The 72,089-nt window shown below is 50.4% G+C and overlaps 1 protein-coding gene across 1 annotated transcript; it reads right to left on the bottom strand.

Annotated features, from left to right (window-relative positions):
- Positions 1 to 31,256: 31,256 nt before the first annotated feature.
- On the bottom strand, positions 31,257 to 59,441 carry SMAD6 (SMAD family member 6). The gene is given in 5 exon segments (XM_042875888.1): positions 31,257 to 32,162; positions 55,590 to 55,667; positions 56,795 to 56,851; positions 58,728 to 58,899; positions 58,901 to 59,441. Coding segments are annotated over 5 exon segments (1,299 nt in total). The 5' UTR covers positions 59,351 to 59,441; the 3' UTR covers positions 31,257 to 31,620.
- Positions 59,442 to 72,089: the final 12,648 nt, after the last annotated feature.

The raw sequence follows: 72,089 nt of genomic DNA, 5'->3' as shown, positions 1-72,089 counted from the left end.
AAGAAATTCCCTCCAGCCCCAAACAGAGGTGAACCCACCAGGAACAGCCCCAGCACCTCACCCACAGCTGAGCCCTAATTGTTTAGAGGCTTAATAAGTTGTAACTTAAAGCTAGTTTACGGGTGTACACAGCAAAAAAAAGTCCTGTCGTAAAGAATTTATTACACTTCCTTTGGAAACGATGACAGTCCTCCAGTGAATGTTTTTATTGTTATTCATCATCTTTCGAGAGGGTTAGACAGCTCTGAAATACAGCTTTAATATGAGAGCCAAATGAGAAAGTGCAGATTTAAGGGGAACCTCGGCAGCTCAGGTTTCACTCGGTGCCTGTGGCGCTTACAGCATATGGTTCTGATCTGCAGCTCGACTTTGTTGTACCCAAACTTCAACTGCATTAAATCCTCTTTGCAGCCACCACAGAGGGATGGGAAGTGCACCCAGCAGCATCACCCTGCATGGTGCCTGGGATCCCTCACATGGACACAGGAGCTCCTGCTTCTCCAAAAGAGCAGTGCTGCACTGCACAGCTGCCCATGGAGCACTGGCATCCTTGAGGATGTTCCAAAACCACGGGGATGTGGCACTGAGGAACATGGGCAGCAGGTTAGGATTGGGCTTGGTGATCTCAAAAGCCTTTTCCAACCTTAGTTCTATGATCACTTCCCGCTCTAAGCCATAGATAGGCAGTAGAACAACGCCTGTGTTTTGCTTCAATCACAGATTTAATTCAATCACAGAGCTTTACAGCCCCCAGGAATACACAGACACCTGCCTGCTTGAGGAGCCAGCTTGCTTGCAAGGAGCCCCACAGCACACAGGGTAGCAGGTGCTGCTGTTCTCACTTTGTTCAGCAGCAAACTTTGCATCACACTGCTTGCAGCTGCTGAACCTTTCTCCACCCTGCTTGAGTTTAAACAGCCCCAGGAGGGCTGAAAATCTGTGCACCAACACAGAGATAATACCAGCTCCCCTCTCTGCAAGGGGACTGAACAGCCAAGGGTTAATGGAAGTAAATCTCCTCCTCTGAAGAGTTTAGAGTCACACAAACCCACTTAGCACAACAGAGCAGGTTGGCAGCATCCCACTGAGCCCTCAGCTCATCCCTGCACACTGCAGATCTGCACTGCCTAACAGCCTGCTCCCTCCCACATCAACTAGAACTAGATGGAGCACTGTTGAATGCAGAGTTGCAAGAAGGGATTTATTTTTCTCGCCAGAAACTGAATTACAGCCAGATCCCATCCCCAAAGCTGTCTTCCCCCATTGGCATCACACAGTCCCAGAAGGGTCTCGGTGAACAAGCCAGAGCCCCGTGGAACCAGAACCCCCCAAATCCCAAAGAACCCCCCAGATCCCAAAGCAGCCCCTTTGTGGGGATGGAGCCTTAGGAGCTCTGTGCCATACAGCTCAATGAGTCTGCCAGCTGCTCTGTGGTCGCTCTCACTTCTCATGCAATTCCATGTCTTTGTTTGCACTTTTTTTTGAAGGAGGCAGAGGGAACTGAAGCACAGGGAAAGCAGAAAGCTCACAGAGCTGACCTATTTGCAGTGAGCAGCACTGCACAACCCTACTGCATGTACACCCCTCGATTAAAAGCTGGTTGTAACATTAGCTGGGGCAGTTGGGAAATGTCTGGAAGCAATGGGCAGCACAGCATGAGGTGTGTGTGGGTAGGAGGGAAATCCACCTTTGTTTCCAGGACTTTACCTACACCACTTCCCTGCATGCACATTTACACCCTTCAAAGCATTCCTCCTTAACTTAGTGCAAAATCATCGCACCAGTATTTTCTTTCCCTCCTTAAACAAACAGGGCATTACACACAATAATTACACTTGATTATGGAGACAACCAAACACAGGCTTTGGGGTACTTCCATGTGAGATCAGCAACAGAACAGCTCAAAATCTCACACACATCAGCCATAATAAAAAAAAATAATTAAAGGAACTATGAAGAAAAGACAAAACAAAGATCTCGCACATGGCACAAACCCAGGCCTTGTCCCCAGCAGACACAGCCCCCAGGAGGAGGGGCTGAAGCCCCCCACCTGCCCATGCCACTTGCTGGAAGCAGATGCCCAGATGCCATTCAGATGAATGGAAGAGAGGCATGTTCTGCCCACAGGAGCTGCTGCTATTTGTCTCCCAGGGTTGACTCAGACATAGAAATAAAGCTGAAGAGAGGATTACAGCCAAACCATTCTCTGAACAGCATTTAAAGGAAGATAACAGCTCAGAAAATAAAAAGGAATCAGAGATGCACGTTTTCAAACTGCTGTCGTCTCACAGGTGCAAGACCCGTTCTTCCCCTTGTGCACTGAAATCCAAACCGACAGTTCTGTGTCATTTTTCCAGATACATGCTAGCTTGGGATATATCCCAACATCTGGATATTTAACAGTTTCACGCAGCAGCTCGGCATCTTCTCCGTTGCTTATCGACATACAGAGGAGCCTGCACCCAAGGGAAGGGCAGCAGCAGGAGCACTTCAAGCCACCATCCGCAGACACAGAGCCTGAGCAAAGACGTTCACCCCAGCCCACCCCACTGCCTGCATTTGCACACTCCCCATCAGGGAACACCTCTGGGCGCAGCTGTGATGCAGGGCAGTACCTGCTGACAGCAGCTGGCTGCGCTCCAGCCTGCAGCGCTGGAATGGAGGGAGGACAGACAATGGCAGGAAGTTGTTGATGGCCAACTCGGCACTCGCTAACGACATTCGCTTCCTCTATTTCCCACCTTTCACTACCCACAGCCTCTGTCATGCACAGATATTTTCTGTGTAATTAAAGGAACGCAGCACAGCCCTCATGGAAGCATTCCGAGCAGCTCCTGGGGCTGCGCTGGGACCCTTCCATGGCTGGAGCTGCCCTCCCCGCTAACTAGGAGTCACTCCTCTAAGTGACATTGAACTAGAGAGCAGAGATATCAAGAATAGGTTCATAGAGGGCTGGTGATAGGTTCAGGGCTCCTCCTGTGAACAGCAGTGTGGCAAAGGCAATGGTGGAAAGAATTCCGAGCCCAAAAAGCAGTATTGCTAGGTATAATTTTCTTTTGCTTTCATCTCGTACACTGCAAGATACAGCATTGTCTGTGAGTGGTGAGGTGCTGGAACAGCTGCCCAGAAAGGCTGTGGATGCCCATTCCCTGGAGGCCAGGCTGGGCAGCTGGGTCTGGTATGAAATGGGGAGGTTGGTGGCCCTACACATGGCAGGGGACTGGAGATTCATGATCCTTGGGGTCCCTTCCAACCCAGGCCATTCTACGATTCTATGATAGCAGTATGTTGTCCAAGAAGTACACAAAACCTGCTTCTAACACTAAGAAACAATGATGCAAATTGCAATTAAACTGGTGGAAGTGATTCATCCCACCCAAGGCTGCTGCTTCATCAGGCGCTAACAGCTGATGAACATCTGCATGAAGAGCAGCAACTGGTTGGCTGGCTTTTTTCCCTGAAATTCTCCTGTACAAAGAGATCTCCCAAGCCTAATGATTTCAATATATCTTCGGGTTATTTTATTACAATCAAAGTGAGAGAGGGTGGGTGGAAGCGGGGATGTGTGAATGTGGGCAGAGGAGAGCTTTCAACAGCTCCCTGGCATGTGGACCCACCCTTATTTAAGGCAACCTGTTGCTCTCCAGGTGCATCCTGCAGTCACAGAGCAGACTTGACAAACCTCCCTTCCTCAGGGAAGCTCTCCTGCATCACTCTCAATCCTCCAGCAATACTGGGCAACTCTATGAGGTTGAGAACACCACTAGGGAACCACGGTAGTGATGAAGCCACCCTTGGCTGGATGTTCCCTTATTTTGTTGGAAAGTTCACAGCCACTACCTACAGAGTAGATAACACCATTTCTCTGTCAAGACGCCATCACTACTGAAAAGCTCTGAATAGGAAATTAAAACTAGAACTGCTGCTCTGCTTCTTCATCTACTGCATTGTGCCTTTGGACTGCATCTCTTGGAGGACCCAGAGCTTCAAAACCCAGGTTGGAAGGAAAACAATTACGATAGGCTTAATTCATCTCAAGTCTTCTGAGGTCTTTCCAGCTGCTGGAAGACTTGGAACTGGCTTTTGCATATTTTGGATGACCTATTTATCCCACAGTTGGCAGGCTTGGAAAACATTTTCCTCACCAGGCAGGTCTGGGTCATGGGGAGTTGGTAGGAAGGAAGGAAGGAGGTGGAAACTTAGCATAAATAACAGCCTTCGCCCCTTCCAGCACCGCCTCATTGATCGTGCCCGTTCCTTGGCTGGGAGAAGGTGGGACATTGGGGTTTGGTTTTGAAAAAAGTAAATCCCTTTCTGAACTGAATTACATAGTCAGAGCCTCAGATCTCTCGCCAGAGGCATGTTCTCGCTGTCAGTAACAGACTTTAAAAATAAATATGCCCCATGGCTGCCAGTAATGGGTCTTCTCTAATTAGCCAAGCATTCTAACTGCCTTTGCTCAGTAATGTTGGGTCCCTGGTAGCTAACCTATAGGAACTGCTCTCAGTTCCATTGGGCTCAGCTGAACTCTGTTTTGCCCATCCCAAGTTCAGTCCCTCCCTGAGCACTGCCCTGTTTCTACAAGAGAGGGGCTGGGGGGTGAGGAGCTGCCATTAATGTGTTAATTGGGTGGCATGGGGCAAAAAAGGATACCAGCTGAGGTCTGAATTCAGGCATAGAGAGAACCACAGCCCCCATGAGTCTCAGATGTACACGACCCTACATGTGGAGTGCCTACAGCATCTCAGGGTCTTTTCCATACTCACACATGCTGTAAGATACCACATGCTCTCTTATTCTTGTAAGGACCCCAAAGATTAATTACTAGGAGCAATTAAGCTTTCAAGACTTCTCCATGTGAGGTGTTTACCAGCCTGGATGGATTTGCTATGGAGCACAGTGGGGAGATGTGGTCACACTGGATCACACCCAACCCACACACCTCTCAACCTCATCCCCAGAGCCATCTCAAAGGATTGCAAGGCAAAAAAAAAAAAAAAACAAACAACAAAACCAGCAGATAGAGTTCTCCCTGACCTTCCCTCGAGCCCTGCCTACCATTCCCAAACCTGTCCTGTCCAAGGCTGCAGCAGAAGCCATGGGCACTGCCCTACCCTTAGCATCCCTCCATCTATCAGGTTAGAACTAACCAGAGAACTGTAGCAGAGATGAAATTGGTCCCTTACTGAAAGACAGCACTGGCTTTCTGCTGCTCTGCATCTTTATTTCAGAGTGGGATACAGACACTCAAACTCATCCACTTCATCTATCCTACTGAATTTTCCATGCCTGATTTGCTTATAATCAGACACAGAGCATCATCCTTCAACATCACTGCAATGGGTAATGCCTCCAACTTCAGCCCTTTTTCAGTTCTTCTCTACTGGAGCCTGGAGATTCAGACTTTCTCTACTGCTTGATATGTTTTGGCCCCCAGAATTGGTACTGAGGGTTAAAGGAGCTGGTGGAGAGCAGAACCCTGCAGTGCTACTGCTCCTTCCTCTCCAGCACAACCCTGGCCCTGTTCCTGCTGGTTTTTTGTTCTTATTTAATGCAACTTTTTCTCACTTGAAGCCTTCAAGGCCATGATTTTGGAAAAGGACACTGAATTTCCCTACATGATGGGAAGCTCATCTTCCTCCACCAATGAGCTCTCCTCCAAGTGCCAAAGGGGGATGGATGCATCATAGGATCTGGAGTACCCATAAGACAGCAAGAAGCAGAGACAAGCAAGCACCTTACACCCTAAATAAAGCAAAATGATAAGCCCAGGGAGAAGAGTGGCCTTATTCCAGCAGTCAATCTGCCCACACTCCTTGCCCGTACCCCCTAGAGAACACCTTTTGGGGCCTCATACTTATAGGTGATGATATTTTATATCTCAAAACGAAAAGAGAAAAAACACACCCCGAGGAATGCAGTTTCATTGGCAGTTTCCTGAAACCCGAGCAGAAAGTTTATGAAAACCCTGGGTCATGTTTGGAGTTAGGGAACAGAATGAGCAATTGCTCTCCTTTCCCTTTTGCTGTTTGCTGAGCAGCACCACCAATCCCACAGCATTCCCACTGCCTCTTTTCCTCCAGAAGTATCAGGGTTCCAAACCCTGCTCTGCTGGCTTGGACATAAATTGGAAAGAAGGGTCTGAACAAGATCCTTCTTGTAGTTCACACACCCTCATATGAAAAACAAAGGATTAAGAAAGCAATTCGATCCCCACTTCCTACGGCTGAGTCGTCTGGAGCTCCTGTTATATGAGGTCAAAGGAAAAGCAGAAAAAAAAAACCCAAGCTGACTGTCAAAATAGAAAATGAAATGGTGTTTTCCCTGAAAAGCTAGGAGGTTATGTTGGAAGTTAGCTCCAGAGCCAGCTTGGGCTGTTCTGCTGTGCTTTCTTCTCCTACCACCCTTGGAGGGCACACTGCAAAACTGCTTTGGGCACATCCATGCCACCAAAAAGAGGAACAAAGGGAAGGGGCAGCTGCTGAGATTTGGGCAATTGCGGTACTGGGTGCGTGCAGGAGCAAAGCTGGGCTTGGACTCAGACAGCCCACCCTAAACTGCCACAGGGAGGCTTATTCCATCCTGTCACGTCCTCTTGGGAAGGTACCTGAGCTCACACATCAGGCATCCCCCAGCCCTGCCCATTCCTGCTCCCACATCACCACCATACAAGCTGCAACAACCTCAGGATGCCACTTCGGGCAGATGTGCATCATCCATGGGGCAGCATGCACATTGCTGAGCATTTCCCCCACAGTAGCCCAGCAGCACACAGTATATTTTCACAGCTATAGATGCCATGAAAGATACAGGGTCCAGCAGAACTGTTTCCTATCGCATCTCCCACTACTGGCAGCGCTGTGCTGCCAAGCATAAAAAAAAGCACAGAGACCAAATGGTGTTTTCCCTCAGTTACCTCTCCCATTTGTGCCCAGCAGCAGCTAGGAGAGAGCAGCTTGGGAGGCAAGGCAAGACATTGCACAGGGAGGCTGAAAACAGTTTGTGAATGCAACTTTATCCCAGTATTTCCCAATTTTAAGAGCTGGACTTCACATCCTTCACATTCCTTTTAACACAGCTTTTTAGACAGAGGATTTAAAGTGAGGACACTGGAGGTGGCACAGGAGCCAGGCCAGAGGCAGCGCCCGAGCACTGGGACTGGTGGACCTGCAATATTTCTCTTTGGGAACGAATGCCACACTCCTCCTCCAGGTCAGGAGCACTTCATTCTGGAGAAGAATCCGGCCAAGGAGAAAACAGAGCAACTCGGGAAAACGAATCCACTGTTTCTTATTGCTGGTATGTCTTCAAGAGCAGCTCACCAGCTCAATCCAGACCCAGCATGGTCTGAGAAGCGGAACCTGAAATCCATCTCTCACTTAAGTCCTGCAGGGCTCCTGCACCAAACCCCAGCCAACCTATCCCAGCACACCTGGAGGATCCAGGTATCTTTGCTTTTTATCCCATTCCTCCACATATTCATGACCACTCTGCACAGAGATAACAGTCTTTAAGGATTCCTATGTTCACTTGGTCCACAGCCCATCCTTGTGGTTTAAAAAAAAAAAAAAAAAAGCCTGGAAAAAAGTATCAAAACACACCCTGGGAAGACTGCACTTAGAGTGCTGTGCCACAGCTGTCTCATCCAAAAAAACTTAATGATGCTTGTAAGAAAAAGGTATTTTCAACCTCCTTCTCCCACAGGCAGGCCCATCAGCCTGGCTGCAGAACCTGCTCCTCGGCACATGGCCCACCAGCCCAGGCTCACTATTGCTTTCTTCATTCTTCAAATTACACCCAAGTGCTTCCCACTTTGCCACCCAGCGCCATGCTTAGGTTTTTCAGAAGACACCAGAAGTGTCCTCCCAGATAAGCCAGAGCTCAAGGCAGATCTCTCAAATGGCAGAGGAGTGGAGATGTGAAGGCAGAGCTTTGCCAAACAGATGGTTAGAAGGCAGCCATCTTCCAAGTGAAGCCAAAGTCCCACCACAGCTCTAGCTGCCCATGCAAACAGCCACAGCATCTCTCAGAAGGGCTGGGAAGCTCTAAAGCCGTGTGCCCTACCACCCAATGAGGTGCTTCAATATAGCTACATTTTGAGGGATGTGGGACCCAACACGACATGAAAGAAGTGAACTCAACCAGACCCACAGCCTTGGGTTGCTTTCAGATAGAGTGCAGCTGTCTCCAGGAAACAGAGACAAAGAAAATATCAGTATCTTCAGAAGTATTCCTGACATTACAATGCATTTTGCTTTTAATTCATTTTTCATCTCAGATTATCAGCTGTCAGAAGTTTTGTTGTCTGAACAGGTCCAACCAGCTTTCACTGCATACCTCTACTGAAACCTGCTCTAAATGCCAATGGTAATTATGCACGGAGGGCAGAGGAGATCATTAAAATAAATTACCTGGATTCTGAAGCCTATATACTGCCCTCCTCCACAATTAAAGTAATTTCATATTTCAGCTCACTTTGTCACCTTGTCTATCGCTCCCCAAGAAGTAAATTAAACCCAGGAATATATATTAGAAGTCTGTGAAGTTGTGTCTAATGTGTCTAATGGGGCTGCAGCGCTGGCAGGAGGAGCACACAGCACACAAGTCACACTCCCTGGGCTGCAGGCCTCCAGGTACAGCTTGCACAAGTGCTGTTGTACAGTTAGAGTGGGATAAAAATGTCTCTGTATCACATGCATGATCATATTGATGACCCACCCGTGCTGCTGCACTGACTTCATGGCCCATGCAAGCATCATGGGAACCTCCATGCACACAGCATGGCTTTCTGCCCCTGCCCAGCCCTTTATCCTGGCCAGGACTTAAAAAGTATGCAATCATTAAAGGCAGAAAAGACCTCTCAGATCACCAAGCCTAACCCCAACCCACTCCTCTATGCTCACTGACCATGTCTTCAGTGCCACATCCCCCCATCTCCAAACTACATCCATGGGCAGTGACCCCACCACTTGCTGGGCAGCCTGTGCCATGGCAGCAATGCTCATTCTGAGAAGTTGCTCCTAACATGTAACCTGTCCCTTCCTTACACAACCTGAGGCCATCAGCTCTTGCCCCATCACTGTTATTGGGAGCAGAGGCTGACCCCCACCTCACCACGATCTCCTTTCAGGCAGTTGTAGAGAGCAATGAGTTTCCCCCTGGGGGACCCTAAATACATTGGATGCACACTAGAGCCAATGACAGCTGCATGCACTGGTTATTTGAAGCTCAAAAGAGGATTTGAATGGGTAATGGGTTTTCTGGAGCACTGGGTAGAGTCAGATTCCCACTAAAGAAATTTGTTTTGTGCCCCTGAAGGTGACAAGAGGAGAAGAACCAAGTGAGCCCCATCCCATCAGGATGCTCCTGCAGAGGCATCCAAAGCTTGGATGGGGATCTGTGCCACCAGACTACATCTGACTGCCCAGTGGAAACCTAGAGTAAACATTTGGCATCCACTCGACCAGCTCATTCATCCCACAACAACACACTGCTTATTGTCCGCTGGACAAGCACTGCTGTGTTTCCTTACCCTGACCTTTCCCTCAGGCCCCGTTCCCCCCCAGCAACATCTCATTGTCCTTTATTTGCCATGTTGGTGAGACGCACTGTCATCACACAGCCAAACATCCGACTCCACAGCCCCGTGTGGGCAGCGAGGTGCTGAGACCCCAGCAGCCCTGGGAAAGGGGTGCCCACGGGTCTGAGCACGATCAGCATCCCCGGGGTTGGCAACACATCCACAGCATTTATTGTTCCAGGGCACAAGGGCTCTTTAGGGAGAAAAGTCTCATGAGTGCCTTTGCAGAGATTAGACCCTTTCCCTTCATTGCTGTTATGCTCCGAGATAAAAACTGGCGACAGCAGCTGAGGGAGCGTCTGTCACTGCCTGTGTGTGCTCCTCTGTTTAAGCTGTCCCCAGCAGGGAAAGTGACCCAGGATTGACAAAAAGGGACATTCTCCACATTGCCGTCTGCCTCCCACCACTGTCCCTGAGTAGTCAGGCTGGAGCCACTGGATGCTCCTAGGGTTCAGCCTTCAGCAAGCTCACCCATTTTGGAAAGCCCCCTCCCCCAGGATTGCAGGAAAAGGGATATTAGGAGCAATTTCTTCTCTGAAAGAGCATTTGGGGAAAACGCAAAAGAGGCAAAGGCTGCCCAGAGCAGCAGTAGGGTCACCGTCTGCATGTCTTCTAGAACTGTGGGGATGTAGCACAGAGGGTACAGTGGAGATGGGTTGGGGTTGGACTTGGAATTCAGAGGTCTTTTCTATAATGATTCTATGATGCTATAGGGACATTGCCACATCCTGTCCCTATGGCACAGGGGACACCTGCAGCACCCCTAAGCCTAGAGAGAACTTCCATTACCTGGCAACCCAACCCCACCACTCCCCGTGCTCCATCTCCAGGCATTTACCATGACCAACTACCCCAGCATCCTTACTGGAGGCACCAAGGGGAAGAACTGTTGGATGAGATGTGCAAGAAAGCTGTCATTTCATTATTTAAGGTTGCCAAGAGTTGGACTTGATGACCCTCATGGCCCCATTCCAACTTAGGATATTCTATGATTCTAGGAAGGTGATGGAGTTTAGTAGCTTCAATTACATACATCTAAACATTTCTCTTAACTTTGCCACTAGTGTGGTGATGACTTGGGATACATCACCTCACCTGCTTCCGTTGAGTACCAAAAGCACATCCTTACCTCATTCATCCAGATCTCCTGCAAATTCCCTGTTTTTTTTTTTTGGCTATGACACTGCCTTTTTGCATACACTAGTGAGGAAAGCAAACCTCACCTCAGAGAGGCTTGCTCCACAGCACAAGATCAGTCCCAAAGCTCCACTGTGACACAGGAGGACACAGCATGAGATACAGAGGAGCACCCAAGAAGAGCAGGGATCTGCCAGGAGCCACTGCACAGACAGCCCTGGGCTGCCAGCACCATGCAAGCTCCATCTTGCTGCCACCCACCTCACCTCTAATTTTCTCTTTTCATGGTTTTAAGATTACAAGCAATTACAGTCTAGCCATCCTCACGAATTCACAGGTCTCAGAGGATGAATGCACTAAAAGACAGTGATGTTACACACAGCAGCCCCCAGCTCAAAGCCACAGCACTTCCAGGCAGAGTTCTTGCTTGCCCAGCATCACACTGATGTGGGGTTTGGACATCGGGACAGCAATAACAGCAGAGAAGTGCTATTCCTGCCCCACTTGACTCAGCCCTGCCTGCTGATACAGTCTCAGTGCAGTAATTACCCCTGGCTTTGAAGCCAAACATGTGCAGAGCGCTCTCCCCACACCTCTTTCACCCAAAGGACATCGCCCTCACCCCATACCTGCACTGAGCCCTTTGTAGTGCTGCCAGGGCAGCTCTTTGCTGCTTCTGGAAGAGACAGAAGCTTTATGCAGAAGAGAATGCTAAATTAAAAGACAGCGCTGTCCTCTGCATAAAGCTCCCTAATACAAAAGTTGTCCTGCATTGCAGCTCACATCATCATGAGAAAGCCTTCTATTATTAATATTTTGACCCACTTGATGAGGGGACATTAAAGGCTTAAGCTCCTGAATGGCTGTGTATTGCACACCTCTCCGTACCTATCCTGTCTCCAAGCTGCCTCCCCAAGAACATCCCTTGTCCAGCCTCTCCATCCCACCCAGGGCCAAAGGCAGCACAAAGCCCCTTGCTGGACACGGAGGCTTCCTGTTCAAGTGCTACAGAACCAAAATAAACTTTGCTAATGTGAGCTATTAACATTTTGGGAACAGCACTGCCCTATCCAAAGCCACCTTCCCTCACTAAGCCCAAAACTTCCTAAGTCAGCTCTAACACATGTCAACTGAAAAAAGCCTTTGGTGTCTGCCATTATTTCAGCCTTAATCACAGAACACTATTAAGTAACACTGCTGCTCCCCTAAAAATCCTTGTGAGTTCTTTATTAGGCAAAAGTTTTGCAGAGGGTCCAAGCAGCCAAACCAAAATATCTTTTTCCCTGCGTTTTCAATGAAACTTTTTTCCCCGTAGCTTTGAAACCTGAAGTTGGAGTGATTGTCACAAAGTAACGACAACACGGGACTAATTTTAAGGTTACCAACTTCTCAGTGGCCAGCAGCATACACTCAGCTCTCTTTCCACCCTGATGCTGCAACCCAAACTGGACCCATCTCCACCAGCAGCACAGTGGTTGGAGACCGAACACCACTCCAGCACTGCTTAAGTGGAGACAGTTTCCCAGCAGCTTATTTCCTCAAGACATGCAGCAGTATAAGTGACAACCCATCTTCTAGACCACTGCATTCTTTAGCATTTGTAACCGCATCCCTTCATTGCTACAGGAGCCCCATGCTTGCTGCAATGATCACTGCACACCTCGGTGACCCAGAGCTGACACTTGGGGCTGATCAAGCCAACATCCCACGATGAATCTTTGAGGAACTGTCGGGAGACAAGTGCTAATGGATGGATCTCCCTCCCTGCTCCTTGCTGTGTGGGACAGCATTTACCCTGATGGGCTTCCATCAAGTTTCATTCTGTTTCCATACAAGGAGGTGCTTTTCACTGCCAACAGCTAATTCCTAAGTAAATTCTTTTCAAATGTTAATTACAGTAGAACACGGTTGAATTTTACTGACCCCATCAAATCTGACAGGCAACTTCTCATCTTACCCAGAGCCACTTAAAAGAAAAGTAAAGTTGAATACATCTTCAGGCTAAAATATTTGTTAGTCTAAAAGCCTGCAAGCTTCAACCATAACCTTGCAATTTCCCTTGTATGTATTTATGCTGATAACAGGTTCGGGACAGTAATTACTGGGCTTGTAAATACAAGCAAATATCAGGTCTCAGGGCCAAAGGCCAAAACCAAAGCATGTCTGGTGCTCAGGAAGACTGGTAACTCATTGTAGTTCAATGACACGCAGACAAAAGAGGTTTGACTCCTAGATCAAGGCAAAGTGCGAGACAAGAAGGTGCTTGAAGATGAGGCAGTAAAATTTCAGGAGTGTGATCCTGGAGTTGATCCCTCCCCTACTTGGCTTCATCTCAGAGCAGCAGAACTTCAGGTTCCCCTACGTCACAACAGGTCACCTACAAACTGCACTGGTGGAAAATGGATCCAGTGGTGTTTCTGACTAGAAAACACATCAAACAGCCCCAGGAGCAGCCCAGAATCAAAGTACTTCATATTTACAACACCTGTCAGCTGCATGAGCTTCCATCTGGGGGGGACAAAACTGAGGCTTTTGTGTTTGGGGCACTGAAGGGAAGCCCATGGCCATGCTCTCATGGCAAGGGAAGCTGGAGCCCCCAGTGCATTTTTATGTCGGAGAGGGATGAACACAGGAGCTGTTTCTCTGGTATGCACTGTGCATCAGTCTGGGTTTAAACAGTGCTGAAGCACTACATAAGCAGCTCTCAAGGGAGGCAGCATGCTCTCAGCGCTGGTTGTATCCGAGCTGCTGGTGTGCATGAGCAAGGGATTGTGCACCCAAGAACAGCCCACGTTTTCCTTACCAGCCCCAGTCAGGTTACTCCAGGGATGACTTTGGCCCAAGAACAAACATTTCAGAGAGGCTTAGAGCTGTCAGTAAGGAGATGTCCCAAACCATTGCACAGAACTTCTTGACCCAAACAAAGAAAAATTCCCCAGCACCATGCCAATCTCCAACCACATTCATGTGCTGATAGATCAATTTTACACCAGATTGAAAACCAGCAGCACTATCACCACAGATACCTTTGGCTGTGGGGCTGGACAATCCCCTCACCCCAAACCCAGCTGCAGCCAGAGCTAGGACATGGGCACAACCCCTCTCAGCACCCATATACCAAGTCACAGTGCTGCACTGGGTGAGAAACCACTGCTCTTCTATGTTCCGTGCCAGACACAGCACAAGTCCCAGCCTGCAGCAAGCTCACAGGAGTGCAGGAACACGGGGAAAGCGCTCGTGGTTACTCAGAGCTTGTGGTCAAGGGGTGGTTTCAGCAGGGAGACTTTGCCATCCTGGTCTGTAGTACTGATGCATCTGCTGAACAAACCCAGCCATACCAACAGTATCTGGATAGGCAGCTTTGGCCCCAGTTTTTAGTTATGTTTTTCATCCCTTCTGCAGAGCCTCTGCTTTCTCACAGCAAAGATACAGGATGGAAGTGACACCAGGCACTTTGCTTTTGGGTACCACTCTATGTGCATCTGTGCTGTTGGGGTACCCCAGCAGGCTGCAGCAAGAAGCCCACATCTCATCGGAGTGCACGTCAGGGATCCCATCCAGGACAGGGAAACACAAGCAAAACATTTCCAAACTTTCTCTCACCTCCAGTCTACCACTGCAGTGAACAGTCTTCAGTTTTGTAATGCATATAGGCTAAAATGGAGCACAGCAGCTCTCCCTCTGGGCCGTCAGCTGATATTAACTCACATTTTCCATGGGAAATTCAATCTGCTAAGCCATCACATCAGTCCCACATTGGGTTTGCACACCATTCAGATGGGATTCTCACCTCACCACCCACCCAGCAGTAGTTGTGCCAACACAAAGCAGAGCACTGTGCTGACCAAACACTCTCAGTTGGGGCTCATTATAAGTAATGTATTTATCTTGCATGAGTTCATAAAAAAAAAAAATAAATCTTACAGGGGAATCCATAAGGGATGTTTCCTACCTAGCTCAGAGACATGCTAGGCTTTAAAAGCACCCATAGGGGCACACAGAGTTGTGAACTCCTATCAGCATATCGGGGTTTCCAGCTGAGCCATGGAAGCTGGGGTGTTCAGAGCCATTTGTGTCTGCAGTCACGCCATTCAGCTCGTGGCTCAGACTGCAAAATTGCAGTGTAGAGCCCAAAAAGACAGAACCACAGCTCAGCATGGGCCAGGTAAGCAATCTCGCAAGCTCTGCTTTGAAAGCCCTGGTGAAATAGCATGCTCTCCAGTCTCCAAGCCATCTGTATTTACCTCGTGTGCTATAAACTACCGCATCCTGTTTGCAAAGAGGAAGAGCGGAGGATTCCCTGCAATGCTACTACTCAGGAGCAAGATCAGAGTGCTGCTCCCCATGTCTGAGCCTTAAAAGCCCCATGCAATGCTTTAAATAATTGAAGCAGTACCACATTGCACGGAGTGATGGCTGGGAAAAACAGGCCTGACTCGTCCTGTGGCATTTTTCTGCTGGGCACGCCTCTGGAAAATCCCCACACAGTCTCCAGCACAGAGTGAGCTGCTCTCCATCTCCATCCCACGTCTTTGTTGTGGTTGAAGAGCAGTACTACTGCCCAATGGACCACTGAAGATACAGAGGCCAACACAGTCCACTCCAGGAGCACACCCAGCTACCCTTCTGGCTCCCCCACCCTCCCCATGCGGAGAGGAAGGACTGGGGGATGATCCCACCACAGTCTATTTTGCCCTGTGATTCTCATAGCCATTTCTGTACATTGCATTAGAGCAAAGGGCCTTTGCTATGCGTTTACCACACGAGTCACATCAGCAGAGAGCTAGAATGTCCTCTGCACGGATCTCTCTCTAAAAGAGAAAAGGCATCTCAATGGATTCTCAAGGCTAAATTAAGCAGGAGACTTTTTTTAGGGAAAAAAGGCAATATCAGTGAATGGAGACTTAAGAAACTGTGACACCATTTGGTCCTGGACATGGAGTGGAGCTCTTCATATGGAGCGTGGCTGGTAACCGGCCTGATAGACAGCCCAGCATAGGAGATGCCCAAAATGGATATCGCATGTGCCAGATGCTCATTGCACTGCACATCCCAGGGCTAACCCAAGGCAATGCTCTCATATCAGGCATATATTTATACCTGCAAATCCAGGAGATCAAACTGGCCAACCTGAATGTAGCCATTGTTTTCAAAGATAAATGGACATGGGCAAGGGCACGAGGAGAATCAGGGCGGTAGTGCTGGCTGACACCAACATGATCACATGGCATCTGCTGCGCTCACACCAAGGAAAAGCTGCAATATTTACTGGTCCCTAGGGGCATGGGGAAAGCGAGTTAACTGATCTTGTGAAATCTGCTAATTAATGTTTGTAAAGATCCGGAGATGAGAGTGGCTTTGTCATTATTTTCTAGCACACCCAGTTGCTTATCAGAGATCTGCAGCCCAGGCAGACGCCAGGCTGCATCCTGCTCTTTTCAGCCTGATTTAGCAGCAGCCAGGCAGGGTGGCAGTGCAGGACATGACTCACTGAGCCCTAAGAGGACAAGTTGGACTTTCAGAGCCTAGCCTAGACAGAGAAGATGAAACCAACATTAAAATGCAAGAGACATTCTCTATGAAGAAAGCTGGGACTGCATAGCATCCTAAATACCATCTAAAACCACCAAACCCTTGTGCAGTCCTTTTATTCCTAGCCAAGACCAACTTGGCATGGATCAAAAGCAATTCCATGGAGGTGACCACAGTGGCACCCATCACTCTTGGTAGAGGAAGAGACCTGAGCAACTCAACACCAAAGCACTCAGTTGACCAAAGCATCCACGCATGTCCCATCCCTGGAGGTGTCCAAGGCCTGGCTGGAGGGGCTCTGGGCAGCTTGATCTGGTGAAGGAAAATCCAGCAGCAGAAAGTTGGAACTCCACTTCTATTTTTGAGGTCCCTTCCAATCCAACCATTCAATGACTGGGCAGGGCACGAAGCTCAGCCTTGCCTGGCACTTGCTGAACCACTCACCAGGCCCTTCACTGCCACAGGGTAAAGTCACACGTGCTATTGGTGCCCTCTGCACCATGGTGAGGGCTGTGAACCCTAGGAAGCAACACACAGCAAGCAGGATGGATGCACACAGCACACACCACACACAGGCAGCTCGGGGAACAGGAGTTTCTTAATAGCCAATTTGGTTTCTTTGCACATGGCTCCCAATATCCCTCCCTCTGCTTTTGGAAAGGTAGCAGCATCACATTTTCCAGCAGGAAAAGCTTTCTGCATAACAAACGTTTCATTTCAGCAGCATGCTAAATAAGTGCAAAGGGTCACAGGAGCTTTCAGATGACATCAGCCTCCTTACTATTAATCCCATGTTGAATATTATCCAGGAGAGAGTAATTTTTAATGGGGCCCTGGTTCGTCTTGTTTAAACTTGCACATACCTGAGCTACTTTTAGTCCTAAACCCACGGAAAAGAAAATAACGCGACTTGGCTTTGGTGCAGGCAAGAGAAGTGCTAATTCCACCTTCTTTTATCTCTGCATTTACTCAGTAGTAGAGTCAATACAAGAAAATGGAGATTGCTACGTTAAGGCACACCTAATAATACTATACTACTCTTAATGCCAATTAACTCTGGGGCCTTTCAACATTGCAATCACTCTGAGCGCACTTGAGATAATCGAGCTGATAGGGAAGAGAAAAAAAATGGAAAGCATGGGGTGATCAGCAGTGGTTGATGAGGCTGAGCTTCAGTGGGGGGGAGGAGAGCAGTGAGCATAGCAGGACCTTTGTTCTGTGGGTCTCTTGGTGCTTTATCAATAGCTCAGAAGTTGGACACTCCCATGCCATTAAATATGACACTTTGTATTTGCAAGCAGTAAGGCCCGAGCAGGGAAAAAAAAAAAGCAGAAACTCCATTTCTGCATTAATTTTTTGGCTTATTTGAGCTTTAAACACAGGCGTAAGGGAATGGAGCAGCTGGGTTAGGCTTGCCCAGAGAGCCAGGGTGAGGGGCAGCCCATGCATCGCACGGCTCAGGGCTTTGTGGCTCCCATGTGAACAGGAACTGCCAGAGGAATGCAGCCAGTGGTGTGAGCAAAGGACCCAAAGGAAGCTACTGAGGGAGGGTTTGCCTTGCTGGGATGCAAGTTCAACAGGTTTCTATCTAACTTATTGGTAGCATACAGACAACTCTTTACAGTGCCCCCAAGAAAAACCTACAGAAAATGCACTGTTAAACTAAGACATAAAGGATGCTGTGCGAACACCTCTGCCAGCAACAAAGCCTCCAATGAAACAATGCCCCAACCCTCTTGATGCAGAGATACCGACATGCAATAGGCAGCTGGGCACCCAGAAGTCACTGCCACTTGAGTGGGTACAGCTCCATAGAGCTTGGGAGGCCCAAAGCCAGCAGAAACCTATGGTCAAACAGGAAACCCACAGCTGATGGGAAAGCAACAGGAGCTCAAGAGGAAGCTTTGAGCTTTCATCCTCTGAATTAAGTCATCAGGTTGGTTATTTCTGGGATGGAAGGTATGATCTTCCTTTCTAAATATACGTATGGAAGGATGCCAGAGGAATGGGGAATGTGGGCCTCCAAAACTAACAAGCAACTCTGTTTTCAGGAGAGAAGAAGCCCTCCAAAACCTCCAAGCTCTTTGAAAGGTCTTTTTTTAATGGCACAGATAGGAGCCTTGGTAGGCTCTGCAGACCAGGAAAGCCTGCACTTCTGATGCAAACTGAAAACCAACAGAGCTTCCAGACGTGTGCAAGCAGAGCAGCCCTGCAGATCAAACAAGCCACAGCACTCTGCACCAGGCTCCCATCCTGTGAGCAGGATGGTGCCCAGGGGCAAAGCAAGCACAGTGCAGGCGATACTCCACGTTTTGAGCACTCAGGCATCCTGCTGGATTCATCTGGCTTGTTTTAAACCTGTTTAAAGCAAGACCACAATATTTCACATTGTCACCAGCCTCCCCAGGGCTGAGAACCTGTTGGGCAGGCGCTCCAGGCAGCAACAAAACCCTACAGTACTTGGATGGAGGTTGGAGTGATACACTGGGAACAGCTACAGGCACCCAGAGCACATCGCCCATGACCTGGGCATCACAGGAAGACCCCCATGGCACAGCCCCAACCATTTCCCATCAGCCCCAAAGATGGGCAGCAGAGCTTCCAGACCTCATCAAGGAGCTGGTCCTTCATGTTCAGTTCAAGCATGGGGCAGGGGGATGGGAAGCTGCTTACAGAGCACTTTGAGAAATGGTTCACACGTCAATGAGGTTTCAGCTCTAAAAACCATTGATACACAACTTGTAAATACTGAATATCCAAAATTTTCCACTGGGGATCAAAAAGCATTTGGAAGAGGGGAGAAACTAATACTAAGTTGGCACTTGGAGGATTTTTTCAAAATACAAATGCAACTGGACAAACTCGTACTAAGTGCTCTATTTCTCATCTGCACTGCTTTTCCTGTGGCACAGAGCAGGGAAACCAGACTTCAGGCAGTTCTGGACCCATTGGATGGTTTGAGCACAGTACACGGGGTGAACGTGGTGTTGTGCACCCAGAGCAGCTGCCAAATCCTAATGCCATGATTTGGGCCAGTTCTGAATGTGATGACATCACAGCAGACAGCTCCATGGCTCCCACTGCACTGGTGGCAGAGGGCCTGGGGCAGAGCACAACTCACCCAGCAGAGGGTGAGAACCACGGCTCTTCCCTACAGCCTCCCCCCCGCCAACCAGCAGCAGCCTTACGTAGCACCAAGACCCAAACCAGTTCCCTCTGCTGCTAAACTGAAGGAGCAAAACCCTCCACAGCTGGTTTCTAGTCAACTTTTGTCTTTCCTATCAGGCTGGATCTAATTAAGAGAGGAAAAGCATCACCAGAAAGGCTAAAATTAAACTGCCTCTTCAATTAGCGGAGCAGGGCTGGCAGGAAGGCAGGACCTCATGGCTGCCTTCAGCTCAGCTCCCCAGAAAAGGCACTCCCCAGCTCTCAGCCCCCACTGGATGCTGATTGAATGAAATCAGATTTCCAGCAACAAAATGACTTTATGAAAAATGCATGAGCAGGGATGGGCTGACCGGCATTGTCCTAAAATCAGAGCTGCTCCTTATCCAAGGGCTGCAAGGAGGACCAGGTCACTGCTGTGCTGATGCTCCAGCAGCCTGGGCTTTCATTGGGTTTGCAGAAGGGCCAACCCCCATCCATATTAACCCCTTCTGCCTCACCTGGGGCATGCTCTCCCGCTAAAATTCATCAAGATTTTACCCCAAAACACCCTGGCCATTACAAGATGAAGAGGTTTAATTGCAGGCTATTCAGTGCAACACCAAACACAGCTCAGCTGAGTCCATCTCCAAGTGTGCATATGCTCATAAAGATCAAAAGGTTGGAGATGCTGCTCAGATCAGGAAAGCAGGTATTCTGATGTAAATGGATCCAGCTCCATCACCCAGAGCAAGGCTCAGCCAGAAATACAGCTTCCACAGAGCAGGAGCCCTGGCAGCAGCCTGTCTTTCCTGCTTCTAACAAGATCTGAATTGCTCTGAAAGAACTTCTCTGAGGATGCTGCAGAAGACCTAGCTTTGGATTTCACCCTTCCCAACAGGAAGGCATCTGGTGCCACTGGACAAGAGGGGAGGACAGCCACATCACTGACCCCATCCCAAGGATGAGAGTCACCTCCAGCCCCCACTGGCTGCCCCATCTCTGAAGGCATCCAAGGCCAGGCTGGATGTGGCCCCGGGCAGCCTCACCTAGTGGTTGGCAATCGCACCCATGGCAGAGGGCTTGAAACAAAACGGTGCTCAAGGCCCCCTCCAGCATAAGCCATCCTATGTTTCTGTGATTGGGATAAAAAGGACATCAACAGAACCACGTGGGGATCAGAAGTCAAAGTGCCACCCTCATTTGATATTCCCTCGCAAAGAAGTCTGAATTGATATTAGGGACCTCAGCCCCCAGGTTCCCAGTTACCTAGCTGGGATGAGGCTGACTCCAGGTTTCCCACTGCAAATAAACAGTTGCAAAGAAACTTCTGCTCAAAGCTCAAGAATAAGTGACTTCAACGAGGAACACATTCATTTTCCACGAAGTAAACATCCCAAGTGACTGCAAGAGTTATTAAAAAAAAAACGGACCCAAAAAGTAAGAAAAGAGGCCTGTGCTCTGCTAGAGGGGTGTTAAATTATCCCAATTACATGCACTGCAATATTACATACTTAGCTCTGTAGCAAGCACTAAAATCTTGGCATCACTTTTAGCCAAAGGCAGTTGCTTATCAAATGCAGAATGCAGTGCCAAAGAAAAATGATAACTATTTCCTAATGCATTAGAGGATTCCTGCACTGGATGCAGAGCTCTATTACTAGACAAACACATTGGGATTGTGTGGCTTTCAAAGTGGTCCGAGCCACTTCTGCCATGGGAAGGATGTAGCAAGAGTTGGCCAAGCTGGGGTGGGCACCTCCAGCCCACAGCCAAACCCTGCACTGAGTGAGCACAGCTCTCCCATATGAACACAACTCCCATCCATAAGAGAGGGAATCACACCCAACACCCCCCCTGAGCAACACTACATCCTTGCTGGATACACGTTTTGCATTCATCCTCCTCAGGGAGCCAGCACTGCTGCAATATGGGGATTGCTCTAAGAGTTCACTTTTAGGAGATTGCTCTAAATTACACAGGCATGCTCATGTTTAGGTTCCCAGCCTCTTCCAGCCTGCTTTAGAAATCCTGCCATGACACTGCAGCCTCCCCAGTGCTCCAGCAGCTCCACAGCCAAACCCTGCTGGAACCTGGATGAGAAGAGCCTGCACAATCGGGAAAAATAACAGGGGGGAGGCAGAAAGCGAGCTGAACTTTCTTTAACCTCAGAAACAGTGCAAAGGGATTTCTTATTTTCCTCCCTCTGGTTTGTCCATCCCTAATTAGTATCTCAGAAAGCCATGCCGATATTTCACAACCCTTCTCACACAGCCAGGACTGCTTGGTGTTGCAGAAATCTATGGTTCCTCGCAGCGCTCCTCCCAGGCCAGACCACAGGGTGCTCCAGGGGCTGCACTGCTCAACATGAAAGCACTCTTTGGTCCACGAAATCCTAAAAAGGCAACTGCAGGAGCCACAGCGCCCTGGCCAGGAGCCAACACTGGGGTGTGCTGGGTCACATTGGCCGTGGAGCTGCAAAGACTCCATCCCAGGGTTGGTCCACAAAAGAGATAGAGCACGGCACCCACAGCCAGGGGCACACGGGGACAAATTCTCCCCACTTCTGTCCATTTAAGCCTAAGGGTGAGGACTCCACCGTGGGAGGTGGCATCCAGCCAAGGGATGGCCCATTCTGATGCAGAAAGCCAGGAGGAGGGATGCAGCCCACTCCCTGCTCAGCTGCTTCAGGTTTTGAGGTTTATTTACTGGAAAGAGGAATGTACCAGGATTCATAACTTAATTTAAATCCCAAATACAAGCAACTCTAAGCTTACCCCTAAACGTTCCCAACCAGATCTAAGAGCTATGCTCACCCAGGCCAAGCACAAAGGCAGTGCTCAACAATCCAACACCCCATCAAGAGTGTTAAGTGAGAGCGCTGTGACTTACAAACGAGCTCCTGGCTTATGGCAGAAATGGTTTCAAACACTTCAAACCAAGGAAACAGCAGAGGCACGACTTCACCAAGGCCTCCTGTCTCATGGGTTATCAATGCCTGCCCACGATGTGCCTCTATGGATGGCATAAGCTCTTCATCCAGACACCATCAAACAGCACAGCTCCACAGGGTTTATCTCCAGAGCAACTACACAGCCTTACAGCTCACTGCATCTCAGCTTGTGGGGATTCCCACTGACCAGAAGGCTTCAAAGCTGTGCTTGACATGCATCACACAGCCCAGAGCACGCCCACCTCCCCGATGGCTCCTGGAGAAGCACAGCCATTAGCAGCTCGAGGAGGGCTCTCCATGGGAGGGATTTACTCCAAAGACTTCCTGATGTATTCCAGTTTCTTTTTCCCTGCTAACATCTGGAGTGTGTTTATAGGTAGCCAATTCAGCTCAGTGATCCCACATGCTGCAGCATCACTGCCTGCGAGCTCCAGCACTCACAAGAGTACAGAGAAGTTCTCCGTTTGGAAATCAGTGGGAAACCATCCCTGGCTCTTCGGGAAGCTGAACGAGACAAAGCTAACACGTGCAGAGACAGGAAAAAAGGAATCTAGCTTTGGACAAAGTGGTGCAACAGCTCTGGAAAAACAACAAGTGAAAATCATCCAGTTTGTATAAGATATCCCAAAAGCTGGTGTTAGTCCATCATGTTTTGTATTAAACCCAGATGCATACTGTCTTCCCATCAAAGAGAAGTGCCTGTAGCTGTTGCCATCGGCCAGCTGGTTTTAAGCTCCCCTTTTCCCCACAGTGTAATATATCCCAGGCTCATTGGAGCTCACGTCCCATGGAATATCTTTGCAATTTGTAACCAGCGTACAATGTGGCTCAGCTGTAATTTCATAAATCACCCCAGAGCCCTTGTTTAATAATAAATCTTCCGATAGCCCTGGATTGTGAGGGACCAAGCAAAGGTCTGAAAGGGGAGATTTTTGCCTTTCAAAGAGGAAAAAAATAGATGAAAAGACATTTGCAGAATCCACCAGGGGTCAGTGTCTTGGCAGAAATCCTCCTCCAGCACTGACAGTGCAGGCAGCCTCAGCTCCAGGATGTTTGTAATGTAAAGGGTAGGAATCGTGGGGGCAGGGAGGTCAATTTGATGCTTCCCTCCCTCTCTCTTTTAATGAGAAAGCAACGCGAGCAGCAGCTTCCCCTGCTACACCAGTGACCCCACTGGGGTGGGAGCACCCTGGGATGATGCTGGCCCAGGACCCATGCTGCCCAGCTCAGCACTGCATTGCCCATGGGATTTAACGGCACTCACAGCATCACCGTGCAGCAAAGGGACAATGGGATCACAGCCCTTGGGCTCAGCCAGTCCCTAAATACTGCTCTTACTCCTCACACAGCACCGCACTGGGATCAGCACAGCTCTACCCTAACTGTGAAGGAACATTCTGGTCAATATCCCTGCAGTGATTTTCATTTGCAACCATATGAGAAGTAGGGCCAGATCTGAAAGTTCATCTCCTTCTCTTCCCCGTGCCATTTGCCTGAAGGAAGGCTTTTCCCACTGACTCAAGGACCACTGCTCTACAAGGTGACATCCAGGAGCTCTACAGGGCTCTGCTTCTCTGATGCACGCTATTGAAGACATGAGAGGAAGAGTCCAAGAGCAGCAAACAGGAGAGGAAGGGCTGCTCACATCTCACTTGATCTCCTACCTCCTTCTCATCTCAAAGTAATCACAGCATCACACAAGAGCACTGCCTCACAGCTTTCTCCTGTTTTCAAGAACACAAACTCTATGCAGTGCTACACCGATGCTCTTATAAACCTTCTGGAAGCTTCATCTTGCTTGCCTGGTTTCAGAGTGAAGCACAACCCTCACAGCCAACTCTGAAATCATCACGCGGCCCCTTCTGCATCTTGTTTGATACATAAGCTTTTTCCTGAGATGTTTACTAATGGAAGAATTCAAGGACATGGCTATCAAGTTTTACTAGAAAGGAAAATAAATATTGAGGTCAGTTCCCATCAGGACACCGCACACTCAGTCACCTCAGACAGAGGCTCACTGCCCAAGTCACTACACACTGCTGCAATTTAAGGGGTTACTTAGACCAACAGCACCACATCCTGTGTATATAAATACCCCAGGAGCAATACAAAGCCTGGGCATTCAGCTGCACGCATCAGCAGTACAACTCAGTGGGGACTTCCCTGCTAGGATGCATTTGGAGCAAGGCAAAAAGAGGCTTTCTGACCACCTACGTGCAGCTTTTCCAGGTCCAGCTTGAAGTGAAGCAGCCAAAAAGAAATAAAAATGAGATGAGGAAGAGGAGCAAAGCGTTTGTAGCTTTTTTCTCCTTAAGATCCACACAGAGAGCAGAGCCACTGCAGGCACCCACCTGCACCCCCCTCCAGGCCACGAGCTGAGCTTTGAACTACAGAACCACGGCATCCTTAAGGTTGAAAGAGACCTCTGAGATCATCTAGTCCAACCATCCACTACCACCACCACCACCCACTTCTCCTTTACATCCAGCACCAAGCCATCACAGCCACAAGTCCCCACGCCTGGGAATTTTAGGGAATTACAATGAGTTAACTGCAGACTCAAAGCTATTTTTAAACAGCTTCAGCCCTTCTGTCACTGCAGAAGTCCTTACAGCATCAGACTGATGGGACTGCTCAGTCCCCACCACATGACCAGGACTATGGACCGCCTCACCAAGTCCTCAGAAGAAAGAAAAACACACTGAATTCCCCAGCATTTGAATCACTTCAACTTCTGCCAAGAACGGGCCTCCCTCATTACAGTTTCATAATTCTTCAATCCTTTCAGGCTCGCTCAGACACCATTTGGGTAATCATTAACTGTTCCAAGCACTCGGCGCCTGCTCAGTGAGGCTCTGCATGTTTGAGCTTGGCATACGAGACCTTCAGAACTAACAGCTCTGCAGTGTTTCTTTCTGTTAATTAGGCTATTTTGGAAGGAGGAGAGGAAGGAAAGCAATTTCCAGAGGTTAGATGGGATTTTCTTCACACCCTTCCCTCGGGCATCCTTTGAGAGTTAGAACATCACAGCCATCATGGATGTTCCCTAGGAATTGGTCATGGTTCCAGGGATGTCCCCAGTTCCAACACAGCAGCACCCCATGTCTCTGCTGCCATGGAAGGGGCACAGCCCCCCCCAGAAAGTGGTATTAATCATCATCACAGTTCAGTAAGAGACCACAACCCTACTCAGAGCAGCATGGGATGGAGCATCATCAAGCTTAAGAAAACATGACTCGAAACTGGAGGCTGATAGGAGCCACAAATGTTGGATGAATGCCCCAGACGAGAAGGGATGAGGTGAAAGAACAGGTGGAAAAAGTGTCCCTTCCACCCACAGCACAAGGGAAGCACTGGGGCCCCTTCTTTCTCCTCCATTCCAGTTCTCCTCCTACATACTCCTGCCTGCAACACCAGCAGGCTGGGGAGCAAGCAATTTTGTATGACAGCAGCAATGGGCTGTACCAGGAAGGCAACAGGTCAGAGGTCTCCTCCATTTCAGAAAGAAGTAAATGCATAGAAGAGGCAGCTCTAGAAGTCTGTTTAGAAAGGAACCCACCAGCCTGCCTGCATCAGCTCACACTATCTGCTCTCTGCAGCTCCTGGGGAGGATGCAGACCGAGCACTGCACATGCCACAGGGCTGCCACCCAACCTGGCCTTGCAGCACCACGTACAGATGGGGAAGTTCTGAGCGAGCACTTGGTGGCAGATGTAAAGCAGTAGTGAAACTATCAGATCCAAGGACTCCTCACTAGGACCACAGGCTGGATGCTGCCAGCCCACAGCCTCGGGACAGCGGCTCCTCCCAGCACAAACCCCCTCCCACAGATACAATCGTGCCAAACAGTTCCTTAAACAACATCAGATGTTATTTGGGAGGTTGAATAATAGTTCTTGATCTTATGACAATAGTGCCCAGAAGGACTTGGAAAACTCAAAGGGCTTTGAAGCTTTGTGCAATGCACTTAGGACAGCTTCTTCCACAGTGACAGCTCAAAGCACTCCATGTCCCCATCTGACCAGTCTCCCCACACCCAGAGGTGATACTGAGCCATTCACACACCCAACTGAGCACAAAAAAACACAAAGCAAAGCCAGAGCTGAGCAAACACATCACACTTTGGTGTTTTCCTGAGACTGCAAGAAGGTATGGAGATGGAAAACTCCAGCGGCACATCCTTGAGGACATACTTCTTGCTCCTGCCTTGCTTATGTGAGCCACAGGACAGCCTACACAGGGGCTGCTCTGTGAGAAAGCATCAACTTAAAACCTGCAGAGCCCTTTTGCTTTGGGATTATGGAAGCTTGGATGGTGGTTATCCTGGTCTCACCAGTCCCGAAGTCACACTGATGTTACCCAAGGAAGACCTCACTTGGGACATTTCCTCTGCTTCCTGGTCCAGGTTGAGAATACAGTGAGAAAAGTGATTCCAGAAAATATCAGTAGCTGTGATCCCACCCCACAGCCGAAGCAGGAGGCAGGAAAACCAGACAGCAGTGCTTCTCAGAGCTGAATAACAGATATGAGGTCTGTGTTCCCATTAAACTTCCTAAGGAAATGTGGGAGCGAGCTGCCCCATGCCCACCATTTTTGAGCCATTTCAACACAATCCACACAAGGATGAGCAACTACATCAGCCCCTCTGTAGGCTGTGGCACGCCACCTGCATGCACCTCACTGCTCCCACGCAGGCAGGGGCTGCAGCAGAAACCAAGCCCTTGTTGAACAGCATCTCTAAGAAACATCCCAACTTAAATCCAGAGCCTGCATCCTTCCAAACCAACAGAAGACTTTCACCCCACAGCACTTCAGGCACCAGCAGCCTCTCATTCCTTAAGAAACACCACTATTCCTCCCCAAATCTTCATCTCTCCAGCAGCATCCACACTAAGAGCCGCGTTCCCCTCCAGCCCAGCACCCCTCCTGCGTTCTGTGCTCCAAAGCTGACTGCAAGAGTCACATTTTCCCCAGAAATTCCGGGAAATGGGCTCCTGCTTTTAACGAGGAGGTTTTTCTGCTGACTTCCACAGCCAAGCTAATAAAAAATGGGCAGAAATAAGAAACTCCGGCAGAAGGGAGGTGTGGGGGAGGAAGAAGGGGAAGATAGCACTTGTTTGAACCACTCCTAAATAGGAGCAGATAATTAGCCACATATATCCCAGAAAAAAATAGCAACAGTATATGCAGTTGTTGGGAATGCATGCTTTAAGGGTTTTTGCCAAAAATGCCTGCTTTTATTAAAAAGGAATGGCTTCACAAAGGCCCAACTGTAAGAAAGGTTGTAATTTGCCCAAATAAAACTTAATTTGATCCATGAAATAGCTGTGGTTTATTGTGTAATATATGTGCTATGTGTTTTAATTTAATAGAATCCAATATAATTGTAAGCCAGCTGAGTTTCAGAGCAATTTCGGGTTGTTCCCACAGTGCGTATAGCACAGATGCCACTTTGTGCATTGCACCACCACGTTCCTGAATTAGGATATAGGAAGGATTATCCATTGAGCTGTGCTCCATCACACACCAAATGGAACACGGGGCCTCTGAGAACAGCAAAGGAGTTACTTACAGGAAATCACTCTGGATGCTCTGCAGGTAACTGCTGCACCCCCAGCTCTTCTGCAGCCGAACCTATTGCATAGATGGCACTGGGGTCAGCCCTGGGATGCTGAGCTTCCCAACCTAACAGCTGGACATGCCCCATGCTTTACAGGAGGTGATGGTGCTTGACTACGAATTCAAGCAGCATCACCTGCAGCTCACCCCTGCACACCAACAGTGATTTATTTTCTCCCTTGCCACCTCCTGCACAGGGAGGAAGTATTCAGCTTTTAATTATGCATTGAAGACATGCACCCTCAACATTTCTACTGCAGAGATAAAACCCTGAGAAGGATGGTTCAAAGGCTAACAGAGCCTGAAGGACAGTAGCAAACATGGCACAGTAGGACTCCCATAGCACAGGCAGTGTCTAACTTCCAACTGGAAAGAACCTCTGAAACTCATCAAGTTCAGCTCAATTTCAGCCTTTCTTTACAAGAGGAGCTGAATACAGCTGCCTCTAGCATTCACTTCTCTACTCTGGCCAGTAGCAGATCATGTGCTGTTGTAACAGCTGTGAACATCGAGGACAATATACACCTCCAGGATCTACCAGCAGCTACTCCTCACCAGCTCATTGCACACAGTTTTAAAACTCAATGTTGCTCAAATTAAGAGGACCTCATAAACACAGTCCACACACAAAGACCACAGTGACTCAGATCTGTTCTGGGACAGCTACAAATCCAGGACTTAGGTTGCTTTCAGCACTGCAATGTCAACCCAACCCCACAGCAGCACTGCTCCTGTCTGCACCTGCCCCCACCTACAGCTCCTCTACTGAAGGCAGTCATGGAGCCCTGCAATCTGACCACCATATTAAAGCACTTCCATGTCCCACCATGTCCACAGATACTCCATGAACAGTCAGACAGTTCTTGTATAACTCAGAGGACTAAAAGCAAGCTCTATAAGGACATAAGAAGACTCAGGATTGGAGAAAGCACACTTGAGCACACCACTGCTTGGGAGGACAAGACCCCACAACCCAAGCACCAGGGATGAAGTAACCTCATGGCTGACCCAAAAACCTTCCAAAGCAAAGCCAGCACCAACACAGAGCACAGGAGCTCTGGGGCTCCATAGGGAACAGAATCTCACTCCACACACTGCCAGGCCTCAGCCCCACGCAAAACAATGCTTTTACAAAAACTCTCTTGCTTTTACCCATCTTTTCATAAAAAGGGCACAGTCCCACAAAGAACTTATAGTACAAAAACAAAAACAGATCACTTACCATGGGTGTTGAAAAACCATGAACATCTCAGGAGAGAAAGACAGACCTAGAAGCAACCAGAAGCCTTTCAAAAGCACTATAGCTGCAGCCAACCTGTTTTTATAGGGGCTGGGGCAGATGAGCAATTACCAACACCTGGGGAGCACAGCAGGGACCCACAGCCTCGTTAGCTCCCAAGGCTGCCATCCTCTTTCTATTGGAGCTGGGGCAAACGAGCGAGCACCAGCACCTGGGGAGCACAGCTGGGACCCACTGGGTCGTTGGTAGTTGTGAGCTCCAGCAGGGTAAAAAGTTCTCTTTGCAGAAAATGTCTGCTTCTGCCCACCTAAGTTGGTGGAAAATGAGCAGAGTGGTTTATTAATTATAAGTGCTGTAAGGAATGCTAATAGTAGACAGTGCTGCTTGTGGCCCTAAGGCTTCTCTAAAAGGGCTGAAGTTTGAACAGCTACAATGAAGTATTTAAGGGGAGAGATGGGGGTAGAAATGAATACTTGATGTCTTATTTCAGTGCCTCTTGGTCAAATCCTCTTTATTCCCTTTAAAGCCTTACTGTCAGCTGAAATAAAACTCCAGGATTTATTCCTAGGGAAGTGCATGAGTAATAAAAGAAGAAAAATTAAGCACCATCCATAGATTGCACAACGGCAACCCGGAACTTTCAACACGAGAGCCATCCTCTCAATGATGCAAAGCAGGACATCGTGATGGTCGTGGCAGTGCACTGAGGAAGGCAGCAGCACTGGGAAAAGCAGATCAGGTTGCGACTGTTCCTCCAAGTTTAAACGAAGGCAGTGTTTACAGAGCTCTTTCTGAAAGGAAAAAATACCTTAAAAATAACCCTATCCCCAGCTGTATGAAAGTGATACAGTGAGTGATGTAGGTGGTATGGCACAGCACACCAAATTTAAGCCACACGGGATAAAAATTCCCTGCAAAGCTCTTGAAAGCTGGCCTTAAACGATCGTGACATGTTTTGACACCATTCCCTGACAACAATGGCTGTAACACAAACAAAAATTAATGATGTCAGCATTAGCACTGATGCTGCGTGAACTCAACCAATGTGGTCCCAATTACGTATCATTTCAAGTATGGTTATAATTTGAGAAATGATCTGCGGAAACATCATTGCGCCATTCCTGCTCGTGCCTCTCCCCGATGTCTGTGCCAGGTCTGCGCCTTTCCTGTGGGTCCCTTTTCCAAGCCTGGCTCATTTGTGGCTGCTGGAAGAACCCTGAGGTACAGCAGGAGCCATCTTCTGTAAGTTTAGGCCTTGGTTTAGTCGCTGAGTTCTGAGCCACTACGGAGGTCTCATGGCACATCTTTCTCCAGAAGGCTACAAAGCCACTCCCTTGATAATGAAAGCCAAGGTGCTTCTGAAGTCACTGGACTCCAGGAGCAGTAAACACCCATGGATTTGTAATAGAACTCTTAAGACTTGGCAGCACCAGTCACTGGCCAGAAACAATACAGCAAAGAACTTCACTAGTGACACGAGGCCAGGCACTGCCCAACGTACCCATGCTTGCACCATGTCTCCAGGTGAGGATCCACCCAACTCTCAACCACTGAGTGTGTCCAGGAGGCTCCGGAGTCAGTGGGGTGGTACCTGTGGGAGGTGGTCACAAACTGGTCCTACTGGGCAGCCTTTAGGGCCGTCTGCTCTGCTCTTCACACCAGCACTGTGACCCATTGACTTGCACCAACACGAACAGGCACACACCTATTTATCGTGTCTCCATCATCACCGCGTCTCCATCACGCTTTGTCTCATCAGAGCTACGGGAGTTTTCTCTCTCACATTCTGCTTGCTCCCTTCTCTTAAACTGTCCTCATTTTCCTCATTTCCTTCTTCCTGGAGACAACTGCAGCCTGTCAAACACTGACGTACAGCTTTGTAGGGACCTGACTCAGATGGGAGACGGTGGTCACCCTTCTGCAAATCCCACCTGACTGGAGAGTGCCTGAGCAAACGCTGCTCTAAGCTTCAGTCAGGGAATAAAAAGACCAAAAAAGACAAAAAAAAAAAGAAGAAAAAAAAAAAAAAAAAGACAATTAAACCCCCCCCCTATAATGCGAATACTTTATTATCAATGAGTGACTGGTAGTAGCTTTTTGTCTGGGTATTAATAATATTTCAAAAAAACCATACATCAAAATTAGGGCTTTTCTCTCCTATTTTTGCTGTATAATTTTTTTTTTTCTTTAAATCTGTATTGAAAGAATTATATAAGCCAAAGTGCATTTTCTGTTTTTTGTCCATATACACATTGCACCATACATAAATAATTACATTGTAAAAATGACTCCATAATTACAAGTATAATATATATTTTCATATAATATATAAAACTTTATATTAAATCTAGGTAGATGATATTTGGGATAGTCTGTGTCTTTCTTTTTCGTTTTCCTTTTGTCAGAGGCTGACCGTTATCGATTGTTACTGAGCAAGATCTCCAGCCAACACGGGCAAGATGTGATGAACTGTCTGGAGTAACACGGCCCCCAGCCCTTGGCGAAGCTGATCCGCACGCTGTTGGGGTCGTAGGGCCCGTCTGCATAATCCAGCTCTGCAGTGTGCTGCAAGAGGCAGGACTTCTCGTAGTCAAACACCTTGATGGAATAGCCCGGCATCACCTTGCGCACGATCAAAGTCCTACAGTTGGGGATGTCCAGTGTCGGGGAGTTGACGAAGATGGGATGCTCGCTGCGATTGTAAGCCCACACACCGTCCGGTTCTTTGCTGAGTAAAATCCCGTAACCGATTTTACTTCGAGTCCTTCTCACAGTCTCGCTCCTGTTTTCCAGGTTTAGCTGTCCGAGGCAGAAGCCGTTTCCTTGAGGTAGGTCATAAAATATACTGACAGACTGTTCGTACACTGTGTAGAGGCGGCCGACGCGTGTCCGGTGCTCCCAGTAGGCCACGTTGCACCAATGGCTCCTCTTCACGGCATCGGGCGACGTGCTGGCATCTGTGGGGAAAGAACAGCACAGGTCAGGCTTGCTCTGACCACCTCAGTTAGACAGGCATTGAGGACAAATGCATGGCTATTCCCACCCACAAGCTCTGTACACATGAACAGAACTTGAGTTCAGCTCAAGGTTTGTCCTTCAACCCAAAGCTCGTCATCAACTAACATCCTAACCCAAAGCTTGTCCGTAACCCAAAGCTTCTATTACATTATGGCAAATGCCACCAGGAAGGAAGGCTCAAGCAAAGTCTGGTGATTCAGTGGCCCGCTCTCCAGGTCCCATGGAGCTCAACACTTCCTTCTGTCTAATTTACTGCTCAATCCTGCCTCCATATGTCAGAACCCCATGTACTCAAGACTTGCCCCTTTCACAGAATTCATAGAATGGCCTGGGTTGAAAAGGACCACAATGCTCATCCAGTTTCAACCCTTGCTGTGTGCAGGGTCTTCAACCAGCAGACCAGGCTGCCCTGGTCCACATCCAGCCTGGCCTTGAATGCCTCCAGGGATGGAGCATCCACGACCTCCTTGGGCAACCTGTTCCAGCGTGTCCAGCACCCCCTGAGATTCCAGCACCAAAGGCCCATAGTGCCATGACATCCCAACAGCTGCACTATGGCTCAGCCATCCCTGAGCCTGGCAGGTCCCTAAGCTCCTCTGGCATCCCATGGTGCCACACCCTCATTTCCAAAGGCCAACACTCATCAAGCCATGATGCTGGAGATGTCCACGAAATATCTCAATGAATGACCTGGCAGTATCTCCTCTATGCAATATTCTTCAACAGCAATGCAAGCGTTCCCACGGGGAGCGTGAAACTCGAGAAGGCATTTCATGCCAATGGGGAGTAGTTTCTCTGAACTATATATGTCATCCTACAGAACCATTGGAATTCTCTCCAGAACAAGAAATATCTTCTCTTTCTAGGAATTACGTTCAAGGAAGATGGGAGGGACACAGATTGCCAGAAATCTGCTTAGAGCTCACTGCTGTATTTATGGTGCCACCGGAAGGAACATGGGAACCTCAGCTCCGGAGAGGGCGAATTAACCTCTTGCTGGACATTAGCCTCACTCCTACCTCCAGTTAAAAGAAAATTGCTCTTGGATTTCAACAAGGAGCTCTGCAATGAGCCAGCCCTGCATTAAGCTCCCTGACAATATATCACGCGCCTGTGGCCTGCTGACCCCTCTGCATCCGTGCCATCAGCTCCGATTAACTCACACGTGGAGTGATGCCATTATTTTGCTTCAGAGACCCCATTGACGCACAGGATTTCAAGCACATCCCCGCAGCCCCATTTCTTTTCAGGCTCAAATTCCCCTGGAGGGTAATGGGCTCTCCTCCCCATTAGCGATCTTTGAATTAAGCGGCTTTGTTAGAGTTTAACTTGAGTTGTAACTGTGCAAATTTAAGGGGAGGGAGGTGGGGTCACTGGGCAAGCAAGGAGGCAGCAAAGCTGGCGGGATGCCCTTGGCCGTGGGCAATGCTCATGGTCCCCAACCAAGCCCACCATATGGTCCAAACCTCCTCTAAAATGCCAGACCCCATTCTTTCTCCCCACTGCCTGCTGCAACTATTTTTAAAGCCCCATATGGGTGCCAACAGCCCCATTCTGATGTGTGTTATCTCCAGAACCGGGAAAGAAATCCTGCAGCAGTAACAGACTTCAGCCCTGCTGGGAAAAGTTTACTTGCATTTATGTCCAACTGCCACACAGAACAAAAACATCAGCTCTGCCCCCTAATACTGGAGCTGATGTGCTGTGCCTCCTGAAGCCATGGGAAAATGCGTGCCCTGCAGCTAAGCCCTACAGAGATGGCCAAGATAAAGGAGGACCACGCTTCAGGTGGGCTCTATTTAGGGACACTGAGGTTCAATATCAAAACACCCCCCAGAAAGTGATGCACCCAAGCACCAGTAACACGTGGCAAAGCATTAAGGGAATGACAGGTCACCCATTTCCCTCAGGGGCTGGAAACCATTCACTGCCATGCTGCAATAAGTTCCTCCAAACGCCGCCCTCTGCTTACAACAAAGATCAGCCAACACAAAGGTTTTTCCTATTTCTTACTCTTTAGATAACAGCTATCATTTCCTTCTCCATCCCAGATATCTTTGGCTGCCCAAGTGAACAACTCAATGCTCTCAACAGGGTAATGATTGGCAACTGCAGGATCGATGTGTCATATCCATGCTCATCAATTAATTGATGCTCGTCAGTGCTGGATGGATCTGACTCTTGCGAAAATACATCATGCTGCCTTGCAAAGCACCAGCCACGGGAACAAGGAGGTTTAGAGGAGCAGAGTCACATCTAATTCTGGATTAGAAAACACCAGATTCCTTGTGCCCACGTGATGCACTGAGATCTGGTGACAAAAGGTTTTGAAGTCTTTGTGCAGCACTTCTACAGCAGTTGCAAAAACTACATTTACCAAACTGATGGCATTATCACAGATCTGACCCCAAGAGACTTACTGAGCTAAACGTTCCTGAAGCAAAACTGTCCTCGGCCACATCTGCACAACCCTCTGAAACGAAGAGCTTGGCATGGATGAAAACCAGGAGCAACCCTTGGTCTACCACCATGCAGATGTCAAAGTGCTTTGCTCTTTAGAAAGCAAGTAATCCCACATTTTGAAACATTTGCAGAGTTTCTAACTGATGAGAACAGCAGGACAGCAGGCAGGAAAGGTGCTGAGCACCCAAATTTCACCAGCAGGTACATCGTAACACAATCACCCTTCTGCTGGAACGTAAGATAGCTGAGCTGCCCCCAATACCACTCCCAAACCCTTCCCAAATGCCAAATGTTGCTGCTGTTCCATCCAAGTGTTGCTGGAGGGGCCATAGATGAACTTGGAACGTTTCATCTGGGGCCCAAAGGCTGGTAGCAATTACTGAGCTCTGCATTTGCTTAACCTCCCAGCCTCCACGGAGCCCCACATGCCCATCAGGTAGGGAGGTTTTCTTTTCTCACCCCACTTTTTAGAAACTCCCACTTTGTCTCCAAATTTCCTTTCCTTTACGAATGAGGTAACTTCAAAACTCAGGTTTCCCCATCAGTTGAATTAATTAGGGGAGTAGAATTGTAAAATCATTAAGGCTGGAGAAGACCACTGGGATCACCAGGTCCAACCTCAACCCCCCCCCACCCCCACATGTCCCTCCCTAGACCATACCCCAGTGGTTCCCATGGTGTTTTGTGAATTAAGGTACCCAGCAGGGGAGTGCAAAGCAGGAGGGAAGCAGCACCTATGCTACAGGAACATCTGCCTTTGGGTGTCCCCAAAGTGCCACATCTGCTTTCCAGGAATTGGCAAACATTTTGGTAAAGACGCTGATATATCACGTGCTCAAACCAGGGAAAGGCTTTTAATACCTTGAGTTTCAATGCATCTAAACTATGAGATGCTTTATTAGTGCACAAATAAAACACTCTGAGAAGAAATCATTCGGTCTCATTGGAGAAGCTCTGCCCCAAGGACCCTCCTGGTGCCGGGCTGGGTTCCTCACCTCCTTTTATCTCCTGGTGCACTCAAAACAAACCCTGGGAAGATGAACTCATCTTACAGCCCTGACATAAAGCAAGCACTTTAGCAAGCCCCTCGTACAAGGGGGCCTGCACTGTGTCTTATCCGCTGCCAAGTATTAGTTTCCCCTCCAGCTATTAGCCGCTACCACTCAGCAGACAGCAGGGGCGGCCGGCAGAAAAGCAAGCCCTCTGCAATTTAAATAAATATTCCATTTTTCCTCCTCTTTTTCCACGCTGCCCTTTATGCAAAGACTAGAAAACACACATTTTTTTTTTTCTTTCCTCCTTCTCTGGAACAGAGGCGTGCTTGTTGCCCCTCTTTTTGAAGAAAGAAAAACATTTTAGTCCTGCCGTGCCTCCCTCGATGGTACACACCACATTTCTAACAACTATCATTGTAGGCAGCTCCAACTCACAGCTACATTTTGGCTGGCGTCAGGGCTATCTCCCCCATCAAAGCCACCTCCATCGATCCCATGCACAGACTCAAACTCTGGCTCTTGTTTACTCATGGGCTCGTTCCTCCCAGTCACCATTTCCTCTGTTGCAGCACTGCCCTGCAGCAGGCACATCCAGAAGGAAATTCAAACAATCTGAGATTAGAAAAACAAGATAGGAAGCGAGACGGGGGAATCAAAACCAGAACTTCATGGGGAAATGGTCTCAGGCAAATGGGAGCCAGGTAGGAGAAGGCATGCAGAAAGCAAATGCTGCGCTTGCTCCCTGCTGAGCGTGGAGGTAAACAAGATAAGTGGAGGTGTGGGGTGTTTGTCAGCACATGAAGCCACTCAGACAATTCAAAGCAGTTTGTTAAAGAGAAAAACAGAAAGATGGTTATTCCACAACACAACACAGCGCAGTCTCTGCCCGCTGCATGATGCTGCACTTAAGGGCAGGATGGGAACCATGGGCAGAGCAGGTGAGCCACTGAAACATTGACCCACCAACCCTGCTGCATCAGCCCTTGGTGACAACAGGGCCTCAATGATACATGGCTGCAAATAAGAGAAGAGGGGTGAAAAAGGATGTGGTGCCCCAGCGGCCCCAAGTACCACCCAGCAGCACGCCATGGTATTCTGTTCACTTACTGCTTTGAGCAACATTCCTATTTTTGCACCAATTCCTCATGAAACAGCCCTGAATCACACAGGTTGGTTTTTCAAATGCAGCCCACCAAGAGCAGCAGCCTCCCCTCCATGGCATCGTTTGTGGCTTGTTCAAAACACGTTGGCAGGTCACCCAAGGAGAGGAACTCATGCAAAGAAAATTCTCTGCGAGCTCCAAACACGCTGGTGACTCCAAGCATGTCTGGGCACCTGGAGAAGCCCAGCTGGCTGCTGAGGGGACGAAGCAGGACAATCACACGTGTCATAGGACTCTGCTTGTGTCCCACCTTCACATCCCACCTCTTTGCAGCGCTCCTGAATCACTCACTCCCATGGCCCCATGGCTCAAGCACACCTGATGCCCAATGGCCAAGATCTTCCCACCACTTTTATGAGCCCTATCAGATACAAATTCAGCCTTCTTTCCTGCAGCCCAGGAGCATGTTTGTAGCCCAGCACATGGCAGGAGGATGGCTCACTGTGAACGAGGTCCAGATAAAAAGCCTGGCACAAGGAACACACACATTTCCCAAAAAGCTTTTAACAGTTCACTGGGGAGCCATCAGCTCAAAGCCCTGATTAATGCCCTTAGAAACAAGCTCCTGGGGTAAGGAAGAGGTTAAAACTTTCCACAGCATAAATGGAATTTTTATGGCCCTGCAAAGAAGAAAAAAAAAAAAAAAATTAATTGTCAATCTGCCCCTGCAAAGCTCACAACCATTCTCGCTAAGCCAATATACTTAAAATACCTCAGCCTTACAAGTTTCAGCTGGAATGTGTCACCCAGCCCCCTGCGAGCCCACAGCTGCAGCCAGCAGCAGAACAGGATGCCCAGGCTGGGACAGCCCTTGTGCCAACTGTTCTGTCTGCCCATCCCTCGCTGGGATCACTGGGGTGGGATTCTGAAGACAATTTCCCAACTTTTCGTGCTCCATGTCTTGGCTAGCAGCTGCTTCATCGGCCCCCAGGAGCACTCCAATGTTGGCTCTACCATACGTATGTAAAGCGATGGCCAAAGTTCACCTGCAAACGGATGGAGGCAGCCATCCCACAGTGATTCTGTAGCATCTGAGGTATGGAGGCAGCAGGTCTGTTCCCAACAGAAGACTACATGAGAACAAGGGCATCTCCATCCCTTTCTGGATGAGTCAAGAAGCTACTGGAAGACAAAGAGCAGCACAATGGGAGAAGGCAGCTGGGTGGGAGAAGGAGGTTGGACGGCTGTCAGCTTCTTCCTGCACCTTTCTCCTTCATGTCCAGAATCACTGAAGAGTGTTTGAATATCCCAGCTTTAACCAAGACAAACTCACTCCCTGGAGAGGTCTCCAGCCAACAGCTACAGGGACAGCACGCTACACCTTCCCTATGTTAAAACCACCAAACTCTCTGCCAGGCTGCTGGTTTGCAAGGCTGGCAGAGATACAGAGGTTCAGCCTTGTTTACGCCCATAATAAAATAAGAGTGTGATCTGCTATCGTGATTCATCCAGTGTCACCACCATCATGGCCAAAAGGGTCCCAGCTCCTCCATCCCCAGCAGGAGGTCCTGGTGATCTCCTCTTCCTCCTGCAGCCCTTACCTTGGACCAGAGCTTTGGTGCCCCCCAGCCTCTTTCATGAGCCGATTTCATTTGTTAACCCAGCAGATGATTAACTCAGAAGAACACTTGCGCTGGGTTAATTAATTAAATTAGTTCAAAAAATAGGGTCTGGCGGGCAATGGAGCCAGTGCATGAGGCGCGTGGAGAGGGCTGGGGGGAAGGGGGGACATTTCCATGGCAGCCCGAGAAACAAAAGCAACACAGGACAGGAGCCAATGCCAAGAATGGGGATGAAAACAATTTTCTCTGCATAAAAGAAACCACTCTGTAAAATCATCAGCTCATGCTAATTTCTTATCCTTCAAAGAAAAGCACATGCCATGTTTAGTTCTGCCCTGAAATTCTTAAGCATCATTGGTTATTTTCAAGCTAAACTCTAGTGGTTTCTCTCCGATGCATGCTCTCTGTCCATGAAATATGCACTCCAGACTATGCTTTAAGGTATTTCAACCGGTTGGGGTTTTTTTTTTCCATTTTCCACCTTCCCTGCACAGTTTGCAAAGGTCTTTTCAGCCAAAGGTGAAAAAAACTAAAAAGCAAAAAAAAAACAAAACAAAAAGAAAACCCCCAAACCCACCATTTAGAAGCACCACTCGTGTTTTTTTCACTGATGTTTTTATGCATCACTTCGGAAGGGAATGTTTTGGGAGACTGTGGTGATGTCTTTGGGTCCAATGTAACCTCAGCTCCCGCGCTGTGCACGTGGCCGCGCCGTGCCTGGCACGCAGGGCTCAGCACAACAATGTAAATACCTCTTCAAAAGCAGCCCAAAACGTAATCACCTGCAGTTGCTGCCAATTATGAAAGCACCTGACCTGTCATCAGCTGAAATTTGGCTCAGGTTCCCCCCTCTTTTGGAAGCCAGCCCTGGGTACGTCCGAGCCCTGCAAAGTCCCAGGTTTAGGGGCTGCTCTCTCCCACTCTCCCACACAATCATTCATTTGCTGAAAGCCTTCCCACTCCTGCCCAGTAGGGGCTGGCTTTTTCTTTTGCTGGGTGCAGCACAGAATGCACTCAAATGAGGGTAAAAGCCTCATACCTGAGAGCCTTTGGTAGGAAAGGGTCTGAGAGGCTGTGACTAAGAAATGGGGAAAAGAAAATCCCTTTTTTCACTCTTGGTTTCAGCACTTGCAAGTTTTCCTCTTCTTCAAATGACCACAGATGCCAAATTGGGCAGATCCTGAGCGCTGCTGAGCTCTGCTCACTTTCAAACCCATTTCTGCTGCTGGCTTTGAGGTTGGCAATGTCAGAGCAGCTCCTGGTGCTCTCAAAGATCCCCAGCAATGCTCCTAGGGAGAATCATCCACTCTATAGCCAGAGCTGGAAACTGCTGCGACGCAGAGCATCCCACAGAACAGACTGGAAAAGGGCGTTCATGAATAATAATAGTTTTTGCTTGTGGAGCAGTTTCACTCAAGAGCTTCAAAGCACTTTAAAAGCAAGAACTAATTACTAGGTTCCTCTGAAGAGAAATGGGAATAGCTTTCCTCTGTTGTGCCCCCCAGGCAGAGCCCACAGCTCCATGACCGGTTCCGAGTGCTGCCCACTTCCCAGCAGCACCAAACCAGGGGCTTTCCAGCCACAACAGCTGTGGCATTGGGTCATGGAGCTGCTTTGGGGAGCTGGATGCTGATGTGCTGAAAGCACTAGAGCAATGAGAGCCTGAGGATGCTCCAACCTCCCACTGCCCACACTCACTATAATGCCTGCAGCACCCGCACAGCTGCAGGACCGTGCTGGATGCTGGATGCACAACCCTCTGCCATTACACATTGGAGATTGGAGCTCGATGATTTTTAAGGTCCCTTCCAGCCTAAACCATTCCATAACTCTATGCCTAAAGAAGAAAACCAGTGGATATTTTCAAGAAAGGTGTTTTTTTGGATCCTCTTTCTGACTGATGGATGCCTACACCTGGCCATCCTGCATAAGTCACACGAGGCAAAATCCATCTCCCACCATCACCAGCCCTATACTGCAGCTCAGCTCCTTCCCTTCCCAAAATCTGCTCTTTCCAGGAGGTCAAAGCCCAATGGTTCCCCAACCTTGGTCTCCTGGGCCCCCAAAATGCAAACAAGCTGAGATCTATGGGCCAGAATTCTTGCACGGGATGTGGCAAACAAAGCCAGATGCCAATGCAACAGCTTTGCCGTGCTTTTCTGCTTTTCCGAAACAGAAATAATGGGGATACTTCCCATGGAGGAGAACTAAAGCAAAACCAAAGCAAACATCAATCCTGGCTTTATTTTAAGAGCCTGCAACTGTGCTGCAGTGTGAGTGCAGCCTCGGTCCACTCCACCTCTATCACTGTGACGTCTGCAAGCAAACTGGGGATATGGAAAAAAAGCCAAACCAAGTGTTTTCCTCCCAATGGGCTGGGAAAGAGCTGCTGGAAGCAGCGTTTGGCCCTGCACAGCCCCCAGGTCCCAACCCAGGACCAGTGGGAGAAGAAAAACCTCTGTTTTTCCCTCAAAATCTGATGCTGTGAGCCCCACGTCCCACCCCACCTTCTGTCCTCAAAAGGGCTCTGGTTTTCACTTCCCTGCAACCTTCTTAATTCCCCCCAGCAGCCTTTATATAGGTTGCTAGTTTTTTTTTTTTTTTCTTTTTTTTTTCCAGTGCCCTTACATATATGGGAACCAGGCAGGGGCTGAGAGTGGAATGGAAATTCAGGCTTTGTTCTCACTGGCCGAAGCCCAAGATCGTTCCCCAGATAAAGCTCCCAGCCTTGCTGGCTGAGCCAGCCTCACCAGACCGGGCCTCCTCTCCTCTCATCTCCTCTCACAGTTTTTTGCTGCAGAACTGAAAGATCCAGGGTGCCTCTGTTTTGCAAGGAAACAACCCCTGCTGTGTACGAGCTGGAGGGATAAAACCTGCCAGGAAGGTGCCGGGGCTGTTATCTGCTGGAGATAAACACAAAGCAATGGCCATGCGGACGGCTCCTGCCCTCCCTCACCCACACGCTGGCGCAGGGAGGGACGTGCAGAGGGCTGCGTGCGTTGTGTCTGCACCCACACAGCCAGATTTTCCGATAGCCGCTTCATGGATTGATGTGTAAACATTTTCTGGGGCCATTCCAGCCCTTCCCTGCAGTTAGCAGCTCGCTCCACCAACATGCTCGTGGCCAGCATCCATAGGCTCTCGCTCCCACTTCAAGCAAAGACTAAACAATGACTCAAGCATCTCAGGATCTGCGCTCTGTGCTGGTCCCTCATCCCAGCGGCCAGGCAGCAGGGCTGCTCCTGTCTCCCATGTCATGAAACCCACAATGCTGGCAGTATTGCAGCAGCACAGCGAGAGCCTCCCTGAGTCCCCGAAGGCATCTCCTGGAGATGTCCCATCCCTCACCGAGGGTTTACGCAGGGTGAGTGGAGGTGACTCACTCTCATTACCCTGCCTGGCCACGCAGGACTTGTTTTTGTTACAGAAAACCACAGTTTCTTTAAAGAAAAAAAAAAAAAAATATATATATATATATATAATATATATATATAAATAAATAAAGAATAAACCAAACAAAATACACACAAGTCAGTGGGATGAATCCTGTCCTGCCGCACGAATCCCAGCCACCCTAATACTCCTGCTTGCCTCTGAATGGTCAAACGTGGCCAGGAGATGCTGCAGTGGAAGGGGTGTGCTGCATCGAGCACCACTATCACTGATACCCCCATTACCCTCATTTTAGGGGAAAAAACAGAAAAAGAGCAGGTCAGGCTGTTTGGTAAATCAAAGAGGGAGATTATCAGTGCATGGGAGTGCTTCATTATAGTTAATGAGCTCAAGAATGCACGCCCCACACTCAGCCTAGTGCTAATGGAGGAATGCAGAATACTTCTCCCCTCTGGGGAAATGGAGCTATAAAGTGAGGCTTTTGGGGGGAAATGCATTAAAAACACAGCCTGTCAACCACTGCAGAGACTCACTGCTCCTTCTGTTCCCCTGGAGTTCATCTATACAAAATATTAACTTGGATGTAAAGAAACCCCGGCTCAAAACCGCCTGAAGAATGAGAGTGTAAAATCAGACTTGGATTTTTTGCAGAAATGCATTCACAGAGCAGCAGATTTTCAGCTCTTTCCTCCTTTGAATCGTTTTGCTCATTATTGCAACACTTCAGACTGTTTGTGATGGGGAGGAGCAACACGGGAAGCCTCAGCCTTAAACCTCAGCCCTTGCATGGCACAAACAAACCACTCTATGCACGCTAAAAATTCTGTCGTGTTGCTGTGCTCGAATCCTTAAACTGTTAAAAATAGGAAAGAAACTGCACAGTTCACATATTTTATAAAGCTGGGTTAAATCAACATCTGCAAAAAATATCCCCGTTAAACGAAATAGCAGGATTTCATTAAGTAAATTGCAAGTTGGCAAAAATTCTGAAAGAAAGGGAAAAAGCCACAGCCAGCCCCATAATTTAAACCTTATTTTAACTGTGACTGCATGACTGCAAAAGGCTGCATTTCCAAAGGGAGGAAAAAAACAACGTTTAAAAGCGAGGCCTCTGCTGCCCACCTCAGCAGTACCTTTGGGGCCAGCACCCACCCCATGCTGGGTACCAGTGGTTCAGGATGCTGGAGCAGGCAGGAAGCAGGCAGGGCCATCGCCTGCCCTCCCGGCCACTTTTCCAAACCTGCCAAGCGCCTTTCCTGCCCGGAGTGACTCACTTGGGATAGGCTGTGCTCTTCCCACAGCTCTGGCCAAAAAAAATCCCCTGTGAGAGGGAGCCCTGCAGGGACCTGGGGGTCTCAGGTTCACCTAGCTCAATGTGACCCCAGCATGGCACCAATCCAAGCACTGACAGGGAGAAATCTAATGTCCCACCCAAAAGCTTCCACGTTCAAGGAATTAACCTGGCCACATGACAGCAACTGGCAAAACGTGGCATCCAGTGCACGCTGAGCCCCTCTGCTCTGGAAATAACAGCTCACGGGGCTAAAAGCCTCGAAACAAAACCTAGGAACAACAGGCCCGATAGGCAGAGTTGGAGCAAAAGACAAGAGCTTTCACAGAAGGCACAATTCTTTTCTTGCAACATTTTGGCTCTGCTGTTTTTCCTGGCATGGTGAGGCTGCAGTTATTTTGAAGGGCTGTTTGCTGCACACGGAGCCCAGAAAGCAGCGACCTGATTTCCTTTTGGGTCTAAACATCCGTTTGCTGTGCAAGCAGGAGGCAAATAAATGAAATGTGCATCTTGGGAAGTGCTGCTGGGGAGCACCCGTGAGGAGCTGCCAGCACCAGGGCTAGGATGAAAGGGGCAGCACTGCTCAACTGCACCGAGCAAAGCAATCTGATGGCAAAAGGAACATGCACCATGGGGAAACTGCAAGGCAAAGCAGGCAGGGAGCTGAGTGCTACAGAGCCTGCCCCAGGGCATGGCCCAGTGTGATCCAGTTCTGCTCTGCCTGGGGCAGCCCAGCCCAGGGCACTGCACCTGGTTTGGGTGCTGCAATGTAGGGAGGATGGAAAGCTATGAGTAAGCTTCCGAAGGAAGGGCAATAAAGATGGGGAAGGATCTGGAGGGCAAGGCATGTGAGGAGCAGCTGAGGTCCCTTGGTTTGTTCAGCCCTGAGGATGCCTCATGGCACCCTACACCTCCATCACAGCCCTACAGCTCCATCATCCATTCAAGGAGGCTGTGGATGCCCCATCCCTGGAGGCATTAAGGCCAGGCTGGATGTGGCTCTGGGCAGCCTGGTCTAATGGTTGGTGACCCTGCACATAGCAGGGGGTTGAAACCCGATGATCATCTTGGTCCTTTTCAACCCAGGCCATTCTATGATTCTACAATCATGGCCCTACAGCCTCCTCCCCATGGCAGCCTGCAGCCACAAGGTCTACAAGCCACAGCCAAAGCTGCTGCTGGAGGTGCAGTTTCCCACCTGGGCTGCCCCTGTCCCCACTCCCTGGGCACAGAACCCATTTGGAATGCCCACTCCTCATCCATCACCTCCTCCCAGCCCAGGCCAGGCCAGCCCACTGCCATCCTTCTACATTTCCTGGCTTTGGAGGATGCAAGCCAGGCCATTAACGTTATTTATAGGTTCCTGTGCATGAATTTCCAGTTGTTTGTCTGCTTAAAAACAGTGAAGTGAAAAAAACAAGAGAAGAAATTCCTGGAGGTCAGACGATTAGAAAAAGGAAAAAAAAAGCAAAAAAAAAAAAGCACATGGCTGTGGTCTGATGGGCCCAATGCAACAGCAGCAGCTCCTTCAGAGACATAACAGAATTTCCTTAAATGCTTGTTCTGTAAATATTTAAGCTACTTTATAAGATTTTTACAATGTACTTAGGAAGCGTAAATCTCAGCAGCGCAGCACGGCACGCCATCAGCATGGCACATGCTGGGATGTTTCAGAACACAAACATGGACATCTCCCATGCTAACACTGCACTGTGAGTCAGGAGGGCACAGCTAGGATGCTGCTGGGATGGAGGGCCCACGGAGCTCAGGGTCTTCCCAGCATCGAAACGAGGAGGAAATAATTACCTTCACCCTCAAACAGAGCGTGCCTATGCGCTGCACTACATATAACCCCTAACAAAGCAATTTACAGTTGTGTAGCAGCTTCAACCCAAAGCCAAATTTCTGCCCGTTGGCTTCTGCACACACAGCACCTGAGATGCCTCCTCGCAGGTGAGTGTTCCCTTGTGATGGAAAAACAGCATCACGCCGACTGACGCATCCGTCCTCAGGGTGGTTCCCATATGGAAACTCGGTGCAGTTTTATGAGCTTTGCTTGGACACGGTGGTTTCTACCTGACATTCTACCAATAAATGTGGATCTTCTCAACTAACCAACACGCGTAGCAGTTCTCCTTTGCTGTCATTTAGGTGCGTCTGAGGCAATGGCAACAAATGGAAACGGGGACCTGGAAGTTTAATGGCGTTGCGAAGCACAGCTTTGTGTCACAGATGACAAAGTGCAAAGAAAGCCCGGAAAAAAAAAAAAACAAAAAAAAAAACTTGGATGGAAGTTCAAACACTGATGGTTTAAAGATGAAAGGGTGCTCTTCGATTCAGCGTTTAAATAGAAGTTTTCTCCTACTAAATCATTTAAACATTTTCGCATTCCCGGCATTTCTAGAAGCACTGCTGGCTTTTATTTCTCACCCCACCCCAGCACCCTCAGTGACCACTGCTATAGGAGGCAAACTGCTCTCTACAGCTCTCTCAGGACAGCACAGAGCTCACCACGAACGGAGCTGTGTGCTACCTGTACTCATTCTCCCATCGCCATCCTATTTTCCTCCCTTTGTGAAAAAAATTCTTCCTCACTGCACACAAAGGTGGGCAGCTTCTGTCCAAAATACCATCCAGAAATGCAAAGGAACTCAACTGACTTCACGAGTTCTATTTAGACAGCTCTAACTCGGAGCTGAGACTGTTTGCTGCCCTCATACCATCTGCTTTAGAAGCTACTGGCTGCTCCACCAGCTACAGAGGAAGCCTGCGCCATCCAACATTCACCATCAGCAGCACAGAACAGCTCCAACAAGCCCAAATTCCCCGTGCAATTCCCCCTAACAGTGCAATTACATCAAAGAGAAGAGCCCAGACACGGAAATTTTGGCCACTGCATTTCAATGCCTGCAGAATGACAAAGGCAAGCACATCCTGATGCTGGGGAAGCTTTCAGATGCTCACATGACCAACGGCCAAAAAATGGCCAAAAACTTTTTCGGTTTGAAAAGCAACATCCCCACCCAGCAGGACTTGCTGTGTGCCTTGCATTGCCCTCAAGCTCACTGCCTACCCTGCACTGCAGATCCTAAAGAAAAGAGCAACTGGGAGAGACCCAGAATAAACGTGGGCACGTTTGTTGTAAACTTAGATTAGAAATACTCCAAAAAGTCACCAAGGGTTTAAAACAGAGGACGACACAACAGCTGAATGCAAATGTGGATTTCCTTTAAGACACAGCTCAATCAACATATCGCAGTTTTCAAAGCAAGCAAGAGGGCTGAGAGCAACCCCACGTTGGCAGCCTCTGTCCTTTTTCGCTTGTAATTCTATCATGAAAGCAAAAAAGAAAACCCCCTTTAAAACCCACTCTTTTTCTGCCACGCATGCCCCATGAGCACTCAGAGGGCAATGGGATATTCCAAGAATCATTTCAAGCTACAATCCACATGACCCAGGTTTGCAAAATTCCTAGAGGCCAACAGAAGGAGAAGCAGGGGCTGAGGGCAAGATGCAACGATGTGAGCTGGTTGTGCTTCCACTACAAAAATGGCATTTACCGCCAACAGCACAAAACCCACCAGCTCCTAACTCAAACAGCACAGAGCTTACTAAATAGGAAACAGAGGGGGGTCAGAAGGGAATGGATTCAGGACCAGAGCCATCCTGATGGCTGTGTCAAAGGTGGCTGCAGCTGTCTGAAATTAGCCCAGCAGGAATGGAGGACTGCAGCCAGGGGCTGGATACTGCAAGAACAGGGCAGAAGGCTGGGAAAGAGTTGAGATTGATGCAGAAGCACTTGCAGGGCACTGCCAGCCACAAGCACCTCATGACCTGTTCATCTCCACACTGTAAGCCCAGTTCTGTATGCACGTCCTGCCTGGAATAATTAAAAGCTGGCCATACATCAACACACATCTGCATGTACTTGCCTGCATGAAGGCTATGAGCATCCCCCTGTGCCCAGGGCAGGCTGGGGAGCCCTGGGCACCAGTAGTACTCTGTATTACCCCTCTGCAGACACTGGAAGGAAGTGTTTTTCCAGAAGGAAAAAGTGCAGGGCATCCAGCTGCCTCATACCAAACCCGAGCTCAGCTCTCCCTCCCTGCAGGTCTCAATGAAGTGGGCAGACAGCACTTCATAGAATCACAGAATGGCCTGGGTTGAAAAGGACCACAACGATCATCCAGTTTCAACCCCCTGCTATGTGCAAGGTTGCCAACCACCAGACCAGGCTGCCCAGAGCCACATCCAGCCTGACCTTGAATGCATCCAGGGATGGAGCATCCACAAGCTCACTGGGCAGTCTCTAAAGCAAAACCCTTCGGACAGACCCATACTGAAGGCTTTTTATGCCATCAGACTCAGCACAACAAAAGCAAAACTCATTTGCAAAGACCTTAAGCCTTAAAAGCCTCAATGAACAGATCCATTCCATCGCAGCTCAACACAATCCAGCTCCAAAGGCCCACACAGATGACTGCAGGTAGGAGAGGCACTTCAACACAGGTGGCTGTAATCAGCTGCACACTACCAAAGGCTCAGATTGTTCCTGTTTCAGCAGTGAAGATGCTGCCCACAGCACTCTTATTCCAAATCCAGCGACGTGCGCGTGGCACTTCTTTTATTTTTCTCAAAACACACTTTTGCTGACATTTCCCTTTCATTAAAATAGCTCAACAATGGGGGGAAAAGCAACTCACGGCACACATAGGATCTTTACCTTACTTTGTACTCGCAGAGGAATTTCCTTCATCTCCTCCACAGTGGAAGTTTCCACCGACCCCTGGCTCACATCACACGCGATGTGCAGCACAGCAGGAACTGGGCTGCTCTCTTTTTTGCATGGTAAGGCTGGCACACCTTTGGGGCAGGGATTAAAGGAGCTGGGACACGCTCCCAGGCAGCTGTCAATGGGCAGCATGGGGAATGATGGTACCAGCTTCCAACGGCGCTGTGCAAGCCTCTGAGTGAAATGCTAGTATGGATTGCTGTGTTGGGAAGCTCCTGCTGTACGTGAAGATGGGTCAAACAATAAAAGGATTTATGCCAGTGCCTGGTTCTAAATGCAAGGCATCATCTGCTCAATGGGAAACAACCTTGGTCCTCCACGTCCCCCAGAGGATGCAGTTCAGAATCTCAGGTTTGGGTTGGAAGGGACCCTAAAAGCCAACCAGTTCCAAACCCTGCCCTGGGCAGAGAAACCTCCCACCACACCAGGTTGTCCACAGCCCCATCCAATCTGGTCTTGATCCAAGTGGCTTTGGACACTTCTCTGGGCAGATTCTTCCTATATCTAACCACACTAACCTCTTTATCACACACTACTGCAAAACCAACCTCAGATCAGATTCCTGCACTGGACCCCACGCACCAATACCATGCCAGCCTCAGAAATGGTTGGCAGCCAGCAGAGCAGCCGCCCCATTCCTATTAAAATGAGCTCATTATTGCTAATTTTTACTGGCTTCCCAGTTGATTCATAAAGTTCAGTTGTTTTTTTGTTGTTTGCTTAGCTTTTTTTTTTTTTTTTTTTGGGCAGCAATTAATTTTAGAAAGCACTCCTGAGAAACCTGGAGGGGAACACACACCCAGAGCTCCCCACCAACAGCTGCTCTCTGCACTGTGGCACAGCACAAGGATGGATCCCCATGGCTTTAAAAGTAACTTTCTGGACAAGTCAGAACAACATGAACCAACCCTAGCAGGACCACACCACCTGTAGTGAAGATGGGACTGGGAACACTCAGTCTGGCCCAAGAGGAGGATGCTATGGACACCATCCCATCAGGTACAGCTACTGATGCCTGTGTGATACTCCAAGCATCCTCAGCACTTGAACACAACACCTTCTTACTGCTTAATTAGTGAAAAAACACCTTTCCTTACCCATTTGTCTCCATTCTGCAAGCGTGAAGATTCTTAAGGCAACACGCAGCACTGAGTGCAAGGCAAAACATTGCACAAACCCCCATTTCCCTTTGTGCAGAGTTCTGCTATGGTTTCCATTGACCTCCCATTGACAAACATCTCATTTCCACACATGGGGCAGACACGGCCATCATGGGAATGAGGACACAATGGTGTGGGGTCAGTGTGGATGCAGCAGAGCCAGGGGTGCTCACACCCCCCCAGGCAATGCCTGCCTCCTCTGCAAACCACTAAATGCATTTTGTTCTTTACTAAATAGTGATGCAATTTGCTGTTGGTCTATGTACAAAGGAGTAAAGCAGTTTTAGAAAAACTTCTTTAGGAAAAAAAGTCTTTAACATTCTTTGGCTCCTTGAATGGAAAAGTCTCAGCAAACGAGAGCTTAATAAATGGAAAGAGCTGAAACAACAGCCCTTCTGCTGGTGCATTTTGCTCCTTCTAATGGGATATAGAGATAAAACTGATGCAGCAGTGTCTGGGACCTTTCTGCAGTGCTTCAATGACGAACCTTCCCCAGGTCCTGCCCAACACCAGAGCCCCACAGCTCTGTGCACAAAGGAGCAATGAGGCTCCCAATGGGGCTGCCATGATGGGATGCAGGCACTGCAGCACCGAGGCTGCTCTGCAGTAGGACATCTCCCCCAGTTCCTCCTCTAGCCCCCACATGCAAGCTAACAGCAGCTATGTGAGTGCCCAGGGCAAGCACCAGCTCCGAAGACACACAGCCCAATGCAGACCTACCAAATCCAAGCACCAACAGAAAGGACTCCTGTAAAATTCAGAAGCTTCCAGTGATTCTTTTCTTGCCTCCATTGGAACGTTATTAGTTGGCAGGCTTTGTTCACGGGCTTTTACAGACTGAGGCATCCATCACGAAGAGCCAGGCTGCTCCCAGCACCCAAGTGCAAGGCAGAAGGATTTGTTCTGAGGGAATTTGGGTCTGGTAACCCCTGGGATGGTTACCACCTCCAGCTGAAAAAGACCTGCAGTGTTTTTGGGCTTTGCAGTACAGCTGCACCGATGCTGCTGGGCTTTCTACAGCTGGAAAGGGCCACAGCAGCCAAGCAGCACCTTGCAGCCTGAGAGCAGGAAGGGAACAGCTTCTTGCTTCTGAGCACAAAAACAAGCAGCATTCCACCAAGGCAGGTCTACCCATCAGCTCTGAAGGACAGGTGACGTTTCCCCCAATGTTTTCCCTAACTCCTTTCCTCCTTCCCCCACTGCCAGGCACCCCAAGCCCCCTGCTTGGCTGCGAGCATCCTCCGGAGGCACAGCGCAGGGCAGGAGTGCAGGGAGGACAGGAGCAGCCTTTGATGCACACACAGCCCACGGACTTCAATTGCTTTGCTCAGCGCCGCGGATTTAATAAGTTATTTCCGTGGAAAACCTTCGCAACTTGGTTATGAATCAAGCCTATAAACACCTCTTGCTCATCAAAGAGCCACGCAAAAAATAATAATAATAATAAAAAAAACTATGACTGTAACTGTGAATGCCTGCCTCTCTCTACAGGTCCTCGTCAGCAGCCAAAATTCCCCTTCAAAACATTCGCTGCTTTCAAAGGCCATAAATACTCTGTGTCCAGGATTCTGCAAGCCCCTTGCAGCAGCAGAGTTCAAACAAAGCCGTACCATCAGATAGGCTCTGCCCAGAGACACAACCCGAGCTACATCAAAGGCACTTTTACTACCTAGAAAGCCATACACCGCTCCTAATAGGCTGCAGGAATGTGGTGTTTTGGCTACAAAGATTAAGCTAATTTACTTTTAAGTAACTCAGTCACTTCCTGATGTTTTTTCTTTTTTTCTTCTTCTTTTTCCTTTTTTTTTTTTTTTTTTTTTTTTTAAAAAGTGCGATGCTTATGTGCTCGGAGAAGTGAAGGCTGTGATTACTCTGTGATTCAAGGCCAAACATCACAACCACTCACGAACCACAGACAAAAACACATTTTATCAGGCGCTGCGCTCGCTCCAAGTGCTTGCATGCAGAAATGGCCCCGCCAGCAGCTCACAGCCAGCCCAGTCCAGGTAAGGGCAGGAGGAGAAATGCACATCCCTCCCCTGCAAACAGAGGCGTGAAATGCAACATCCAATGCAATGCTCCCAGCGAAACGCTGCTCTGGTGCTGTCACCCTGCAGACTGCTCCCTGCTGCAAGGTGGGAGCAGCTCCCCTGGGTTCACCTCACAGCATCTCAGCACGCCTCAGATCCCCGTTGGGATCAGGGTGATGCAGGATGTCTCCACTCCTGCGCATTCACTCCACAGCACCCTCCTGGCTCCACTGCAAGGAATCCTCTTTAGGTCCCAGCGAGTTGTATGCACACAAATTTCAGCGCAGCCGTAGTCCCTGCATTACGCATGAGGCCCAACACAGATGAGACTGCCCTCCTTCCATAGGTGGTGCAGTACACAGGCTCTGGCCGTTCCCTTCTTCTGCCTTTCTTCTGGAACAGTCACACCTCCAATCATCCATGCTTTTCCAAGTGCTGTGCTGGAGGGTTGATGCAGGAACAGCAGAAGAGGAGGGGGAATGGCTGTTTACGAGGGTGGACGATAGGACAAGGAGGAATGGCTTTAAACTGAGAGAGGGGAGGTTTAGGTTGGATATTAGAAGGAAATTCTTCACACAGAGGGTGGAGACGCACTGGAACAGGTTGCCCAAGGAGATTGTGGATGCCCCATCCGTGAGCATTCAAGGCCAGGCTGGATGTGGCTCTGGGCAGCCTGGTCTGCTGGTTGAGTCTCTGCACATAGCAGGGGGGTTGAAACTGGATGAGCGTTGTGGTCCTTTTCAACCACACGCCATTCTATGTAAGAGGAAGGATGCTACTCCAAGGGAAGCAAGGCAAGAGGCAGATTCCAGCTTTGCAATCCCCATTTACCTGAGGCATCACTGGCACATCACTTCCAGCCCCGCAGTCAACTCCCATGACATTTTGGGAGGCCGGGGCATTATCACTCTGCAAACCCCAAGAACAACCCTTTCTTGCTGATAAAACTGCCCTTTCTTTGCACCCAAATTCCTTTTTCCACCTGCAGTCAACTGTCCAGAGCTCCCTCAACCTCCACAAAACTCATTTCCCCACACACGTGGTCAACCTGGCTCAGCTCCCAGTTTGAGGACCAAAACCCTTGCACTGCAAGCTCACAACCCCACAGGTTGTTGCTTGCCCCAAAAACCCCTCCAGAGCTGTATGGCCATCGCTGGAATTGCATCCTCCACATGGGATGCAGGGCACACAGGGTCAGGCGCTGTAGAGAACAGACTAAATGCTTTTCCAATGGGTCAACCACAGCCTCCATGGAAACATTTGGGAAATCCCAGTGTCTTTGGCTCTGTGGTGGGTGGAGGAAACACAGCCATCATCCTCACACCCAGAGAAGCCCACCCAGCTATGGGACCATCCACCTTCACATCTCCTCCCCAGGAAGGACATTTCTCCGAGCTCCCCAATCCCCACGAGCAAGACAGAAGCACAGGAGGTGGCATGCAGGAAGAGATGCTGCACCGCACCAGAGCATCCACAGCAGCACGCAGAGAAACCTCCCCTCCCCAACTCCTCTCCAAAGCACATTGGAAAATAGATGCGCTTTTATTTCCCGTTGGCAAACTAAAAGTATGGAGGAAAAATGTTTAATATAAAAACATCTGACAAAGCACCTCCAGGATGTATTTTTTTGCATCAAAGAAGTAGCTCTTGGCAACGCGCGCGCTGCTCCGCCGAGGGAAGCTTTTCGCCAAACCCTGATTGTTACAGACTGCTCCGCGTCAGACACGCCAGCGAGCCTGCAGTTAAATAGGAAAGAAAAAGGAAACCAAAAGCACTGCTGGCCCAAACAAACATCTGTCTGCGATTACTCTGCCCATGCAGATACGCCCAGCTCTGCCTTTAGCAGAATGGGGGCAGGAGGAGCTGAGCCCAGCGCCTTCTCCCCACCAGCGTCCCAAAGCAGAAGCTGCCATGGGAAAAATCTTACCTCTTCTCTGAATGGTAATGGCACTGTCCCTCCCCCAGCCTGGAAAGGGCAGTGTTTGCCCAGTTTCCACACACACATCCGCCTTACATATTTATAGGCTTTTTTTTTTTTTTTTTTTTCCCCTCTTTCCTATTCCTAACACAGAGGATCTTCATAAATTTCCTTGTTAGCATAAATCCTCGCAGCCTGTTATTTCTGGGGAGAGAGGAAGAGCGACGTTCACTTTCTCCATTCAGTGGGTTTGAAAATATGTTTCCTTGAGCTCATCCTACACACTGCTGGGAGCAGGAAAACCCCGCAGTGCCCCCTCCATAGCCACCCAGGGGGATGGGGACAGCCTCATGTCCCACTGCCATCCACGCAGCTCTCTGGCCTCCCAAGCCTTGGGCACAAGAGATGTCGAAGAGTTCTGACCCACTCAGTCCTGGCTCTTTCTCTCCCCACCATGCCGCTCCCCTCCCCCTCCTCAATTCACCCTACTGACACTACCAGCCTGTCCCATGGGGCTGAAACTCTTCAAGAGGCTGAACAAACTGATTCCAAACCGCTCTGCAGTGCTCTCTTCTCTCCCCATTTCTCTCAAGGAACACCAATGCCCCAATGCTTCCATCAGCTTGCAGAGCCTCCAAAGGAGTCACTCTGCCCTGCACCATGGCCAACAGGGACTGCATCCCACAGCACTGCCATTGCACCTCCTGCAGCAGAACTCAGTGTCACCACGACTGACGTGGCAAGATACCAACATCTGGTATCTTTACAGATGTGTGGGGCTGAGCCCACCAGGAATGCACAGTGATCCTGCACACTGGAGATCTTCCATGGTCTTTAAAAGGGTCATGTAGGGCTGCAGTGTCCCCCAGCGTGACAATGGCACGGAGCTGCCACCAGCAGTGCCCTGCTGTCCCCAGTCTGCCCACTGAATCCCCTCCATAAACCAGCATTCCTCCTGCAGGTCTGTCCCATGAGCACACCCAAATCAGTCCCAGTGTGTCCCCAGGGATGGGCTGGAACTGCTCTGGTGTGACACCACCAACCTCAAGGCTGGGAAATTGGGGATCCACCCCCGAGTACCTGCAGCACCAGCACTGCTTGGCAGACCTCAAAGTTGAGGACCATGGCACACCTGGGGACACCACCCATGCTCAGAACCACCCAGTCCCACCCCAGCAGCTCACTGACAGCTCATCCAGGTTTTAAGAGCAGCATAATAGCCCTGAGAAAGTCTACTTCAAAAAGAGCAACCTTTAACTCCTCCACACATCAGGGAGATGAGCTTTTTTCAGGCTAACACTTCCTGCCTCAGAGTTCATCAAGTAAACGAGTCAGAGAATGGGGCTCTTTGTTATCCAAAACTGAACTCTGTGGTTTTTGTAGGAAAAGCCTTTTTGATGATCAAAGCTGGAGCAATAAATAGCAGCAGCCTCGTGCCAGGTCCAAAATTCACTTTTTTTGGAACCTGAGTTCAAACGCACTTTCGGTTCCCTCGCTGCACACTGAGGGCCACGTGCCCACACCACTGACCCAAGGAGAACCAACGCAGGAGCACAGCACCAGGCCTGCACCCAACAGGTTCATTCCCCCTGGCAATGACACGCACGGGTTAACTCTGGCTCAGCTCTTATCCTCTTTCAGCAATCAGAGCACTGGGGACAAATAAATCAGGCAGCCCCAGACTCTTATTAAAAGCTGCACCATTTGGAAGTACACCGGGGGAGAGCAGGGATCTGGTTTCATACGGTCCTGGTCACATGTTATCATTGCATTGTTCAAGTCAAGTTAAAAATCTCTCCTCTCTCCCCAAAACCCACCAGATGTCCCATAAAGAGCTCAGCGGCCATGGGAGCTAAACCATGACATCCTCAGGAACTTCTGCTTTTAGAACTCCGCTGCTGTCATTAATGGCTCTGATCAGGTTACAACAAAAGCTGCGGGCTGTGCCGAGCACGCAACCATCACACACACTGCAATGGGGGCCTTTATGGGGAGACGCTGAGAAACCCCCATGGGAAATGTGCCGTGATGCAGGGACGCACCACGCCATGTTGCTTTGGTGCTCCACACAGCAATGCAGCAGTGCCATCTGCTTGAGCAACCCCATGCACATCAGCATCCCGACCTCAGCTCTGCCCCAAACCAAACCTTTGGCACACGGATGGGCACTGACCCCATGGTGGGTCCCTCCTGGCTGTCCACTGTACACAGCAGCACTGATGTCCACCCAGGTGCCACCAGACTCCAGTGACAGCCACAGCCCCAGGGCACAGCAGGAGGGCAAAGCCAGCTCTGGGTGTCACAGTGTGGGACCCAACCCAGCAACGTGAACTGCTGCAGGTAACATCACGCCAGCCATGGAGAATCACAGGATCACGATGATTGGAAAGACCGTGGAAACCATCACATCCCACTGTAACCACGTGGACAACCACAGCAGTGCCATCTGCTGCTGCCACCACATCAGCGACACACAGATGTCCCCAGCACCATCGCAGCACGTGGGCTCTGAACAACCGCCCCTCCCTCTTCCCTCGTTCATAGCAAGGAGCACCCCAAGAACACAGCACCCACGGGCACACAGCACACAATCTGCCAACCTGAGAACTCCCCGGGCGTGACGTTGGGTGAGTTCGTCGCCTCCGTTTCAGTGTAAGACAACGTGGAATCTGAGAGATCTGCAAAGAAACAAACCCAAATGGACCCTTTTAGTCCTCCTGTGCTCAGCAGCCCTTGACCCCACAGCCCCCACAGCCCCACAACGCACACAGCAATGCCCCGACTGCCCCAACCACAGACAGAACTGCAGTGGGGCTGATCCAACAAGTAGGAACTTGGTGCTTACTGGATAAGGTTACATTAAGCCTCTAAACAATTCATAGTTACTATACTTAATTATCACCATTAAAATTCTTGAAGCTGTTTATTCTTGCTTCCTTCCTTCCTTCCTCTTTGCTGAAGCGAAGGAAACTTTGTTTTAACAAGTTAAGAGTCTTTGTTATTCTCTCTTGCTTACACCCCTCTAATTAAGTGCTCAACTGTTTGCTCAAAGATTAACCATTATTTTCCCAGCCCTGCAGCCTGCAGAGCACACCGCCAACCCCGGCTGTTGTTCTAACAAAGCAAGTGGCACTCCCCCCATCTATCCCAAGCGACTCCTGCAGGGAATTAACTCAGAAGGGGGGGGAAGCAGGGAGGGATGAAGGCCTCTTTTTCCCCCCTTTTCTTCTTCTCCCCCCAAGTCCTAACCAGCAGCAATCGCTCCCCTATTGCATTCCCATATCCCTCACACGTCCTGACACGGGGCCCAGCCCTGCACCCTGTCTGCAAACCCTGGGCCCTTTGCTTCTGATTTACTGCAGCAAGAGATGGGCACAGAGCACACAGGGACAAGAAGCAGCAGGGCTGCACGCACCCCAAGCAGGAGAGCACCATGCAGGAGCACTGCAGGCACCCTCTGCCACTGGCCCAGCCTGCCCACCCCGACTGCTTTCATTTATTATTTTAAATCTGCAAAAGCAAAACGCCCTCCCAAACTCGCCCAGCTCTGCCTGCAAAGAGCCCCCATCCCAGCCCTGCAGCAGGAAGGGCAGCAGACACCGCGCTGTGCCACAACCTCTCATTACGCCTTCATTAAAAATAGCGCTGCGTCTTATTTTGGAAAATGTGCGTGCGTCGGCACGGCAATTTGCTATGATAAACGGCGTTCATTAATTTCACAAAGCTCATCAGCTGACGCCTGCCCAGGAACAAGGAGCAGCCCCAACAGCCCAACCACGCGGGGCCGTCCCTGCGCCGCACTTACCCAGTGGCTTTTGCTCGTCGTTAGGAGACAGCCGGGAGTAGGGAGGTGGCGGAGACTCTGGGAAAACAGAGCTCTGCGTTAGCACTGCGGCTGGGCCACGAGTGAAGCCCTCTGAGCCCCGAGGTGCCCCCGCCGCGTCCCACCCCACAGCCCTGCTCAATGGGGCTGCCCCACGCACGGCCCGGCGCTGAGCAGCAGTGCTGTGTTGCCATGCACTGCAGGGAGCAGCGCTGTGCTGAGCTGGGCTGCTGCTGCTGCCGCCGGGGCTGTGAGGTGCAAGTTGGGGCTGTGCACAGGGTCAAGGTCCTCCAGCGTTTTTATTTCCACAACTGTAACTTGCTGAGATGCAGTCACCTGAGCTGTGTGCGGGCATCAGCACTGTGCACACACTGCTTTTGGCACAGCTCAGAACGCCGACCCCTCCGTGCAGCCGCTGCTCCCTGAGTTACAGCCCTGAAAACGACCTCAGCATCCCCCTGCGCTGCTCTGCAGCCACCTACTGCTTCCCAAAAACACCGCACTCCTCCTGGGCCATGCACTGAGAACCCTGCGGGCTGCAAGGTGCTCTGCTTGCGAAGGCTCAACAGCCCCTCAAAAAGCGGATGCAGCAAAAGCTCTGCTTGCTGCACCACGTACGGGGCACCAGGCAGCAACCGCTACAGGAAAGCGGCTCGGAAAGTTTGGTGGCTGCCGAAGTCAGAGTAGCACCACTGCTCCGGGAGCACAGAACTTTCTTTCAAGCAATTGGTGCAAAACAGGAGCGTTGGAAAAAGATTAAAAAAAAAAAAAATTAAAAAAAAAAAAAAAGAAAAAAAAAGGGACACGGAGGAAGGTCCTCCGGGGGTGTTAATATGAGGGGGAAAAAAAAAAAAGAGAAGTTGATTAAAAGCGGAGCCCCACGCAGGGCCAAGCGGCGGCCCCACGGCCCCGGGGCGCTGCGGCTTTAAGGCGCGGCGGGGACCGCCCGGGCGCGATAAGCGGAGCCAGGCGGGAGCCAGGCTGGCGCCGGCGGCGGGCGGACGGCGGGGGGCGGCCTCGCATGGCGGGGGAACCCGGGGGGAGGGGGGGAAAAGGGGAAGAAGGGAAGGGAAAAAAAGTAATGTAGAATTAAAAAGGACGAAACAAAGGATTTTTCTTTTTTTTTTTTTTTTTCTTCTCTCCAGGAAGAAAAAGTAGCGCTGGGAACCCCGCTCGTGTAAGGCATTCCCCGACCGCAGCCGGGTCCCTGCGAGCCCCGAGCATCGCCCCGGAGAGCGGGGACTCCACTTCCCTCATCCCCGCGTTTGGGGACCCCCTCCGCATTTCTCCCAGCCCCGAACTGGAGGGACCGCAACTCCTCCAGCACCAAACGTGGGGAGTCCCTCCCGAGTGCCCCAGCCCCGAACGGGGAGGGCTCCGCTCTCCATGTCCCCAAAGCGGGGAACCTCATCTCCTCCAGGCCCAAACGGGGCATCCTCTCCCCACATGGAGAATGCCCCACATTGCCGAACAGAGAAGCCTCATCTCCCTTACCTCAAACATGGGGGACGCCCGTCTCCCCCAGGTACCCAAACCAAACCCCAAATCCGGCAACGCACCTCCCCCGGTCCCAAACTCGGGGACAGCTTCTGCAGGTCCCTAGACTGGGGTCCCTCCAGTTCCAGACTGAGAAAAAAGAGGTCCTCCTATCTCCCCAAGCTCCAAACAGGACATTCTCTCCCCATGACCCCAAAGCCCAAACAGGGTACCCCCACTCCCCTGGCCCCACATCTCCCCCAGCCCCAAAGAGAGGCAGAGGAACCCCGTCCCCACGACCCCAAACGGGGTAGGGGGGAGGGAGAAGCCATCTCCTACGGTCCTAAACGGGGCATCGTCTCCCAACGCCTGCACGTGGCGACGTTCCCAGACCCCAAACGGACGGGAATCCACGCTCAACCCCCCGCCCGGAGCTCACCTGGCCCACAGAGCCGGCTGAAGTGGTACGGATTGCAGCACACGGTGGGGCCGTCGGCCGCCCCGAAGCTCTGACATTCGCACAGGGCCTTCAGCTCGGCGGGGTGCTGCAGGTCGGGCCAGCGGAACAGCTTCCCCAGCAGCAGGTGTGGGGGGGGCCGCCTGGCCGCCCCCCAGGCGCAGCTCCCCGCGGGCCACCAACACGCAGCCGCCCGGAGTGCCGCCGCGCGACTCCACCGCCTGCAGCAGGCTGTGCAGGGAGCGCTCCTTCAGCCGCTTCAGCAGCGCGTAGGTGACGGCCTTCAGCTCCCGCTCCAGCAGCACCAACCGCGACCGCGCTTCGCCTCCGCCCGGCCCGGGGGGAGAGGCGCCGCCGGGAGGAGGAGGAGGTGGAGGAGGAGGCGGCGGCTCGGGGCCGGGCCGCTCCGCGAACAGGCAGCAGCGCACCGGGCGGCCCTCGCCCTCCTGCGCCCGGCGCGGCTGTGCCATGCGCTGTCCCTCGGCCGTCACCGCCGTCGCGTTTCGCTCCGAGCTTTGGCCGTTCCCATCTCCTCCGTCCCTCTCCGGGATAACGCGGCTCCTCCAAAGCCGCCGCACCAGCCCTGAGCGTTTGGACCTGAACATACGATACGAGGGCGGCCCGGGGCTCGCTCCGCTCCGCGCCTCTATCTCCTCATCGCCCGTCCGCCGCCTCCGCCCCCGGAGCCGCCGCCCCCGGAGCCGCCCGCAGCGCCCGGCCCGCGGCGGGGCCGCACCATGGGGGAAGGCGGCGGCGGAGGGGATGGGGAGCGCCCAGCGGGGAGGGCATAGGCGGGGGGCATAGGGGGGGGCTCAAGGAGCCATGGGGACGGGGGGGCCGAGGCAGGGGGGCAGCGCCCGGGCATAAAACGGGGGAGAAAAAAGAAGGGGGGAGGGGGGCGTCCCCGGCGACGAAAAAAAAAAAAAACAAACCAAAAACGACGTGTGGGGAGAAATTAAAAGGAGGCGGCGATGAGGAAGGTGGAAAAATGAAATAATGGAAGAGAAAAAGCGGGGGGGAAAATCCTCAAAAATAATAATAAAAACAACGCAGAAGCAAAATGCAAAAAACGAAAAAAAAAACCAAAACGCAATAAGACGAGAAAAAAAAAATAATGAGAAAGGCGAAAAATAGAAACCCTGGAAAAGCAAAATCAGAATGAAAAAAAGGAGAAGCCCGTTGAGAACGCCGCTCGGCTCGGCTCAGCACACGCAGCCCGTCGTATCCCGGAGGCTCCGCTCCTCTCCTCGCGCTCCGCTGCGCCGCGCGGCCGCCCCGGGGCCGCCGCTGCCGCGCTCCCTGGCGCCCGCCCTCGCGCAGCTTTTGTGTGGCCGCGGCGCGCACGCAGGGCCCCTCGCGAGCGGCGGCGCGATTGGCTGCCGCCCATCATGTGCCAGTCTAGACACTTTGGCGGCTCCGCGCGGCACCGATTGTTGCGCAAACAGCGGCTCGGGTTGCCGGGCTCTTAAAGGCGCCGCGCGCAGCACAGCGGCGTTCCCCGCGGCGGCCGCGAGGGGAAAGTAGGTCACGGCGACGCCGCGGCGGCGAAGGGGTTAAGGCCGCTCCCCCCGCAGGAGACGCCGCGGCGGGACACGCCCCCGCGATGTATCAACTTGTCCGCCGTGGCAAAAGTTCAGGCCCGGAGCGCTCTCATTGGTCAACTACCGCGTGACGCGAGCTCTCGCCGCTTTCTATTGGCCCGGTGGCCGCGCCGGCCCCGCCCCCCTCGCGCGGAGCGGCGTGCCTGTGAATGAACGGCGCCCAGCGGCGCCGCGCTGGGTCCTTGCGCCCGACCGTGTGGTGCGGGGCGGCGGTGGGCGCAGAGCGCTGCGGGGGGGTTCAGAGGGGTGCGAAGAGATACGGAAGGTTGCGAAGGATGCGAGGGGTTTCAGTGGGACGCAATGGCATGCGAGGAGTTGCGGCGGGATGCAATGAGATGCAAAGGGCCGCCGAGGGTTGCAGTGCGGCGCGAAGGGATACAAAGGGTTGCAGTGGGATACGAGGGATGCAAACGGTCGCAAAAGGACTGCAGGGGGTTTCGGTGGGATGCAAAGGGTTGCGAAGGGATGCCGGGAGTTGCAAACGGTTGCGGAGGGTTGCAGTGAAATGCAAAGTGGCACGAGGGGTTGCAGTGGGAAGGAAAAGGTTGCAATGGGATACGAGGGGATGCAAAAGGTTGCGAAGGGATGCAAAAGTTGTTGCCCACCACCGTCCTCGGAGTTTGGAGCCTGTGTTTGCTCCCTGCCCATCTTTCCCCCACTTTTTCCACCAAGGCACCGTGCAGTGCGATGCCGGTACGGGGCTGGTGCCGAGCTGGGACCGCAGTGCCCGCCGCGGACACGCAGCTGCACGGAGCCAGCTCTGAGCGCAGCGCTGCCGGCATTTGTTCACGCACATTTAGGGCCGAGCGTTCGGAGCGTCCCAGTCCGGGCGCTCCTCTGCTCCGAGAAACGACGGGGACGAGCGGGGAAGAGAGCAGCGCAACTTCCTACTGCACCTGGAAGGGGGGAGGGGGGGAGAAAAACCCCAATTCCCCCAACGCTGCCCCTCCGCGGCCCTGAAATTAACGTGAACGGGTTAATGGGAACTCCCCGGGCCCGTCCCACGGCACCTCCCGCGGGTGCGGAGCGCTGACTCACACTTTCCAGCGCCGCGGCGCTCCGCGGGGGGGAGCGGTGGCACCGAGTGCCCGGGGCCGTTCTCACGTGTGTGCGGGGCGCGAAACGACGCTGCGACAGAACCGGGGGTTGTTGGGTTATTTGGAAGCAACCTGTCGGTATCCGTGATGGGTTGTTGGGGAAGGGCTCGGAACAGAACCTGGGGTTGGAAGCGCAGAGGTACAATCATTTCCCAACAGGCTCTCACCTGCTGGTGATGGCACCATCCAAAGTGCTGCTGGAGCCAGGAGGGGACCTTGGCACGCAGCAGGGACACGGGGATATGAGAACATGGGGATATGGGGATATGGGGATGTGAGGACATGGGGATATGGGGCCATAGCAACACAGGGACATGGGAATATAGGGACATGGGGACATGGAGATGGTTGGACAAGATGATCTCAGTGGTCTTCTCCAATCTGTGATTCAGTGAGAACGTGGGGATGTGACTTCTAATGTCAAGAAGACCCTGGGACTTCAAGGGGACTTCAGGTGCATTTCTCTAAATCACTTCTGGGCCAACGTGCGTCAATAATTCAGCAGTTACTCAGGGAAGGAGCCTGACTTGAAGCCCAGAGAGGATGGTACCTCCAGGACATGGGGCGTTGGGGTTAGGTCCTGCTCAGGGACTGAACCTGCAGGTCTATGCCCTTAAAGTACGGGATTCTCCTGTGTAACTGCTCGTTTCACAGGAAAACAAACCCAAATCAGACCTGATGCAACCCAAGGCAAGCACTGGGATCCCAGGCCGTGTCGAACAGAAATGAATCCAGTGCCAAAATCTTCTCTCCTTGTCAGTACAAACCAGGACGAGAGCGGCTCAGAAGCACAGAGATGGACATTCACACTTTTCTCCCTTAGAAAAACACACAGTGACCCCAAATGCATCTTGACCAGGACATTTCCTTGCTCTATATAGCAGGCTGTGTGCAAAGAGACACTTGGGGTTATTGTGGTGCAGCACCACACAGCCAGGGAGAAGCCCGATGGGAGCTATTGGCTTCTGGCTTTGCTAGGGACTTACTTCCTGCATGGGTCCTATGTGGGACTTAATGATGAAATGCAGATGCTAATTCCTCCTAATTCACCAGAGCTGCCAGGGTCTGTCCTGATGCCATTGACAGAGATTTTTAATGTACTTTTGCGCTCACAACCTTATAAAATGGGGGCATGGGGACAGAAAGGATGAAGACAGGCCACCTGGAGCTGCAGGTGCCCCATCCCTGCAGGGCCTGAGGCCACGGATGGGTGCTGGGCAGCCTGAGCTGTGGGGGCAGCCACCCATGGCAAGGGGTGGGCATTAGAGGCTCTGAGATTTCCTCCAATCCAACCATTCCATGATTCTATGGTTCTCCGAAGAAATGGGCACAGCTCAAGGCTCTCCAGTGAAAGCACTTCTGGGGTCTCTAAGCCCTAAGAAGCTCAAAGCATCACTTTTCACAGCAGAGCCAGCCATAAACGTCTGTCCCATCCTGGCTGCAGGAGCCTGGCATTATCACATCAACCAGATGCTCTGTTCCAATAGGAAGGGAATTACAGCCTCCCTTGTCCACCAGGGGATCCATCGCAAACCCTCACCACCCATAACAAACACAGGGGTTTGGCCTTTTTATCAGCATTTGTTCAGCAGCCTGTGGAGACAGTCTGCCTCGCCGGACTCCTTTCCAGGCAGATAACGCCCAGTTCTGACAGCGCCCTTACTGTTGTTTTGGCTCAGAGTTGGGGAATTGCCATTTTCGAGCCGGGTCTGTCCAAGGAAGAAAAGCAGCCGACGTCACTGGGTGATGTGCCAAGCGCAGCACCCTTAAAAAATAGATCTCTCCCCATCCCTATCCATATCTACCCATTCCATTTGCAAACTGGAAGCTCCCGGGGAGAGGAGGATTAAACCAGGATTATTGCATTCGGAGCTGGTTCAAAAAAGAGGGAGTAGAGGTGGATATATATACATATATATATGTATGTATCAAAATGGCTTTAATTAACTGCAGAGGGTTTGTTGTGTCCAGCGGTGCTCTCCTAGCAGCAGGAGCTAAATGTGCCACGGGCAGGACGGGAGGAAGGCTAGGTTGAGGAAGACATCAAAGCAGATCTGAGAAAGGTCAGATATAAATGGCAACCTGTCCGCTTGTGCGAGGGTTCGCTCTTCTATTTACGATGGTGTTTTCTGGGAAGAGCCGCACGGAGCCAACTGGGGCAGGCTTGTAAAAAGATAATTTTTCTCCCTTAGAAAACAGACAGACAGACAGACAGACGGGGCTTCTGGCTCTTCTCCCTCCCCGGGATCTGCTGCCCTGGGCAATTTGTTCTGTTGCAGCAGCTCTGTGACCGGCGTCTGGGCTGCTCAGAGCAGACGCCGGCGCTCCGGCAAAGGGCTGCTCACCGCGGCGCGGGGAAATGTTTTCTGCAGCAGCATCTTAAAGAGCAGCACTGTTATTTCGCAGTCGTCTCCAATAATAACCCGGCGAGAGCAGCCACAAAGCACAGGAGCGAAGCTGCTGCCGCCGACTGAAAGTTTAAGGAAGGAGGAACAGAAGTGGGAAGAGAATAGAAATAGGGACTGAGTCATGGGCTGAAGGCAGCGAGGGCAGAAAAAGGCTTCCAGAGAGCGTCTGTGGGACGGTGCAGTGTGGTGCCTCCCCAGATGTCTGCAGCCTCAAAATGGGGATGTGAGAATCATTGGGGCAGAAGAGAGAGTGTCTGCTCTGCTCTGACTCTGGATCAGAGGCGGTCATTGCTGAAATGCACTAACTCATCTCTTTTGGTGCTGAAACTCTCTTTGAGTGTGGCTGCATTGGGTCCTGCAGGGCTTGCTTGCAGAAGGGCATGGTGGGGTGAGGGCTGTAAGGGTGTCCAGAGCTCCCCACCAGCCCATCCCATCACGATCCAGGATGCAGGTGAGCAGATGGAGTGCTGGAGCTGGCTGTGATGCCTGATGGAACCCAATTGTGTATGGAGTCGGTGGGGATCATCTCCTTATATTAACTAACGAGTGAGTGGTGATGAATCTATGCCAGTCAGATTGTAGAATCATGGAATTGTTTGAGTAGGAGGGACCTTTAAAGGCCACCTGGTCCATCTCCCCTGCAGTGAACTGGGACACCCACAGCTCTATCGGGTGCTCAGAACCCATCCAGCTGACCCTGAATAGAGTGAGCTGAGGGTGCAGAGTTGCAGAACTCTTTGGGGTCCCCACAGCCATTGTCCCATTTTCTAAGGGACTGTGTCTCTCTGCCCTGAGTTTCACCCAGACCTGGGGCAAAGGTGAAAGCTCTGTTGAACAGCATCTATCAGCAAGTCATTTGGGAGGAAAGAGAATAAACCACATTGCACAAAGAAACATCGGTCTCCAAAGCCAGGTTAGGGCATCGCTGTCCTCCTCCAACTCCCCTCGCTGTGACACGGGCTGGGTGGCAGTGACAGTGACACAAGAACAGCCCCACTGTTACACATATAGGACCAGGGGATGGCACGCAGCATCCTGCTGCCCATTATTGATACCACCGTTAGCCCAACAAACGTTTCTCTTGAAGCCATAAAGCAAGGGCGGCATGTTTATGAGCTGAGGTTTCCTCCTTTTTTTCTCTCTCTTTTTTTTTTTCTTCTTCTTTATGGCCTTATCCACAAATGCTGAGAGCCAGAGGGAATTATTTGTTACTTACATTAAAGCAAGCAGCCATCAGACCACAGTGCTGCAGCCACTCCCCATATCATTATTTTCTCCTCCTGGCTTCATATGAAGTTCGTTATTAAACCTTAGCTAACGCAGACATCCTCACAATGCACCGAGCTCTAATAATTGCTAAGCAGCATTATTAATTATTGTAATTACAGCATTTCAAATAGATTTTGATTCTGTTAAAGAGAATACTTTCCTACTTTTCCAACCAAAGAAATCCACAAATGTAGCTTATTAACACTCATTCTATTCTTATTGGTGAAGCTATTGTTAGATTTCAAAGGCAGAGCGTGCTGGGACGGCTCGGTCTGGTCTCACTTGGCTGGAAGGACGTTGGGGTTGGGGTTTGGTCATGATGTCTGACTGTGGCCAGCACCAATTCTCTTTGGAGTCACTGAATCACAGAATGGCTGGGTTGAAAGGGACCTTGAAGATCACCCAGTTCAATCCCCGCCGTGGGCTGTGTGCTCCCACCAGGCCAGGCTGCCCAGGGCCCCATCCAGCCCAGCCTTGCTAACTGCAGGGATGGGGCACCACGTTCACCATTTAGGAGCAGCATCGATGCAAACGTCCCCATCACTGCCAGCAGTGGATGCGGGGGGAGCGGGACCATGCATCCCACGGTGGTGTGTGTGCCATAGCTGGGCCAGGTGGGCTGACCCATGGCTGCTCGTAGGGTTCCTTATAGATGTGCTGTAGGGTCGCAGTGCTGCAGTGTGCTCACGGTGCTACCTCTCACAACGGAATTATTCATGCCGAAGCCAGACAGACACATAGACGCACGGCCGGGCTTTTAATTACAGCAGCGGTGGAGATAAAAGCATCAGAAAAGAATGCCCAGCAATTAAAGCTAATATCGGGGGCTCGGTGCCCTGCAGCTGGTACCGCTCTGCCCCACACGCAGCGCTGCCGTCCCCTCCCCAGCACTGCTGGGACATCTTCCTGCCACAAAGAGTTAAGATCTCCCTGTCGGGCTGTTTGTGTTTCTATTCACGTGTCGGTGCCTGTCATTTATTTAGTGGATGGGACATGTCCAAGGGATGGAGACAGGCGGGTTAGTCACTGCCCGTGGGCTGCCGTCTGCAGCCTGAGGTCACTTCCAAACCCCACAACAATGGGAGGGAAGTGGGGCCGGGGAGACCTGCAGGAAGCGCTGAGATTAAAGCTGAGATAGCCCCGCGCGAGAGCCGCGGGAAGAATGTTCCCTATGTTCTGTCAACAGAGTTTCTTCCTCGCTGAAGACTGTCTATTTTAAGGCTGAGCTCGCACCAAAAATGGAAATCCTCGCTCAATGGCTATCGGCACGGCTTGGGTTTGTGCGAGGAAATGAGCCCTCCGGCTCCATCCACGCTCTCCTGCGCCAAGGATGGCGAAGGAACATGGAAACGCCATCAAAGAGCCGTGGAGATGTCCTCTGTAGCATCTTGCTCCCACACCGAGCCCCATGCCTGCAGATAAATGGGCAATTTCTCTGGCAGCCATTTGGGCATCAGCGCAAAAGCACTTTTAGGTGCAGACGCACACATTTCGCTTTTTAAGCAAAATAGCACGGGGCCGCTCATACTTAACACATTGAGTACCTCTGGGTGTTTTGGAAAACAGTAATAGCAACCACATGACTGGTGTAAAACACTGATTTTCCATCCAGACATGCTATTGTTTGCAGATAAATACATTCCATCGCTTTTTTTTTTTTTTTTGCATCGGAGCTTTCTGTGTGTGGCTTCTGTGTCCGGGGTGGGTGGGAATCAGGGTCAACAACAACAACAGCAGTGGGTTGGGGATGGGTGGCACGGGCTGAATCCTGCCCTCCGGGGCAGTAGGGATGGGATAAGGAGCTGCACAATGGCTATAGCTGCTCCGGAGCTAGGGCAAGGCAGAAAGCGCATCCCTTAGAACGCAAACATCCATCACCCGAGAGCATCCAAATTCCTCAGTGTTATATTTATGAAGCCATTCAGAGACATGACACAGGCCAGTTCCTGTAGCTTCTGCCATGTGTTGTTAAAGACTCAAGTTACAGAGCCCCGTTCTGCCTTTGAAGGCGCAGGGCCGGCGGTGCGGGGCCGCGGCGGGCTGGGTCCCACTGGAGGCAGAGATAAAGCAAAGATGGGGCCGGGGGGATGGCAGTGGGGGGGATATGGTGCAGATAAAGAAAGCGTCCTGCTGGAAGCATGAGTAACAAGTGGTAATGCACACGGGGTCACCCGTGGATCAGATCCCTCGAGGGGATGTGGCTCTCAGTCTCTGGATGCAAGGGGAGGTGGGGATGGATGGGTTTGTGTCCAGGAGGAGGAGTGGGGCTCCCAAGCTATTGGGTGTGCACATAGTGCTTGGTCTTGCCCAAGGTATGAATCAGCAAAGAGTTGGGCAAAATCAAAAAGGTGTTAAGAAGAGATTAAAAATGTCTTTTTCTGCACACAACTCTTGACACCAATGACTGCTCCCACTAATTGCACAGAATGCCCAACCAAACTCAACTCGGGTGTTTCCATCGACAAGACGATGAAATGCTCACGAGCAGGGAGCAGGAGGAGCACGCAAGGCTCAGTGTGACATCTGGGACTGCAGCTGGAGCCCAGCCCTTAGCATGATGGAATCACTGAGCCCCATACACCACCCCACGAGCAGCCCCCATGTCCCCATGCACTCCACAATGACATCTCCCAGGTGGCACTCAGGAACAGCCCTGTGCCTTACGGCAGGGGCACAGAGATGGAGCAGGGAGCAGAGCTCATGCTGGGGCTGATTTATGGCCCAAGCCTCAGGCACACTGCTTACTGGGTTTGTGGTTTCATTTCCCCATCTCCAGAATGTGTGAGTGGGAATTAACATTCAAACTTTGTTGTTTTGTTGTTTGTTTTTTTTTTTTTTATGAATATTTTACAATTTGTCTTACGTTTCGTGAATGTTTTGGAATCATCTTCCTGCCCTTGCATGGGGCTCTGAGCTCCTGTCTCTGCGGAGCTGCAATGCCTCTGCTGCATGGCAGCTGCAAGATTTTGCTTCATGGAGTAAGGATTTAGCTGTTCTGTTAAATGCAATGTCATGCAAAGGAGGGTTTCAGTACAGGATACCTGGAGCAAAACAGTTCCCCTGTAAAACAAAGCGAAGCGGGTCCAGCACAAGCTGATGGGCTGTGGGTTAGCAGGCACTGGGTGACCCAAAATACCCCAAAACTCTTCAAGTATGGACAGAGCTTTGGTGCAAGCTGGTTTCGTCAGCCTTGCGTGGTTTGGAAGGGAAAACAGGGGCTTCAGATTTTGGAAAGTTGAAACTGGGAGTGGGTCAGAGCAGGGGACTGCGCGCGCTTTGGTCTCCGCCTGGTTGTTGTTAAACTCATTAAAAACATTGGGGTTTGTGCATCTTAAAAGCCTTTCTAACTTCATAAAATATGTGAATGTTTAAGAAAGAATCTGTGCCCGACTGCATGCACGATGACTAACAAGTAGGAATCTTGTGGTGTTCAAAGGGAGCAAAGCAGCCGCTGAGCCCGTGGCGTAACGAGTTCGTTTGCCTCGCAGCCTACCTGGTGCCCTCCCCAGACGATGGGTCATCGCCTCCTCCGCCCAGATGAGTGATTTTAAGCTAAAGACACAAAATTAGCTGTCTCAGACACGCACCAGCCCAAGGCCGCTCGCTTCCTCGTAATGTGGATGCTGAATTTCTACTAGGAGAAAATTCAAAGCCTTTCAAAATGAAAGATTTTGATACTTCGACTCAAAAAAAAAAAAAAAAATCTCCATTTCTAAATGCCATTTCATTCTATTTTTAAAATGCTGCAAAGTTTTGAGAGCAAGTCCAAGCACGCATTCAACCAAACCAACATTTTTGTTCAAATCCTCATTTCCCAGAAAAATCGTAAACCATTTGTTTTATTCAGAGCAAGAACAAACCTTTTCCCCCAAACTCCAGAGCTGCCAATAATCCATTTTTATCCCAGATTTAATGCTTTCATAAAAACTCCCTTACTGGAACTGCCGGATCTTGAAGATGTCATTAAGCAGATACCTTGTGCTGCCACTGAACTGCCATTTTGTAACGCTGCCGTTCCCAAACTCATCTCAGAATCGAGCACCCCATCCTCAGGGATGTTCACAGCAAATTCTTCCTCTGTAGGCAAAATTAACAAAAGAGCTAAAAGTGATGGAAGGCACAGTGCTGTCATAAGGGGCACAAGTTTTGATTACTTCATTACTGCCCTGTGTGGAGTCACTAAGGCTCCAGAAGCAGGCTGTTAATGAACCAAATGGCTGGGGATGGTTCAGTTTAGGAAGTTAACGGGCATCTTGGTGAAACAAGAACCAGAACCAGCCAAGCGCTCTGCTCCAAGCACTCACAAACCACAAAGCAGCCCCTGCCCTCCTCCCCGCCTCTCAAAATAGAACCCAGCCAAAAATCAATCATTTTTGAAACAACACTTTCCTTTTGCTTAAAATCCCTGGATAGAGACATGTGATGACTTCTGACGTCTCCACTAACAAGAAGGTATTACAGCCTCATTTAGGATGAGAAGTAGTGAACTCACGTTGCACCTGGGGAAGTTCAGGTTGGGTATTAGGAAAGATACCTTCTCTGAAAGGGCAGTTGGGCACCAGCACAGGGTGCCTGGGCAGTGGTGGGGTCACCATCCCTGGAGATGCTCAGGCATCATGGAGATGTGGCACTGAGGGATGTGGGCAGTGGGCATGTTGAGGTCGGTGGGGTTGGACTTGGGAATGTGAGAGGTCTTTTCAACCTGAATGTTTCTATTTGATAATGCAGCTGCCTATTAATGGCGTCAGGAAACACCACAACCAGCACTGCAGTAGGTCACTGCAATTCCCTTCCCTGCTTTTGAACGGTTGTGTGCCCACGGACCAGGGCTGGTGCCTTCACCAGGCTGATTTGCTCTTGCCTTCGGCCTCCAGAACACATAGCTTGTGTCCATCAGCTGGGGCAGTGTTTCCCTCGCACCTCACATAGCCGGGTTCTGCCTCTCCACCATCTCCACGTGACTGCTCTGTAGGAACTTGCTCTGGCACTATCAGATCAGCTGCTGTTAACATCGCTTATCCTGCTGCATGTCCTTCCCAGTGAGCAATGAACTGCACCTAATCCAGGCAGATTAAAGAGAAGCACGTTTCATCACCCATCCCTCAGCTCCGACTGCTCCATCAGAGGTTTGGTTGATGGGTTGCTCACAGCTCCATCAGATTGAAGCAAGATCTGGTGTACGGGACAGGGTTATTTCAGATGCATGGGGATGCTGGGCTGTGAAAACAATTTCCACCATGGAGTTCTTGAAGCGTTGGTGGATGGGTGTCTCCCACATCCCATATTTCATCAGCCTGTGGTCTGCACGCTTTTGGAGGCCTGAGCCCCAGGCAGACCCTGGAGTGAATCACAGATGGTCCTAGGGATGTCTCTGCTGCTCTGAGCTCACACTCTATGAACCAGCTTAGGCTCAAAGCAAGCCTTCCACTTGCCACTGAACTAAGCATGCCATGGAGCTGCTATCCTCCCCAAAGCACAGTGTTGTTTTAATGACCCTCCATTTAGACATTAAGGAGTGAAATGTCTAATCCTGCCGAGTGTGTAGGAATGTGATTCACAGCCCTAATGCTGGGAGCTGCTTCCCTTCTGCCAGCCGCTCCGTATGGAGCTTCACCACGCAGGGCTGGAGCCTGCCGAAGGAAAACGATAAATTCCAACCGCAGGTAATGCCCAATAGAACGTGTGTGTGTGTAATAATATTGTTCTTGTCGCCAAGCAACTCCCAGGAGGCACAGGGAGGGAAGCCTCTGTGTACAGGCATGTGCTTTGCTCCACGCGGGACTTGTGCTGGTTGTGTTGGATGGTGCCCAGTGGTTACACCGACATCTGCTCTGGCAGGATAACAGCAGCAGTGAATGGCTTCCAATGGCTTAGGGCTGCATTCAGGATCCAGCAGAGTCCCTGAGCCCTGCCCTGGCAGCTCTGAGCTGTCTCAGGCTGGTGATGGGATGTCGGCTTCTCCCACCTCCTGCTGCTGCAAACCGTGGTGGTCCTGCTCCTCAAACCCATCCCGAGATGCACATGGTACGCAAGCAAGCAGAAGCAATTTGCTGTGCAGCTAGGTGTGTGTTTAACTGCATCTGTTGTTCATGTAACCACTTGTTTGCACACATCTGTGTGCGTTGCAAGATGCTACTTGGGCAATTAACAGTGTGAGCTTGCCCCTAATGAGTTTTCATAAGTAAAACCCAAACCACGGAGCCCTCTCTTGCAACTCCCCAAACAACAGAGCTGCCGCCTTCATTTTCAGTTGAAAAGGGATAATTGCATTATCAGTAAGGACTTGAGAGCTCTCAAGATCTCCCAGGAGATGTTCTGGAGCTAGCAGGATCAGGTGCTAAGCATGCATGATTCACTGAAATAAACAGTGGTCTGCGTGTTTAAACTTGGTTTCTAGTGTGCTCCCAGAAGCGCGTGGCCCACGCCGTGCAGCAGCGTGGCCAGGATGGCCAGCAGTTGTAGGGCGGGCTGCAGTGTCCATCAGGACAGATCCCCCAGGAGATACATCGCCCTGCTCCTTTCCAGTGGGAACTGAAAGCATCTGAACTCTACAGCTGCTCCTAGAACCTGGCCCAGCACATGTAGATAAATGCTCCGTGTGATGACCAGGACTCACGCAGAGCAGCAGCCTTGTGAGAAATGGATTTTCCCTTTTTCTTGCTCTCTGGACACTGCAGGAGATGATGCACCCGGAGCCAGCAGGATGTCAAAGCTCATGCCATCCATCCATCCCCCAGCACGATGCGTGTTTCTTTCAGGATTAGTTCATTGCACCTGAGCTTTACGTTGTAAGAAACCACTCAGACGTATCTCCAGCTTGTTGGATTGGCAAGCTGGGAGAAATCGGACACGTACTCCATGTGACACCTCACAGTCATCTCACTGGGTATGGTTTCTCCATGGAAAACACAACAAAAACAAGTACTAGAAAATTTTGCAAAAAAACAGAGAGGAAGAAAAGCACCCAGG

Source organism: Lagopus leucura, unplaced genomic scaffold (genome assembly GCF_019238085.1).
Source record: "Lagopus leucura isolate 7727_CA_CO unplaced genomic scaffold, USGS_WTPT01 Super-Scaffold_100015, whole genome shotgun sequence".
In the NCBI taxonomy this organism is placed as follows: Eukaryota; Metazoa; Chordata; class Aves; order Galliformes; family Phasianidae; genus Lagopus; species Lagopus leucura.
This window is presented reverse-complemented; position numbering and strand designations above follow the sequence as displayed.